The sequence below is a fragment of the Cottoperca gobio genome, chromosome 16 (genome assembly GCF_900634415.1).
Source record: "Cottoperca gobio chromosome 16, fCotGob3.1, whole genome shotgun sequence".
NCBI classification, from domain to species: Eukaryota; Metazoa; Chordata; class Actinopteri; order Perciformes; family Bovichtidae; genus Cottoperca; species Cottoperca gobio.
Genome location: NC_041370.1, coordinates 5,002,558 through 5,064,724, shown reverse-complemented (window position 1 = coordinate 5,064,724; position 62,167 = coordinate 5,002,558). Strand labels below are relative to the sequence as shown.

At 42.4% G+C, this 62,167-nt stretch overlaps 5 protein-coding genes across 5 annotated transcripts; all 5 read right to left on the bottom strand.

The window, feature by feature from the left end:
- Positions 1–9,257: 9,257 nt before the first annotated feature.
- stk40 (serine/threonine kinase 40) lies at positions 9,258–25,994 on the bottom strand. The gene is made up of 11 exons (XM_029451996.1): positions 25,760–25,994; positions 22,194–22,320; positions 21,615–21,700; positions 20,815–20,958; positions 19,395–19,619; positions 19,066–19,118; positions 15,518–15,633; positions 13,909–14,053; positions 13,529–13,648; positions 13,146–13,230; positions 9,258–12,945 (listed from the first exon to the last, which is right to left on the bottom strand). Exons 2-11 carry the CDS (start codon positions 22,309–22,311, stop codon positions 12,727–12,729), a joined length of 1,311 nt encoding a protein of 436 aa, XP_029307856.1. The 5' UTR covers positions 22,312–22,320; positions 25,760–25,994; the 3' UTR covers positions 9,258–12,726.
- Positions 25,995–27,998: 2,004 nt separating this feature from the next.
- On the bottom strand, positions 27,999–34,523 carry oscp1b (organic solute carrier partner 1b). Its single transcript, XM_029452591.1, has 10 exons — positions 34,272–34,523; positions 32,583–32,737; positions 32,057–32,224; positions 31,342–31,422; positions 31,136–31,239; positions 30,534–30,662; positions 30,149–30,218; positions 29,825–29,964; positions 29,642–29,705; positions 27,999–28,779 (listed from the first exon to the last, which is right to left on the bottom strand). The coding sequence occupies exons 1-10, from the start codon at positions 34,381–34,383 to the stop codon at positions 28,660–28,662; spliced, it is 1,143 nt and encodes a 380-aa protein (XP_029308451.1). The 5' UTR covers positions 34,384–34,523; the 3' UTR covers positions 27,999–28,659.
- A 530-nt stretch (positions 34,524–35,053) lies between these two features.
- Positions 35,054–37,025, bottom strand: LOC115021495 (cornifelin-like). The gene is made up of 4 exons (XM_029451990.1): positions 36,893–37,025; positions 35,931–36,083; positions 35,710–35,846; positions 35,054–35,484 (listed from the first exon to the last, which is right to left on the bottom strand). The coding sequence occupies exons 2-4, from the start codon at positions 36,040–36,042 to the stop codon at positions 35,386–35,388; spliced, it is 348 nt and encodes a 115-aa protein (XP_029307850.1). The 5' UTR covers positions 36,043–36,083; positions 36,893–37,025; the 3' UTR covers positions 35,054–35,385.
- Positions 37,026–37,784: 759 nt separating this feature from the next.
- Positions 37,785–42,476, bottom strand: mrps15 (mitochondrial ribosomal protein S15). Its single transcript, XM_029450662.1, has 8 exons — positions 42,202–42,476; positions 39,619–39,687; positions 39,457–39,532; positions 39,300–39,348; positions 39,101–39,185; positions 38,937–38,995; positions 38,327–38,518; positions 37,785–38,066 (listed from the first exon to the last, which is right to left on the bottom strand). Exons 1-8 carry the CDS (start codon positions 42,341–42,343, stop codon positions 37,962–37,964), a joined length of 777 nt encoding a protein of 258 aa, XP_029306522.1. The 5' UTR covers positions 42,344–42,476; the 3' UTR covers positions 37,785–37,961.
- A 677-nt stretch (positions 42,477–43,153) lies between these two features.
- Positions 43,154–53,305, bottom strand: csf3r (colony stimulating factor 3 receptor). The gene is made up of 16 exons (XM_029452578.1): positions 53,187–53,305; positions 48,669–48,743; positions 48,212–48,499; positions 47,719–47,851; positions 47,448–47,614; positions 46,759–46,925; positions 46,471–46,621; positions 46,103–46,185; positions 45,792–45,999; positions 45,517–45,705; positions 45,201–45,302; positions 44,811–44,957; positions 44,588–44,728; positions 44,399–44,495; positions 44,241–44,319; positions 43,154–43,960 (listed from the first exon to the last, which is right to left on the bottom strand). The coding sequence occupies exons 2-16, from the start codon at positions 48,730–48,732 to the stop codon at positions 43,481–43,483; spliced, it is 2,496 nt and encodes an 831-aa protein (XP_029308438.1). The 5' UTR covers positions 48,733–48,743; positions 53,187–53,305; the 3' UTR covers positions 43,154–43,480.
- Positions 53,306–62,167: the final 8,862 nt, after the last annotated feature.

Sequence of the window (62,167 nt, the reverse complement as noted above, 5' to 3'; positions counted from 1 at the left end):
TAAAACGAGCAGTCTTCATTTTTCTAAATCGAAACGGAGCCAAAGCACACACCCTGAGTGTGCTGTAATTCATGCTGTCGTGTATTTCTGTTAAAAATGTTAAATGAGTTTCAAACAGTGTGTGCTTCTTATGAATAATACATGTGACACAGCTCGGTGCATGTATGGGAAGTGTTAACATAACTAATGTCAGCAAAGTTTGACAAGATTATATTTGCTTACATCTTTAGATAGAGCAGCTGCAGAACACAAACAGAACATAAACACACTTTTAGCTTCTTTGAAGACTCGATGACCTGTCACGATAGAGTCCACACTGATCCCTAACGAACCAAACCTCCAGAATGACTGACAGCAACCACGTGAGCGACAACCCAAACAGTCTGCTGAGTAAGAAGAACCAGGTAGCAGACACAGTGCAACTCCAAACATGGACATAATCTGCACACAGCACCACAAGAAGAGACATCTGGAGAATGATGTGCTTTTTCTAACATCTATCCTACCGCTGTTACAGCCCCGCACAAAACTACGGAACTGCAAAGCAAACAAGCAGCCGGGATGGGACCGACTCCAAACCAAACCTCTGAGGAATTCACATTTGGGCCAGCGTGTAGCCAGAGTACGGTCCAGACTTGTTTCTTCTCCATGGGTGCCTGGCACCACTTGGGAAATCCTGGTTTGGTTTTAGTAAGTGGCACTCCGCCCATGCCTCATTGGGGTTGAAGACACAACCGCAAGAATTACACCCTATATGAATGTTTGTCACCCAGTGTCTACTATAAGAACCACTGTGCACCCACTTCACCATGACTGAGCAGGAATAGAACTGAGCAGTCATTCAAGTATTACTCTGGGCAGCCTATAATGACTACCTCCGGCTCTCTTTGGCTTTCTGTGGGAAGAGTGATGGCAAACACTAAGGTAAAAGTGCTGTTGCAGGAGGGTTTTTGTTTTCTGTTCCTGAAATTCACTTGGTTTTTTTTTCCCTCATGCAACAAAGTCAAAGAATGTGTGGTGCAGTTTGTAATCCAACATCTCAAAATAAAAGTATGCATACTAAACTAAGGATAAAATGATGGCCTAAATTGAAGATTGACACATTTGCAAGGCTTGAATTAAAAGGACTCAGAATAAATTACCGTGCCCACATTCATCTCAATGAAGGAATGTGTTAGCTGAGTGCAAGAGTGATGCTCAGAGTGATGCTCAGGGTGATGCTCAGGGTGATGCTCAGGGTGATGCTCAGGGTGATGCTCAGAGTGATGCTCAGGGTGATGCTCAGAGTGATGCTCAGGGTGATGCTCAGGGTGATGCTCAGGGTGATGCTCAGGGTGATGCTCAGAGTGATGCTCAGGGTGATGCTCAGGGTGATGCTCAGGGTGATGCTCAGGGTGATGCTCAGGGTGATGCTCAGGGTGATGCTCAGGGTGATGCTCAGGGTGATGCTCAGGGTGATGCTCAGAGTGATGCTCAGGGTGATGCTCAGGGTGATGCTCAGGGTGATGCTCAGAGTGATGCTCAGGGTGATGCTCAGGGTGATGCTCAGGGTGATGCTCAGGGTGATGCTCAGGGTGATGCTCAGAGTGATGCTCAGGGTGATGCTCAGGGTGATGCTCAGGGTGATGCTCAGGGTGATGCTCAGGGTGATGCTCAGAGTGATGCTCAGGGTGATGCTCAGGGTGATGCTCAGGGTGATGCTCAGGGTGATGCTCAGAGTGATGCTCAGGGTGATGCTCAGGGTGATGCTCAGGGTGATGCTCAGGGTGATGTTTTTGGACAACAATGGAGCTCTCTGGCACAGAGGAAGAAGATAAACCAGGTTTTGGATACAATGACAGTTTATAATTAGAAAGCCCGGACACTTAGAAGAATCAGCTTTGCAGTTGTGTTGCCTCGAGCATAATAAAGATCACTTCGACTGTTTGATCTTTGGAACTACATCAATCGTTGCTAATTGCTCCAGCTGCTAACGTTGGCATTGCTAATTTGCCATCACATGTGTTCTCCAAGTCTGACCTCTGACCCTTCACCTCCTGAGCAGACGCACTTACAGGTCTTGTCGAGATGGTAACTCATAATGTTTAAGGTTAGGCAACACACACATACACACACACAAAAGTGAAACAAGCAACAAACTTATTTTAATTTTCAGATGTCACAGTTTAGCTTTAAGAAGGCCCCGTGTACATTCAGAGAAATGTCACGCAATATGATGTAATCCATATTTGTTTATCTGAATTGCAGAAATAAAATCATAAACTTCTTACTACAAACACTAAGTGGAAGAGACGTGTACTCACTTTCTCTCCCGCTCACTTAACTCATCTCTCCATCCTGTACTTTGATGTGCGTCTCAGAGATTAGACCGAGCTCTGAAGCTCGACTCTTTGATTGGAGAAAATATTTACAGCACACACACACACACACACAACGCCCACACCAAAGATCGCTTTTGAAGGGGAAGCAAGAGGAAATCAAAGGGCTGTTTGCCACCAACAGATACAGGATGAAGGAGTGGGAGGCACTCGAGAGGAAGAGGAGGAGGAGGATGTGAGAGTCAGAATGTATTCAACATTTTGGTAAATCTGGTATCTTTACTGGCATAATGATGAGTATAAAGCCTTGTGGTTTCTCAGCACAGTGCTGGTGGGCTTTATTGTCCTCCACAATCTCATATGTCAAGTAAAATCACTTGATTTCTGTAAATGATTCAGCTGAACACCCACACGACTGACTCAATGCCTCCTGAATATGTTCAGCTGACTAAACGTTGTGATGTTGAAGAGTTGTTCACACAGTGGGTACAAGTTAAATTACAAACCCAAGGGCAAAAGCAGCTAAAAGAATAAAAGATCCTCTGTGTTCAGGTCAACAGCGGTCTGTCTCTAAATCTGCAATAAATGTTCAAAGAAAAATCTGTAGCCTGTTGTTTAGAGAAAAGATCCCAATAGAAATCTTTCCCAGAAGGTCTTGAGATGACATTTCACAATGTATTCTACGATGCAGATGGTGCATAAACAAAAACATAGTATTATAATAATATTAGAGACCATCTAGAGGGGGGCGTAAAGTGTCACTTCCTACCTCTCCTACTTCCGGCGCCATTGCTCAGATCACACCCATCTTCTAACTCGCCCTTCATTTTGATTTCAACTACACACAAGTTGCATCTTGCATCGTTGTGATGCTAACGAATTTGCAAAATCTGTCCACAGACATACAGCAGTATAAACACCTGGCAAAGTGCTGTAGTAGTTACTACGTGTCTGCAGGAGCACATCTTGCCACAATGGCACACAGACTCACAAGGTGAAATCAACACCAGCGTTGCTGTCATTAGGATCATGGCAATAACAATTGTAGATAAACCAAGATGTCGCAAAATGTTTGCAGCAATGCTAGCGGCTGTGAGGCTGTACAGTGGTTCTTTAAGCTAAAAGCAAACGCCACCATGTTAACATAGTCTTAGACTTAGTGAGTCTGAGAGCAGAAGCCGTGCTGGCCTAGTGTATCCGGTAGCTTCTTCCCGACCTGGTTGGGATCCACCTGGGAGTTGGGTAGAGCGTCGCCTGTTGTAGGCCATGTTCAGCCGAACACACCACTCTTTGCAGGGCCTTGTTGTCCTGTTTCATACGGTTTCTGTATGTAGCTCTCTAATATGCAGGAGTAGAGATTCCTCAGTATGATTAACATGCTCACTATGACAACGCTAACATACCGATATTTACAGGTATAATGTTTACCATGTTCACCCTCTCAGTTTAGCATGTTAGCATGTTTACTGATTAGCACTAAACGCACAGCACAGCTGATGGGAACGTCATTAGTTTAGCTGGTCTTCAAGTAGATGGCGCTAGATGAAAAGTCTAGTGATCACTATCCTGAATGGCATGAGGATGTACTCATTCTTATGGTAATCCATCCAATAGTTTTAGACTGTTGCTAGAGCAATGCCAAAGAATTAACATTAGGAGGCAAGAGAAGCTTGATTTCATTATTAAAGAATAAATCTAGTTTGGAATCATCCAAATGATGTTATGGATTAAATGTGTAACTGTAAATGATTACAGTCAAATAGAACCTTTATTACAACATAATCTCTCTCAAACGTCTCCGCACTTCTGACATGAGGGAAGTAGCAGTATCGGATTTAATAATGTGTCACTGCTGTTTATGTCTCTATGTCTGCAAGAGAATGTGGCGTGAGACAGTACATCATTACAGAAAGAGAGGTGCAGACAGACAGATAAGTTGTCCTGAGTTTTTCCACAGCTACATCAGCAGAGCTCCTTCAGTGTTCTGTCTGCTGACTGTGCTGAGTGGGTGCAGCTGCGAGAGTCGGACTCGCAGCAGCTCTTCTCCCGAGCCAACACTCCCGACCCACAACTGGTCAGCGTGGGATCGGCTTGAGTTTGAGTGGATTTAGGAATGTCTACATTCTCTTTATGTTCAGTCTCTTCTTTATTGTAAAGTTTTACAATCAAATGTGAGTGTTTTAACTCTCATCAGGGTCATTTAAATCTCTCAGCAAGTGCTGACTAGTTGTTTCCCATACAGCAGTTCACTCACAAGTGGAAGCAACAAACGGGCAGTGAGTTAATAAGTCAACAAGATGCATGTGGTGCAAATCAGATCTGAATCAGAAATCCTTTATTAGTCCCACGACGGGGAAAATTACCTCGTTACAGCAAAATAACAAGAAAGTAAAGTGGCCAGTACACAATAACTTATGTATCTCAAAAAGACAACTTTTACTTGCACCGTGGTTCTTGTAGGTCCAACATTTCTGTCTTTATTATTAATTATCACGATTAAATTCTACAAATGAAAGACTTTTGTATAATTTTGACATGTTGTGGAGAGGCCTGGGATGCTTTGTTTTTACTAAATGAAACATAAGGTTTAGTTTAGTCCCTAAATACCATCACACCAAATGGCTTTTACAGATGTTAATGATTTTTCATGAATGTTTACAGTAAATCTTAGGACGCATCATACAAATTAAGTATTTAGCTTAATCCGGATGATCACTTGTGACATCTTTCTCTGTGTGCCTGACCTAGTTTTTGGTTATTGCACCAGATGTGCATTGATGATTAATTAACTCAATGCCTTTGTTTTATTGTTGCTCCCTGTGTGTGGTCTGACAGTCCACCGACTGAAGGCCTTCGCTGCACGTTCGTGTGCATTAAATAAATGTAGTCTTTTCAGTTGCCTCTGTCATTTTTGAAGTGCAGGTACGTCTGGATTACACCGAAAACGCAAGCAGATTGAAGAAAATTTCAAAAATACAGTAGCTCCTTCCATAAATGTGTGAGTCTTAACGATGCCTGTTAAATATCATTCCTGTATGAACAGCGTCGGTCCATAAACACACATTTAAAACACACGCGCCTCCTTGTTCGCCGTGTGGCGGGCAGTTCTCTGGCGTTGACAGGGGAGACAAGGGCTCCCATTGACAGCGTCGCCCTCCTCCCTGTAGGACCAGATGTTCAGAGTTAGCGGGCAGTTTGAAAATGTCGCGCCATTTTGGATTACCCACTTCGCTCCTGACCCGACGACTTGACGAGACGAAGGAAGATGGAAGGAGAAGAAGGACTTCAGTCGGACGTACGTTTGCTCAATATGAAGAGTAATAAGTATAACCACTTTGAAAAGACAAATAAACATGTGAGCAAACTTACACTTCTTACTCCCTAATGCCCCAACACCAGCTGGCCCGGATCTTCTCAGCCTCAGAGATTTATGCAAAGCATTTCTCAACACTGAAGCCATGTGAAGGCAAAATATGCAAGGACTGGACGGACCATCACAGCCCTTCTGCATCATCAAACGCTAACACACTGAAGACTGATTTCACAATGTGTGAATGTCCCAGGATGTCGTCCGGAGAGAGACAAGAAACAGAGGTGTTTCATTCTCTCACAGAAACAGGACAAGGTCACGAGGAGACAGGGAGCAGCTGTAAACGATCTTCTGCTACACACTGATGGGTTTCAGATGATTATGAGTAAGAGGGGGTTATGCCCCGAGTCTGCATGAGGCTTTAGTAATAATACCATCTGGTAAGTGTCGTACACACATTATATATCAGGCTGTTGATTAAAAAAGAGTAAATAAAACAAGAAACAGCCTCCTAGTTGGAATTCCAAGTCAGAGATATCAGGAACAGGACAGCTATCTCTCAAAGAACTACAGAAGAATCAACACGCTGGAGGCAGAATGGCTGCAAATGTGAGAGAAAAAATCAGTTTCATCTCAATATAATCAAATATTAAAACAAATGCAATCAATGCAGTGAAGTTAAAGTTGGCTATTTTGGCAAATACACTCATTTGCTTTCAAGTGACTGAGGAGATTGATACTACTCTAGCGAAGGAAATAAGTATATGTCCCAAAATGTTGAGCTAATTAAGAAATGTAATTAAGTCAAACTTCACTATTGCAGGTGAAGTTATTATTGAGGTGTATGAAATGCTATCCACTCAAACAGTTTTTGCATCATATTGTTTCTGTGTGCTCAGTTCATCACAGTAAAGTCATTATTATCTGTATTACATCGGAACAGTTCTCTGATGGCATTGCTTTGAGGGCGCACCATGTGTGAAGCGCCACAACAAAGTCCTTCTCCTGCTGGCACCAGTTTAACAACCACATTGAAAGTCGCTGTCTGTTATTGGATTAGCCGGTACTCTTTAGTGTGGTGGGAATATGAGGACTGGAGGTTTTGTTACCTCGTTTAATTTACTGCATCGTGTTAACTGATCTTCATCGCTGTAACGGAACACGAGCACTGATTTCAAAGTCACACAGCATTAGCGGAAGATCACATGGCGGCGCGTCACTGCAATCAACTGAAGTGCAAAGCGAACGAGGATAAAACGAGGATATCTGGACACGTCACACGACTGACATGCGTTTGTGGTCACCGCTAATTGGTTGATGCTGTAATTGCATTTGTCATTTTCAGATCTTCTCTTTTATCATCTGTTTAACACTCGAGGAGCAAGACTAAAGACAGCAACTTAAAATAAGGAGAGAAAGACTTTTAGCAGATGTTTTCCCTCCCTGCTGCTCATATGGAGCCCGTGTGCACATTCTGTATGGAGACCTGTTCAGTGGTCGTGACAGCCGGCCAAAAAAAACGAACGAAGTTCAGCATGTCTGTGTGCACAAATCATAATGCTGCTAATCTCATTTTCTCTTCTCCTTTATGGGTCTTAAAAGGTTGAGACAAATGGAAACGCTTGTTCAGTGTTCCGCCTCTTCAAACACGATAAACTATACTGGATATTACTTTTAGAAATGTAGGTTTTGGTCACAGTAGTATCGAGAGATAAGTGATCAATCTTGACAATCACTGTTCAGATTGACATTACATGTATTCTTCATATTCACTGCTCCCCTGGGATACATAATGATAAAGTTTTAGATCACTCTCTCCAGCACTACTCGCAGGCCAACATGTTGCCTTTGCACATACAGTACGACATCTCATAATCTAGGGATAATGTCGTGACATGTACTTAGCAAAATGAAGCTCTCTAGGCGTTGAACTATTTGTATTATAACGATGTAAGGCTCTACAAATTGCACTCTCATTTTGCAGAGTTTGATGTTCATTGCAACCTAGAAGGGCTTCTGAATTTATTTATTTTTGTAAGCATTGCTCTTGCCTTTGCTTATTTCCTTGATTGAGACGTTAAGAGGAGCATGCGCAGTAGAGATTGGACACGGCCAGACACTGTATGATCATTATCCAGTGTAAGCATGACCAGAAGTAGATCCTCAGCAGCCATGAGAACATTAGATCTCTTACTGAATGTTGGAAAAAGTCACATGTTTTGTCTTTCGCTCAAATACAGCATGCATTTGGTTTTGTGTGTTTGCTGGAATGTATGGTCGGGGGGGGGGGGCAATAAAGCCTCGGCCTGCTGGACACAGCTGGAGACACATTCACACGCTCCGACAGACATGAACACACAGAGTAATAAGTACAAAGCAGAAGCAGCTGTGCACTAATGGCAATTATTTCAAATACACTTTTAACAGTTAAATACACTGCTACCAGTAAAGTACACACACACACACACACACACACACAAAGCTATGACAATAATGCTGCGTACACACATCTGGAAATGTGGATCCATGTTTATCCTTTGTCATCCATGTCCAACTGGATAAAGCCTGCTCTTTTCTACAGAAACTGAATACGCAATGCTCTCCAAGGTAATTAAGCGAGAGCATCGCAGATGTCTGACGTCGTCTTTATTGAACAATCGTTTGTTTGAGACGCACATGAATCCAGGTTGGACCTACTCGGGGCCAGCTGGTTGTGGTTAAAGGGGACAAAGCATCTGTGCGACTTCTCCGCCCAGCTTGACATGTTGGGAGAGGATTGTAACGATCCAGAGAGGAGAGACCCACTTGAGAGAAGCGCCGTTGTGAGGAGGATCTCAGAAGGGTGGGAACGGTTACACAACACTGTTATTCTTCTGCAGAGAGTCAGCAACCTTTGGTAACTACTTATTGAGTGAAACTGATCTATAACGAGAAGGTCAAAGGTCTGATCTAACTTGTCCTTCGATGCCACAGTGATTGTGGGTTAAAGATCTAATTCCCTTCCGTAGGAGCCACTTTCCTGCTCTACAGTCTTAGTGGAGTCACAGTATACATCACGCCATCATCACAGATTTAAGCCTATAGGTCTGTAAAGCTTGCCTATGATGAGATTAACATGTGTATATTTTTTGGCAGGCATGACATGATTTCTGAAGGAATTGATGCCCTGCTCAAGATTGTGTGTGTGTGTGTGTGCAATCAAAGGCCTGCGGTGAGGTGGGGGTCCCACAGTGCCGTCAGAGTCAGCAGGAGATTTCCTGTGTGAGCACCTCTACCTCGGTTTTGGTCCATAACCCAACTCGCGGTATAAACGCACAGAGACTCGATTATTCTCCATCCTGTTCATTCTTCACGCTCGTCTCACCCTCAGAGGCCGGAGACCACATTGTGTAAAAGCACATACAGATGGCTGCTGCTGTGAAACTCAATATGTTCTGTAGATTGTATTCTGCACATATGGTAGAGAAATATGTGGAAACCATCAAAGAAGAACATTCAGTTTAACGTCCTACAAGTGCCAATATTTATTATACTGGAGCTCCGGCTGGCTTTGGTTTCATTCTTTAAGAAAGTGCTCCACCTACTGGCGGTAAAAGGAAGTGTCAGAACACAAAGACTTGACAAAGATGAATGTTTCCATATCAAATGTTTATTGCTGACATGCATGTAGAGATCTGATGAAGTAGAAAAATATGTTTTTTTTTTTATACAAACGTGTTTTTCATCTGTACAATTACGCAGTTTTCTGTATCTAGATGCCCATGTCCAACCAAGCAGCTTACAACACATTATCCCATTGGGTTTAAACTACACCACATTTCATAATCCTACACCAAGTTTCCAGTTGAAACAGCCAGCAATAAATTGGTTATATACTGAAAACGTAGGACGTTCGAAGCGGGGTGAAAATCATCATAAAAACTCAAATTTTGAAAATTTAGCAACACAATTTGACTACTCATCCAATTAAGGGCTAGATCTGTCTCGCTTTGCAGTTTCCCGTAGGACTCAAAGGAGTAAATCATCTTCAAATTGTCGATCGGTTGCTCTGTCACACCTTGCAAGTTTAACATCATGCAACAGTCACATGTTTTACACAGAGTTGAACCTTACACTATGTCCATGCTTTTCAGTCCATCAATACAACTCTGTAAAACAAACATTGAATGTGGTACAATCCACTAGCTAGAAGGTGAAACACTTCTTGATTTGGGGGGAGGGTGGGGGGGGGGGACAAAATAACATTTACACCAAGGGTCTATTGAACCTGTAGGTACTAATCTGTAATTGGACATCATGGAAGATGGCGCGAGACATTTTCCACACACAGATCCTTTAATGTCAGTATTCAGCAATGGCTACGGTGTTCATGAAATACCCTTTTCTGATGAACAACCTAGACTACTACAATACTGCTGTATACCCATGGAATTCACATTGAGGTGGGAGAAAGCAGACCGCTCTCTTTACATATAATTTTAGCCTCTGGATGTGGTGGTTGACGGCCAACGTGGCCTATAATGCACGTCAATAGGCATGTGTCGAGTTGGTATCTCACTGGGTGGAACTACACACACACACACACACACACACACACACACACACACACACACACACACACACACACACAATATGACTGGCGCAGTCATGATGGTACATATTTACATACTGACCAAAGAGAGAAGCTTTGTGTGGGGATTTTTGGGTAAATGATAAAAGAAAAAAGGAAAACACAAAACCCCTCCCGTACAACATTACGATAATGTGAGTGTATCATTTTGTTTTCTGTAAAAAATATAACTATGAAAAGTCAGTCTCGTTATTAGTGTAGCTTAAATCGACCACGTTTGTGGTAAAATGGCAAGAAAATTATTTAGGAATCCAAAAATAAGGAAAAACAAAAACACAAAAAACTGATGCTACTCGTTCATGAATGTGGCTGAGAAGGATTGAAAACTACAAATTTAATGTTGGAGTTGAAAACACTCCTTGAAGCTGAGAGCAAAGGGTTTCAGGGCCTGTGTCACCGGCATACGCTGTGCCTAGTCTGTGATACAAGCACCAGTAGTTTAGGGGGAGGGGGGGGGGGGGGGGGGTCATCACAAGTGAATAAATAAATCAACATGAAATTATAAAGAAAAAAGAAGAAGTAAAGACATTTGAAAATATTCCAGAGCCTATGTTCATGCAATCAGTTTGATATAAATAGGAAGAAGTGTAGCCTAAAGCAGGTACCAATACGCAAAGGCAAGTTGCAGTGTACAGATGCCTAACAGTCACTGGCTAGTAGCTTTGCCATGGTTTGAAGAAACTCTTTGATAAAAAGACAAGAATGCATCAATAGCTAGACCCAGCAACTACAACGTAAAATCTACGAGTCTGTATTTTCATTTGTCTATGAAATATTACAGTATCAATTACCGGCCAGCAGCTGGGCTCTCAGCTGGTGAGATAATACGAGCACGTACAAGATGAGCTGGAAAGAGGGCTTGAGAATGGCAATAGATTATCCCGATTGAAGGACAGCATTCATGGCAATCGCCAACACATTCAGTCAAGCCCCATCTCAGCAAAGCCTGCACTGGTTTTCACAGTGTCTGCCACTGAGGCAGGCCAGATCACAGAACACAACGATAGGAGGATAGCTTAAAAGGGTCTGTGGCTGTCAGAGGTCAACAGCTCCACTGACTCTGCCTGGCCCAAAGCACACTGACACAGACACACACACACGCACACACACACACACACACACACACACACACGCATGGATACTGCAGACTTATTAAAGCGTAGAATGGCGGTTCACATTCAGAACACGTGTCCCATGATCCGTCTTGACAAAGAGAAACAGGGAAGTCTGAATACCTGGAAGCCATTTGATTCTGAATGAGGCTGTGGGTACCAGTTTCCTTGGCTAAGAGTAATTTTTAAGACATGATTTTTGGCAATAGAAACATGACAGTGCCTGATCTCCACTAGAATGGCACTGAGGAAGTGTTACCATCAATATGCCTTGGCAGGGAGGATCCAACAGTGTTTCCCATTCAGTTCTTGGCATTGTGACTTCCAGGTAACTCACACTAGCTGCCTAGATGCTAAAAATAGATTTCCACAGGGATGAGCAAAAGCAGCAGACAATGCATTCTGCGAATATCAAAGGATGCATGTGCACATACTTTGATATTCAGTATCTTCAATCCAAAAGGTAGGGGTGAAATGCTACTTATTAAGGTAAATATGATTTAAAAAAAAAAAGCTTATTCAGATTTCTTTTGAAACCTCTGAAAAGGTTTCAAAGCATTATCACTCGGACAGAAAACATTAATGCTTCGTGTCACTGGTGGCATCAAGACTCCATTGTTACAATCCCTGGTCTCAGAACAGTGAGCATGGTTTACCAACAGAGAAGAGAGACAGAGAGGTAGATTGATTTGAAGTCAGAGTTACAGACGGGACCGGTCTGGATCACTTTCGGTACAGGAAAAAGGTAGAGGAAGAGGGAGGAGTAAGAGGGCGAGGGTGGACTGGAGGTATAGAGAAGTGACATCTGTGATCAGGGGATCTGACTTGAGGCAACACCATTAACCACTAGGAAGAGAGGGGGCTGCTACATGATTCTGTATTGCTCAGGGGATCCAGAGTTGATGGGGGAAGGGTTACAGAAGGGAGATCTCAAAAAAGGGAGATGGAATATGGGGTTAGTCGTCTCTTCAGCTCTCCAGGCAGAGCCTTGTGTAAGCCCCATGTGGGAGTGCACCATCAGGTTAGATGCACAGTGAGATCTGACTGTTGGTGACCTGAGGGCAAGGAACCTTTGGTTCAGATCTTCCTCCGGGGCTTTCCATGTTTCACTGGAAGATCCAGACATGAGGAGTGAATGTTTAAATGAGCTAGTTTGTTCTGGTGCAATCCTCACACCTGCTCCACCTAGCTTGCCCAAAAGCCCATGTACGAATGGGGCCGTGTGCACCCTGGTTCAGGCTGGGCCTCCAGTATGCGAGGTCAGTTTTGGGTCTTGTCCTCCTCAGTCCTCTCTGGACTCCACAGGTCTCTGTACTCCCCGGGGAGCTCAGGGAGGCTGCCATGGGTGGTTGGGGACTACTTCCGGAGGAAACGTTGTGCCAGGATGGCGGCATCTAGCGGGCTGACAGGCTGCGCGTCGTGGCCCAGACGCCTTACAGGTGGGATGCTGCCAAACGGGCGCTTGGTGAGAAAGCTCTTGGCCTCATGGATAGTGTTCTTCTCTTCCGCCAACAGCAGCTGCTGGCGCATGTAGTTCTCAAACTCGTACTGTGAAGACTCTTCTATCACCTTAGCCTGAGGGAAGAAAATGTTTTTCTGTTCAATGTGCTGCAACATCTGAGCAAACAAAAGAAGTCAATGTAAATATGAGGCAAAACCACAGAAAGAAATAATTGCATCTAAGTAATGCTCCATCTTAGGTAGCTGTATTTTAGTTTATTATCAAAACAGCTTCATATTCAGATCTATGACATCATGTTTCTCATTTAATGTACCTCTTGCATATGTTCTGGGTGATTGACCTGATCGTCAATATCCGGCACCACCTGCAGAGGGCCACTTAACAATGAAACAGACTGCCTGTGGAAAACACAACAAAAGACGATGATTAATAACAGTGAGCTCGTCTGTTTGAAACGATCCATGTTGAATCACTGTATGGCTATCAGCAGGACACTCGTATGTGCAGACAATTGAAGTGCCTGCAAAATCAAATCACAAATGTCAAGCCAACCAGTGGAAATCTTTAAAAACTCACGTGAGCTAGTAGTAGACACATTCATTACAATTGTTTCTCAGCTCTTCCACAATAAATCATGACTTGACAAGCAACACATGTGATGCAATGCTTCAAACACCCAGCAGGGGGAGCAATTACCATGAGGCAATGATACCACTGAGCGCCTCCAGCACCTCTCCTGCAGTAAGCCTCTGCTGAGGGTCCAACACCAGCAGCTTTCGGATCAGGCACACCGTGTTCTCCGACACGCGACCGTCCCTGTGAGGAGGTACAAAAAAATGTTTTTTTTTAATTAAAATGTGTCTATAAGCCACAAAACTACTAAAATATCATACTGCCATTTCTTCAGGTCCAAACTAAATATGAGAATGTGCAAATGTTCTGCATTAAAAAGAAAAATGGTGTACACAAAACTATTTTGTAAAAAATAAAATAAAAATACATACAATTATTCATGTTTTTAATACTGTGGGTGTTCGATTCCATTGCTTTGAATAAATCTCCACTCTCCTACTCACTCTGGGATGGAGTACTCTGCAGCCTTGATCTTGCGGAAGAGCTCTTGAGGTATGCTGTCATAGAAGGGGAACTGGCCATACAGCATGGTGAACAGGACCACGCCAAGAGCCCACATGTCACTGGGTTTACCACGGTACGGCCGACCTGGAGACGGGTAGGAGAGGGGATCTGGATCATTGTTTGACATCAACAAATATGCCATTTGAAATGGAGACACCAAAGTGCTTTCCTGCTATACTCCAAAATCAAATAAGCCAGAGACTGAAATCAACATTTGTTTGTTGACAGTTTTTGCCCTGTGGGACACGGGGGCGATCGACCTCTTTATACAAGTTCAATTCCAGTCAAGTCACCAGGTCTAATGATTAACGAGATGAGCAAACAAAAACACAAGCTATGACTCCACGTCCTGAATATTTCTTTGAAATTTCCAGCCAACTGCAGACTTTTAAAATGGGAGCTGCAAACTGTTTCTATAAAAATCACCCCTGAGCCATTAAATCAGCTACGGATCAACTACGAAGAAGCTGGTGAGGGTGGAGCATCATGGCTGTGCATGACCATAGGCAGTGTTGTTACAGCCAGGCAGTAGCAACAGCAGCAGGCAATTATGTTAAAGCCACACACACACACACACACACACACACACACACACACACACACACACACAGGAGGGGAAGGGGGTAGAAGGGAGTAGTTTCCCTCCAGTGAGTCATCTTTGCGTGAGTCACTGAAGCTCTGTTTAATTGTGTGCCTGTCACGTTATGCTGATATACACACGCCCGGGTTCTATCTACAGTTTTTTTGAAATCGTTGGGAGCTGAACAATTCTGCTTGAAATTATTCTTTTCAAATCTCGTACACTGTCCAGGACGATGTTCTGGGAATCAATGTTTAAAATGGATGGCTTTGGCGTCTCCCATGGCAGAGCACGCTCAAGCATCAAGCTGATGCGTGGCGCTCAGGCCTGCACATTTACTGTGACAAATGAGCAAAGTGAAGCTAAAGCGAAAACAATGGATTTCTGCCTTTCTTTTTTTTTTTTTTTCAGACAAAGAAAATGTTTCACACAAAAAAGGAGGAAAGCAGCTTCCTATGCAGACACATGCCATGAGAAAATGCAACATCACCGTGATTACACAAACAATGAAGATTATTCCTAGCTTTTGCTAGTCGGAGATTGCCACATAACCCCTTTCTTGTTGCCTAATAACCGGAAAATCAAAACACAAGACTGACTGCTTAACGTTACACAAGGCTCTTTAAAAAAAAAAGAATCCCAGGATCCCATCTGGACCCAGACTGGTCGCGCTTCTAACCAGAACCGGGTCTGGCATTATGTATATGTAAATACATTAACCAATTGTTTTTCACGTGCAGTTAAATACACGTCACATCTCAAAGTGGACCTATGCACACATAAGTCGCTGCAAAATCAGGTGTGACGGTTGGATTGTCGGTTTTTGAAAGTGACAAAAACTGTGATGCCGACTCCCCGTGACCAACGGGAGCATTCTAACACTTTTCCGACCGTCTGAAAAGCACCTTGTTTGATATACATATAAAAGAAGAAGATGCACGCCTCAACAAATCTGTTTTTTCACTCACCACTTAATACATCGGGGCTGATGTAGGCCGGACTTCCTCTCTGGTCTTTCAGCAGGTCGTCCTCGCTCACCAGGTGCTTTCCCAGGCAGAAGTTGGTGATGGTGATTCGGTGAGTTCTGTAAACACACACAAACAAGCCTGATCAATATCTTTTATGCTTCAGATTTTAAAAAAATAAATAGGGAATCAATTTTTAATTAACTTGATCAAACCAAACAGTCTTACTCATGACAAATCTAAGTTTAGAATGTGAAAACACTGCACACTCATAGCTCAGAGTATAAAGAGAACAGGCTGACAGACAGGGAGAACTTGCTGACCAGCATCTACTACGTTCCCACAATTTCCTCATAAAACATTCTTGTTATCTGTTGCACTATTACTCTGTAGCAACAGTTACATTCGTTTGAACATGAAACTTTATTCCTGAGAAGTATGCGTCATGTTCTTATGTCGTCGCCGTGTTCGTGGACCTTCCTGTCCAGACACACGGGCACTTTAAAGTCTGGGAAGACCCGCGGATGTTACCAGCGAAGTTTGATTCATTTGGTTTCAGTAGAAACAACGTGGCACAATAGAAATAATCCTGAGTCTTTAAGGTCAATTTAGTTTGCTTGTGCAGGGAAAGCTAACAGTATTACAGCCGCGGGAACACACACTGTTCTATGTCACTGCGTTCGTTCAGCAGAGAAAGAGAAAATAAAAAGCTGCACTTTGACAAACATATGAGTCAACGTGTGGCTTGAGATAATTGTCTCGATGACTAAGCCTGCATGGTGATGGGTTGCCAAACAAGTATATAAAGCTCACGAAGATTTTAAATATGTACACAAATGCGCAACTTCAAGTGCACCCACACAATCACTCCCATGGTGAACATGCACACAAGGAAATGCACTCAAAAAGCACGAGCGGACACACAATCAAAAATCAGCCACGGACTAGAGCCTGGGTCCTCTCTGGATCACGCTCCTCACCCACATCCGCTTTCTAAAAAGCCTGAGGTCAACAGCTTCCCCTATTCTCTCTCACTTTCACACCCTGCTCACACACACACACACACACACACACACACACACACACACACACACACTACAGCGTCTGGAGCCAAACACTCAATTTTCAACCAAGGGCTCTGATCTCCATCGTCGCTAAGACCATTTGGTTCACATCATTTCCAGCTACTTATGTCATCCAACCATTCAGCAGCTTTTGTGATCCAAGTCTCTATAACCATACAGTGGCCTTGTGATCTGCACATTGGTGAGCCAGCACAGAGTGCAATGCTTCAAGGACCCTCGACATAAAAGCTTCCTTCATAAGAGTCTGTTCCTTTTGTCTGTGTGCATCACGACCCAGGCTTCTATTCTTGCACCGGAGATTGGGTAAATTAAATTGCATGTTTGCCTCATGAGGCAAGGGTCCCAGAGGACTGAAGAGAGACCACACCATCTCTGCTTCCTGGTCATGTGACCCCGGAGTAGTCAGGAAACCAGAAACCTAAAACAGCCCCCATGATTTCTCCTCCCTTCCCGCAACATTTAGCTGAAAATACACCAGCTGACGAGAAAAGGAGGTTAAACCCAGGGCAACTTCAAAAGATCATTTTCTCAGAACCACGATTTTGATCGTTATACTAGTAGCCAAACTTACAGTCGCAATTATTTTATATTCTCGTTTCTAAGTTTGGGCGTTATTGAATTGCGGCTACTGCTTGTAAAATATAATTGCATATTTCAAAAACAGCAATGCAATATAAAAAAACTATTCAATGGTAATTGCAGAAATAATTATTTTGTGACAGTCAGAAGGGGAAATCCATCCCTAAGACAATACAGCAAATATCGTGATGCAACTAACAAATACAAATGCAACAGTAAGAGACACCTTGCTGTGGTGCATCTCCGTCCATTGAAGTCAATACAGCTCTGACATACAACAACCCTGCAGATTAATTCATGACATCCTGCTTTCATAACAGCTGGCTCTGCAAGAGGAAATCACATCATTCTTGCACAAACCGCTGCACTTGATGAGGTCATCGGTGCATTTCCCAGAGTGACGACAAGCAGCGCAAGAGGAGAGGGGATTTTGGGATCGGTCTACATCAAAAATTGACCGTGTCCTTCCCATACTGACTGTACATGCATACACGTGTAGGGTAGAGTGACGGAGGGAAAAGGCAAGCAAGCAAAGTATAATGCATAAAGGATAAGAGGAAGGGGGAAAGGAAAACAAAGGGATATGACAATGGGCATAACAAAGACAGACAATAAAAGCAGGAAAGAGATTGCGATGTAAAAGAATAGAGAAAAAGAAGATTAGAGGGTAAATAAATTATGACCGTGTGTGTGTGTGTGTGTGTGTGTGTGTGTGTGTGTGTGTGTGTGTGTGTGTGTGTGTGTGTGTGTGTGTGGTGCATTGTGGTGTGAGTCAGCTCCGAGCTATTGGGCCTTTGGCAGGCCTTTCCTTTGTCTCCAGCTGGGACGGAGTGTTCCGCTCGTCTGCTCCTCTCCTCGCCACCCTCCCCTGGCCAAAACACTCTCCTGTTTCATCACCACCACCACCACTACCACTACTACTGCTGCTGCTGCTGCTGCTGCTGCTGCTGCTGCTGCTGGGGGGGAGGGGGTGCATGTGGTAAAAAGATGAGCCGGGAACGTGACATCTTAATGCACATACTCACACTTGCAGATCGTGCATGAGAAGTGTGAGACAACTCCACGATTACGCTCGTGCGAGTGATGCAAGCATGCTCAATGTTTGGATGCGAAGGTGTTTGTAGCAAGCGTGTGCGTCAGTGTTAGTCTTGTCCTTCCAAATAAAAGGCCAACTTTGTGAGATGATCATCATTCGCCAAGAATGTGCGTGCAGACCTCTACTGTTTGGAGGCAACCTTCCATAGGTGCAATGCAAAATCCAGCTGAATCGTCTAAACTTGGACAAATTCATATAAATTAAAAAAAAAGCAAGTAGCAGCTAAAATAGCAGAAGTCACACAATACACGCAACATATCTCTCATACACTCTGTACGTATGGTGTTTGGAGAGGGTTTTACAGATGAGTAGTTTTCCATTCTGCAGGGTGTATCTGAACTGCAGCACTCTGTGACCTAAGGTGCACTCGCCAGGGTCCTGTGTGCTGTGCAGCATTGCTCACTCTCTCACAGAGAACAAAGCAGTGGCATATTCTTTGCTCCGTTTTGCACCAGAGTCCAGTTCACCCTGTGCTTTACAAAAATCCAACCATGGGGAATGAATCATGAGCCTTTACTCAACACACAGACACGGACCCAGACTCCGGCACAAGAGAGCAAGGCTTTCGGTTCCTATAACTGATCCTACTCTTAGTCTGAGAATGTGACCCCTGCTTGGGTTTAAAGCCAAATGCACACTGAATACAGGCTGCTGGGGCCGGCTGAGGCCTCTCACACATGTGAGCTGAGACGGAATGACTTACTGGCAGGCTAAAATGACTGACCCGGTATAATTGGAGAAGTTATTGGCCAAATAACTGATCGGCAATACCCGAGTGAGTTTCAGCTTACCGTTTGTTCAGCACCATGTTTCCCAGCTTGAGGTCTCTGTGCACGATGTTTTTCTGCATTCAGGAAAGAAAGAAAATGTTTGGTTAGGTTGTGCTTAGTGAATCATTGGTATCAAAACAATCAGTTTGTTTTTGAGAGTGACACACGGGCATGGGAGCTGAGTAGTCAGAAAGGATGTGCAACTAGCTAACAATAACAAAGCAATTTCCTCTACATTACAGTATCCAGGCTCTCTTCATAGATGACAATGGAATTTCTTTTATGCACACCGTTGGGCAGTATGAAGACCTTTTCTTGGAGTAGTCCACCAAATGTCATCGTAGACTCACCTTATGAAGGGCTTCCACCACACGCACCACATCGTAGAAGATGACGATGGCCTCGCGCTCGCTCAGCCGCTTCTCCTTTATAACGTAATGCTGGAGGTTTATTAGATCGGCTGTCTTGTCGCTGAAGTCGTGAGCACACAGGCAGTCGAGCACGAGGCAAATCCGCTTCTTCATCTTGCGCACTTTGTTCGCCTCCATGTCCTCCACTATTTCGTAGGCTCGATCCTGGGGAACGACAACCGAGAGAAGTGTGAGCAGCAATCTGCAGAATAGGCCTCACTTTGTAACTGGACAGAGTTGTTGATGCGTGTTAGAGGCACTTTCCAACAGCGTCCAATCAATTTAAGTTGAGGCATCTATGAATGCATCAAACTGAATGGATTCCGGTACCATGCCGGCTGATCAAGCTGATTCATTCAGCTTAGAAAGGCATAGATTCAAGCAGGGTAAAGGCCATCAATCACAAGCCTGCATGTAGCCGATGAATAAGACACATCCACCCCTCCACACCGGGTGGTGGAGGACGAATAACAAAAGGTCATTCCTCTTCTTCCAACTCAAGTCGTCTTAGCAGAGTCACCACTTCTTATTGATTTCTGTATTAGGTTGTCAGTTTTTAGTTTTATTTTGCAGTCAGCACCTCCGAAAGCGTACACTATTAACTGGTTCTCTCACAGTGGAGATGCACTATAATAATCCAATCAATATTGCAGGCCTAAATGAATCAGAGTGCACGGCTCAATGCTGCTATTCTGAGAACACCGGCAGAGTGGAAAAGACAGGATGTGAAAGAGAGAGAGAGAGAGAGAGAGAGAGAGAGAGAGAGAGAGAGAGAGAGAGAGAGAGAGAGAGAGAGAGAGAGAGAGAGAGAGAGAGAGAGAGAGAGAGAGAGAGAGAGAGAGAGAGAGAGAGAGAGAGAGAGAGAGAGAGAGAGAGAGAGAGAGAGAGAGAGAGAGCGGATGGAATAATAACAAAGTTAGAGGAGGAGTCAGACGGGAAGACAGGTGAGGGAGGGGAGGGTCATTGTGAATGGATGGGGCTGTGAATAGAGAATAACCTCAGAGAAATCTGGCTTTTAAATGGTGCTCTCACTTCTCTCTTGAAACAACCCTGATAAGGAAAATACAAGCTGGACTAATGCTCACCTCTGCCATTACTGGGCTGATAAGAGCATGCTGTTGCTTGTACTTACACGGTGACGCCATATTCTGAGCCGAATAAAAAGTTACTGACACTACTCCTTGGGAATGTTGCCGTATTTATCATGTTCAAATTCTGCAGAATACTCGCCCACACAATGCTGGGGGAATAAAACAAACTAAGACACTTTTCTTTGTCTATGCTATCATTTTTAATTGATGATGCACCCGTTAACAGAGATCTAATCTTAATTCCCAAATGTGTGCAGGCATCAGTCTACCTGGAAGAGGCCGTGGTGGTGGACTACCCCATCCTGGTTGTGCAGCAGAGAAAGGAGAGAGTACTCTGTGTGCAGCAGCATCTTCCCCTGCCGCTCCTCCTGAGTCTCCCCTGCAGAGTCCACTCGCTCCTCCAGCGTAAGGATCTGCCGTAACCACACACGACAATGGAGCAAACATTAGAGGTCACATGACAAGAGCTCATACAGGATCAGACAGCGGAAAGGGAGATTGAACCAGTTAGTATGAAGCTAATCTTGTGTCCTGACCTCTTTAAATGTTTGAAGACATGACACTTCTTAAATGCTAAGCACTTAACAAGAAGTTACAATCTGTGCAGTGGAGATCGTATATAAAAGGTCTGTAGCTTTAAAACAGCGGCTCATATACTGACATGGCACAAACGGAGCTGTGCAACAGACACCGAGGCGCTGTAGTCATGGGTATGAGGGGAGGGTCATGCATTGACTACATGGTTGGGGGGTTTAAAAGTCGACATTCCAGGTGGGGCACTACCTTCCTCTCCCCACTTCTATAGCCCCCTCCCGTGTGTAGCGGACATTAGATAGACCCAATAAACAGACTGCCCCGGCTAAGGTTTTGTTGTTTGCTCCAGACTTAAACAGGGGGCCATAAAATGAACACCAACATAAGGAAGGTCAAAGGTTCAGATGTCTACGGGGACTTCATAGCTTTGTCGTGAATTATATGCTCATATTTTCTATTCACCCGTGTGTTAAACTCAGACTGTTTGTGAGAAAGAAAAACTCCCAAAAATGTGCCAACCTTACGACAGACTTACTTTGAGCTGATAAAAGTCATCTGTGCCGTCCTTTCTGGCCAGACACTGCACTATGCTGGGCACTGGTGAGTTGCCCAGGCGAGGCCCTGCAAAAGGATAAGAAAAGGAACAGCTGCATGACCAAAAGGCAGGCTACATGCCGGAGTGTGTGCTCTCATTGCAACTCATTAAAGGCTGCATGTGCTCGTACCCATTAACACCCCAAGTGTAATGTTTTCTTTGGCACTCTGCATTGCAAATAGTGGAGGAGTTGTGTAGTGGAAAACATACAAGTTTGAGAGTATGGGAGAGATACATTTTAAAGAGGGGAGGTAATAACCTTGCTCCAACACAGACTCAGACCTTTCTGGCCGATGTCAGGGGGGGGATCAGCAAAATTCTTCACATTCTTGTCCTTGGCGTGCGTACACACAGAGACACCCCACGACTCTCACATTCACACACAAACACCTTTCCCGATTTCCTGCACACACACACAGGTTACCCATGTTCACAATTGTGCAATGTCCTCCACGCTGACATTTGTGACTACCATTTCTATACTTTTGCAGCTCGTGCAAACACTAGTAACTTCCTTACCAAGGATGAAGGGCCCGGCTCTCTTGGCGTTATTGCCGGATATCCCAGGACATTGCAGCTTGCTGGCCCTGCCTGATGTCTCTCCAGCCCCCCTCTCCGACGAGCGCCGCTTGGACATACTGGAGCTCTGCAGGGGAATAATTCAGATTAGTACACGGGATAAAGATAGTCAAGTAAGATCTTCAAGTTAAAAGGGAATACACATGACTGCAAGAACACAAACTGTTAACGGATGACAAAAAATAGCAGCAGCAAGCTGTACCAAACAATAGTTTTATAAATAGTCTGTTTAAATATAAAGCCTATACCCAAAGTCTCAGCAGTAGTAGTACAGAGAAGAGTGCACCGATTAGTGAACAGGAGAGAAAGGAGGTAAACCTCGGGGCAGCTCCTCCCAGCCTATTTTAAATATCCCTCCCACACATTTACCAACACCTCCGTGTGAATGCGAGGCCATTACAGCTCCATTCAGAATGATGGCTGCTGGTGTCAAGGGTGACACCTCAGATTCAGTCTCCCCAACAGGCAATTCGAATGAGACACAATCTACAATTTGAATGGCAAATGGTGTCATGTAAATGCATGGCACGATTACAAAATTCTTTAAAAACAAAAGCATTTTTTTATTTGAGTCTCAGCACTGAACCACACACCCGTCTCCAGCTTGTCCAGCTGCAGTGGACATGGATTTAGAAAAATCCTTCCACTCTTAATCTGCACGTTTTATCTCAAAATCTGTACAGCCGGCTTATCTGAGCGGACCTTCCTCTGAAAGGACATGCGTGTTCGAACAAGGCCAAAACAAAAAAATGCCAAGCCCTTACACTATGATAAGGAACTAGATTCACATGCCAGAAGAACCAGTGACAGTGTGACACATCATTACACAAACTACTTTAACCGCCACCACAGCAGATCTACCTCCCAGAATTCAGAGAGCAAGAGGTATGCTTTGTTTACTGATACTGAGTTCCTATGTGATGAAACCCCATCTGTTTCCCGTAACAGGGAAGTAGTGCCTTGCACCGAGAGGAATGAGTCACCCTGCTGTCGTCCTGAGTTTCTATTGGACAGCAATGCTTAAATGACCAGGTAATGACACCAATAAGAGTGAGAGAACTATGCCCCAAGCATATGACATTTGCACCATACCGACTGACTTGCGTCTGCAAGAAAGGCAACATGGAGCGACATATCTGTAAAGATGTCACTGATAGCTATAGCGCTCATATTTTAGCCAGCTTCACAAGAGAAGTGATTCAGACTAAAAACATCCAAAGTACCTCAAACTGTAAACAAGACATTAAGTAGAGAGCTGACAAAATCCAAAAAACCTTCAAAATATGTAACCAGTCTCTCAAGTGGAACAAACTAGAGAATTTTAATATTTTTACTGAATTAGCCATCTTCCTGTTTCAAAACTAAAATCGTGCGCCACTCGCCAGTTGGCGTTTTTGGGCAGAGAGGAGGCTGGACAGTTGGCAGTCAGTATGGGCTGGTATGAATTCTCACTTCCATGAGGCTTTTTGTGATCCCAGACAGCAGACAGTGTCATCATCATGTCTCTCGCCCATCTGTCTCCATCTCCACTAGTCATCACCCACTGAGCCTGATGAGCTGAGGTTTTCTGACAGCATTTATGGCACAAGCCAGAGTGACACCAAGTCACGCTGCCAATAGTAAGAGCATCTTACTCTAGAGCATGCAAGGCCAATCAAGGGATAATCATCGACTGCAATTCATGAGGCTCCTGGGAATAATATTATTAACTTTCCTCATCCATTGGCGAAAGTGCTTGGCAGAATGGACAATGTACATACTTCTTCCCAGTGCTGCCAGATAAATAAACAGTATTTTAGATTGTTGGTTGAGTGCTAGAAAGGCTGCGAGATAAAATAAGCAGACAGAACAAAAACTAACATGCGTTTGTGGGCATTTCTAAATAAGAAATGACCTGTGATTGTACAATGTCCTTTCTCTACAGCTACATAATACACAGCAAATGGACCCATGGCCATTCATCTACCTACTAAACACTAGCTGTAGAGTGGAGCCAACCCCTGACACATCTAAAAAGCAAAAGGTCAATGCAACCAACTAATGCACAATGACCTAAATGACATCAGCGCAATGACAGCACACAGCTATCCTTTTCTGACACTGTTCTGCCTCTCTGCACAGCCAGTGATCTGGCAAGCAAGACTGCCTCTGCCTCTGACTGTACCAGAGGGAGGACAAGAACAGATACAGCCTCTGAATCATATCACACAAAAAGGAGGAGAGACACGCTGCCGGTGCCCACGAGAAATGTGGGCTCCTTAAATAGTATCTGAACAAAACAACCACGTAGGTGTCTCAAGATCCTCCCACTCAGACTCCATGCCAGTTGTCTGGCTCTGCAAGAACAGCTTGATTGCAAAATCAAGGTAGTGTCAGAATGGACAAAGAAAGCATAAGGCCACTTGAGCAGGGAGTAAACATAGAAATGGATTAATCATAAAGCCAGAGAGAGAGAGTACGATCCAAATCAATGAATCCAAAAATAGATCAAAAACCGAGACAAAAGAGGTAAAGCAACCCGAAGGTTATACAGGCTTCAATCCAGCTGCTTGAATGAAATGTCAATCATTCATGTAAGCTCTTACACACATCTACCGCTACCAAGTCTACCCCTTACTGCAGTTACATTACATTACATTACATTTAGCTGACGCTTTTGTCCAAAGCGACTTACAATAAGTGCAAACAATCACGAGGACACATTATTGCAATAACATCGTACTTGATTGTCCAATAAGTCAATGTACACAAGGTCACATTTTATTATACACAAGACAAATATAATTACAAATGCACACAGACTGAAACACATTGAGTGGTGCTATTTTGCAACCACAAGGTCTGGACACCGTTCAGTTCTGGCAGCGGGTAGTGTAAACGACACGAGACGTGGAGTAAAACGCTGACGGTATGCCTTACAACTTGTGCAAAACCCCTCCAAAGACAGCTAATAACTTCAGTAGCCAAGTGCTAATGTGTTTTGCCACAACAATTACAATTTCACCACCTAGACACGTTTAAAATGACACACAGACTAAACCGCAATACACGGCGTGCGTTAACGTAACTGTGGCCAACGTCTGACTGAGGAGGTTATTTAAATAAAAACAAACGTACACATTATTTTTACGATGTATATTTAGGCAGGGTAACATACAAACAAAGCTTAGTAAACTTAGTACGACAACAAAGCTGACTGAATTACTCTGATAAAGACGCTGCCACAGCTTCAGGCACACCGGCTACACAAAGGGGCACAGAACACAACAAGGAGTTGGGCTTTCAGTGCAAACTACAGAGCAGCCGTTAGCTAGATTACGGCTACTTTAACATGTACTCCTACGTGCCACATATGTTTTAATACAATTACTAGCGAGCGACGTTAGTTAACTCCAAGCCGGAGGCTACAGAGCAGCCGGGAGGCCATTTAAACAAAGTAGATAATATTACAGCTGGCTAGCTTTGCCAGAAAAGCTAGATAGCAATGTAGTCACCCCCTTGCTTACCTCGAGCCAAAACCGCCGGGTAAAGTCTGCGTTGTCTGCTTACAACATGGATATTTCTTGGGTACACGCTGTGGTGGATATGCGGAGCTTCTCGCTTAAACAGGAGAGACCACAGAGGGTTGGTTTCGGGTTGTTTAGCCTCTGTTACCGAAATGAGCAATTAAGGAAAAGCCTCCGCTCTTCGCTGATCGCATCTTTCCACAGCGACAGCACCACCTGACAACGGAAATGACGCACACACTTATTTGATTGACAGCTGCGATCGACCAATGCCAACACCTGTCTGTTTTTTTCATAGTAAATGATGATGACGACATTTTTTGCATAATAAAAGTTGCTAAATGAAACACATTACATCATAGTTGTCTGTACGGGAAAAGTGAATTACGTTGAAATTAAGTTTGTTATGCGATTAAAACAACATCGCTTGCAAATGGCAGTGTGTTATTTATTGAGACACTAAAATACCATTGTAGTGATGAAACTTTAGTCAGACAGTACATAACTTATTATGTTCAACATTACATTGCAAACTAAGAATGTGACAAAGAGCTAAATCAGAAATGATGTAACATTTAGTAAAAACAATTTTAGCCAAAAAAATAAATGTTAATGAGAAATATAACATACAATTGTTTTCATCTTCAGTCCCATCTAAATCTTTTCATATAAAATAGCCTTTTCTCTTCAGGAAATGTAACGTAGCAATGTAATGAATGTAATTGTGCACTTTGCGATCAATGACTGTTCAAATGTTGCTTCATAAAAAGGATCTACACTGGAGTTGCTTTACAGACTGTACTTCATTCACATTAACCACATGACTCAGTGAAAGAGTCTTATTAGTAATATTTGAGACTCTGGGACAATTCTACTTTTGTTGTAGAAATTGCAACTAGGCATGATAGCATTGCCAACACACAACCATCAATCCAGCTCACTAAAAAGTAAATGTCATATTCATTTACTCAGCATGCATAGTTTTGAATGACATTTGATAAAGCCCACATGCTCCAAATTTAGACTGGCAGATTAACCTTACATTCCACCCACAGCTACTAGTTTCAAACCAGTAGGAAGGTGTGACAGACAGAGAGGGCAACCTAAATGGCAGAGGCTTATTTGAGCTGTACTAGTCTTCCTACATTGACTCAGCAGAGCATATTCCCCCAGCCACATGAAACACTTGTCAGCCTGTGGCTTTTCAGTGTCCTGCCCACAGTCTCTAAAGAGGAAACGGAATCATAATTCAAAAAGCAAGTACTGTGGGAGAAACATGTTTAGTGGCATGCTTAGGGAAACTAAGCTTAAATTGATTTTAAAGACTTTTTAGTTTGAAGATTAATGAGACAAGCTGTGCAAGTCTTCCCCCTTCTAGCACTTTTTAATTTGAACATTTATTTCAAATATTAATTTTAGAAGTCACATTCATGTTTCTTTTTTTAATATGCCACTAAAATAGAATTATCCTGGTGATTAAACATATAAGCAATCTTGCAAAAGGTGAACTTGTTGTTTACTAGTGAGCTTAGTCGACTCCAGTGAAGTGTCTTGCGGCATGAGCTCTGGTTTCTGTTTGTTTTGCAGGTAGGCTGTATCCTCAGGGCACAAAGTGTTTCTCATCTCTCCTTTGCCAAGATTATTTGAAAGACCTCACCAGAAGCTTCCTCCCCCAGATCAATCCAGAGAAATGTCTCAGCATGTTTTGCATGCATGGTATGCACCATGTTTGTGTGTGCGTGGTTGACTGGGGGAGTGCAGACTATCACAGTCTCACTTTGATCTGCAGGCAGACAGCACACAAATATCATACAGATAGCTGTTGCTATAGCGATTCTCATTGCAGGTCTGTGCTGGGAGGACAGCAATCTAATTGGTGATTACGTTCAAAGCTCTTAATGTTCTGGTTACATATGTAAATATAGATCAATGATCAATCATGCATTTGTTGTTTTACATTTCAGTGAATCCTACATGTCTAAAGCAAGTTAATTAGTGAGGAAAAACTTGGTCACCTATCATCTTTTTGTTGTTTTTATTCTTAAAGACAGCATGACGGCATACTAAAATGCACTGTAGCAACACACACACAGTGCATTGTGTTTAGATCGGTCAGACAGCTCCCCCTACTGTTACTTCTTTTAAACTACAACAAGCTATTACAAGTTTCATGCCATTATTAACACTCTCTTGCAAAGCGATGATTAAGTTCATGCAATAATGTGTAAAAACATTCAGGTGTTTTTCATCTATTTATTTATTAAAAATGATACATCGCACATACAACAATTTAACAACACTTTTCTCTATTTTCAGAAAATTATACATTCAAATAAATAAAGTATGCAAGTAAACATATTTACATATTAGACAATAACTTATTGCATTACTCTATATCATAATAACATACTCGTCAAGGAGCACATTTCCGTACTATAGCTCAACACTTGAGACATCGCAGGGTCGTGGAAAATATCTAACCAGTTGCTCCTCTTGTACTGTTTTAAGGTAGTACAGTGTGATGCAAGGTACATATACATCTTACTAAAATACAGATTTGAGGGAATTTAAAATCTCATTCAAAAGAGCACTTGGGTTTCCTCCAATTACCCCCACAATCATCCCATCATACCTTTACTTTTTCAGTTTACAGCAAACATACTCACCACATTCGTTAATGTAAACTATGCACATTTGAAGTTTGCGGTCGGTCCAACCAATGGAAACGCCTTCTTACGTCTGCATTTTAAAAAAACACCCAAAGAAGAAGGTTTTTCCAGGCTGCATGTGAGGTTTCTGCTGTGTATGCAGGTACAGACGGCAGACTGGTCTACAGTAGAACGGACTGTTGACGATGCATTGTGACCCACCCTCTGGGCATTTCTGTCACGGTGACCATGTCACAGCCCGTCCATCATGGCCAGAAGGTCGTCTCCCTTGCTGCTGGCACTGGGAGATTGATCTCCAGACTCTGTAAACTCCCCCATGATCTTGGCCAGCTCTGCACTGGCCTGCTGGTCCTGAAAGACAATGTTATCCACCAATCACAGTGGTGGGAGTGGTCATCACAAGGACTTACACCTCATTACAGTAAATCCTGTTGGACTGGCAAAGTCTCACATCTATGAATACCGACTGTATAACCTTAAGCCTATCATTGAGATGAGTAACATTTGGCCACGAGTCCAATCACGGGGATTTCTTATCAAGGGTAAAAGATAAAAGGGCCAGTGCAGACGACAAGATGTTTGCTACAATTTGCTCGTCACCATTGTGAGATGTCCCACACGCTACAGTCATGTTTTAAACATGTTTGACTTCATTTAGCCAATAACAAGGCTGCACCTAACGTTGGGGCACCTTGGAGACTATTCTGAGATGGGAGGAGAGCAGTATCCAATCAGAGGGAAGCAAAAATGGGGATTTGCGTTCCACTGATTGAATGGACACAAGAGACGGAGCGGAGGCTCAATGACCTGAGAACAAATCAAGCTGCATCACCAGCCGGACGTAAACAAACTGGACGTCATTTCCGGCGCGTGTTTTCATCACTACCAAGATCATTCGCTTCTGTGACAGATCTCTCCAACTACTGTCAATTAATCTTGTTATCAATCCACCTCGTCTGAGATCACGTGTGTCGTTTCTGCATCTTAACGTCTATATGACATCAGTCAGGGTCAAAACATGCGTTTTGGTTTGAGCAGCACAGCAAATCTGAGATGTTCAGTGTCTTGTAGTCTGCAGGTGCCCTGAGATGACAGAGGACTTCACACCTTTTGTCACTAAATGTGCAGTTCAGGTTTTTATTTCACAAATACTGGACATGCGATGAATTCACACTAAAAAGAAAGAGTGCGAGGACAGATGACGAAGCTTTACCTTTGTTGCTTGGATTTTAATGACTCCATATGAAAGCTCATCGGGTCTTGATATTAATGCCTCCCTGTGATACAAAAAAGAGTCACAATGTTAGTTTTGAGTTATTAAAACAAGTTAAATAGTTTATTTTAGTATTGGCAATTGACAGTACACACACACACACACACACATAAGGGGACTCACTCTTCTTCCTCATCGGTGGCGAAGAGGTTGACTCGGAAACCGCTCTCTGCATTTCCTGGTTTCTGAACTTCTAACCCTCCCATTAACCTGGCCAACATATTCAGTTCCTCTTTGGCCAGAGGGTTGGGAGCAGTGTTGATCTGTGGACAACACAATGGCTTATTCACTTCAGTATATTCGCGGTGAACCTGCTACAGATGGTTGTGCACCAGGAAGTAGAGTCCCATGTTGTGTTACCGAGGACACACAGAGACCTGTCTTGGAAATGTAACTTGTGTGCATGAAGTGTAATAAAAGCATTAATGTTGACAGTGAAGCTGTCACCTTAGCATGCTGAGTGGAATTTTTTGATGCTCCTGACATGTGGGTTTCCACTGGGCGGCTTACACTGTACCTGAATGAAAAGAGAATAAACACTTCAACACAACATAGTGCCAAAGATGATCCGTCAACTCATCCCGTAGGCTTTATACGTTTTACTGACTGTGACGGGAAGTCCCTGGTGCTTAATCCTCTTAGGGTTGTTCACACCGTAATGGAATGAAATGATGTGACATCAAACCAAATAACTTTAAATACGTAGGACTCTGAAGCGTGGTCGAGAATACTAAATATCTCATGACATGGGTAACAGAAATCATCACCAACCCACTGCCATTGCTTAAATACAGTAGCACCAAGTCACGTTCATCTGTTGTACTTGTCTTACATGTTTGTGCCTAGTTTGGTGACCCTGTCTCCAAATATCTCGAATGACCCCTCCCGGAGAGCAGCGGAATAGTTTCCTCCATTACTGAACTGCAGCCTGGTCGTCTCTTTACCAGTACAGCTAAACATCCTGGAATTAAAAACACAGAATGTCAAAGAAAAGCATGCGTTTAATACATTTTCTAAGCACAACCAGTTGTTTTTCCCTTGTTTAGTCGTTAAGACCTCTGTTGCTTTAAATGATTTAACAGTGTTGAAGCTCAGCTGTTCTACACGTGAGCTCGTTTCCTCGATGTATTAAATATAGTTCTCATCTTAACATAATGAGTAAAGCACATACAATCCTTAGGTAGTTTGATCCAAGCTAAACATACACATCTAAAATTAGAATGGAAATGCTCGTTAGCTGCAGATAGGCCTACTTAACTTCAGATTACAGTGTCTGTGTAAGATCAGCAGGCATATGAAAGACATTAAAGATCCTTGAAAGGATCAAAGTTCCATTTCACTACACGAGCCACTTGTTTTAATCCCAGTTATCTCCACATTCTCTGGAGGGAAGATTGTTTGGGTCGGAGTGAAAACAGCTGTACACAGTGTCACCTTATCAAGCCAGGGACTTGTGTTCCACACGGCACAGGACCACTGGTGGGAAGCACAAAGCGGCCATTGGAGTTCTGCACTTTATCCTTGAGGAAAATAGACACCTGACATAGAAGGAAACATAGAAACAGGTTTGTGAGTCAAATAAGAACACAAAACAAAAATCCAATTTATTCTCTTCAAATTTGCCAACATAATGGACTTACTCTTATATGCATGTCTTGGAAGAAGATAAGGAGAGTTTGTCTGATCAGCTGGAATTCCCCACTAAACAAGGTTGTATAAATCTAGAAAATAAACAAAGTGAAATAGAAAGATTACTTCATTAAAGCAGCAATGAAAAACATATAATCCTTTAATACTGTTAACAATAACAAGCAATATAAAACAGCTGTGGCTGCTGTCATGTTGCTCAATGTATGCGAGTATAATCCAAATGGTTTAAAATTGTGACAGCATAGTGCAATACCTGCATCACTGACCTTATTGAGTCAGGAACGTAGATAAAACAAGTCAGTGCTGATTCTATTAAAGGCTTTGGTAGTGTTTTCTTATGCTTACAGACATGTAGACTGTACAATCTTTCATAAAACCATGACACATGGCGTTTCCTCATCTTGGACATATAAATTGTAATACATGGCAGTTTAAGGTTGTGATACATAGCGAGTCATTTTCTCAGTGTACAGTCAGTCCTGTGCTCCCCACCTGACCGTATGTCGAAACTAAAAACGTCACTATTTTACATCTGAAGTCATTTCTGTTTCTTCTTGGTGTACTCAGCCAAGTTTGGAGGCCTTTATGCGTTCAACCTCTTCATAAATAAGACCTCGTTAACATACGACCAAAGATCTCGCAGCACACCCCGACATGTGTAACGTTGCTACCCAACTCCTGACAGTGAGGTCACGCGTGTCATACCTGTATTAGCTGTTGGTACGTCTCATCGACCTGGGCCAGAATGCTGGGAATGTCTTTCACAAAGTCTTTGATTGCATCCATGTGGTTGAAGGAGACGAGGAGGATGTCCTTCGGTCGGGGACAGAGAAGCACCTGGTACTTGAAAGCCATGGTCATCAAGTCATAGAGCTGTGAAGAGGGACGCACATGCTATTGCTGTATAATAAACAGCAGAGGAAGCCACATACAGCGTTTAAGATATGAATCTGTCTACACTTCAGAAATACTGTTGTACTCCATGCTTCAAGGCAACACAATGATCCAATATGTATACACTTGCATGCTTGACTCTAAAATACTAATGTAGTGTGTATACTGAGGAGGCTGTAGAACAAACTGACATCACTGTGCAGAGTGATTAATGTGTGGTTAGGCCTTGTGTATTGAAGTGGGGGAAAAAAAGGGGAACAGAACAATTCACCATGTTCGTGATACAACACAGTGTACAGCTGTACAGGAGGGCTACATAACAAACACGGTGACTTACCTTGTCCATGCTAGCTTGATTGAGTCTCATTATTGAGGCATGGGCGAGCCTGTCGAACACAGTCCGCAGGGCCTTCTTGGAGTAAAGCTCCTGCGGCTTGAAAAGCTCTTCTAGGAACTTTTTGTTGAACATGGTGCTGATGATGTCATTCATTACTAGTCAGGCAAACGGTAGAACAGAAAATAGTTAGCGGATGTTAGACAAATGTACTGTCCACATTGTAAGCTCAGAAGCGGGCAGCATTCTATACTACGTGTTGGCCAAAATCCATTTCATCCCAAGCTTATCCCGACAGACCCCAAAATAAAGCAGCAGCGCAGAAAGCAATTATCATGTGTCTCACTTGGTAACAGGGCATTAGCCAGGTAGGACAACGCTCGTGTTCGCACTCCAGAACGATTTATTTGCTGTGATAACGTCCATTAATCTATGTTGCAATTGGCAGAAGTGATCACGATCACTGTGGTGACTGTAATGAGTCAAACCTCAAAAGGGTAACTACACTTTTCTTTTTATACATTTCAGTGGCTTCTTATTGGCTCAAGGGTTTTAACACAGTGAGGCAAGGTAGTATATTCTTACTTAAGGAAGCAAAAGTTCAACTACAAATAAAGAAAAGTGATGTGAAATATGAAATACTGTTCTCAGAGCAGAGACAGACAGTGTGGTGACTCCATGTGAACTTCTTGGTGTATGCAGAATAAACAATGCACTTGTTGTTTTTTAGGTAACAGACCATTTTCTTTTGTGGTGATCATCTTGTGCATGTTTTGTCATGTGGGACTGCATGGTAGCTTTAAATGCTCTTCCATTTGATTGATAGCAGATATCAAATCACAGTTTTTAAATGAACTCTTGTTAATGTGAAATAACCAATAAAGTGTGTGACCAGGATGTGAGCATTTGAGTGAGCCAAACACTTACATGACGTACCTGGGTGCAGAGACCACACCATTTGTGAGCTGATCTGCGCACATGAGGTCTCATCTGTTGTTTATTTCTCAAGTCCTATTGTTTATTCAGCGCGTTACTTCAGTCTAGGCCAAAGCAGAGCAAAGAGCGACTAATGCATCAGTGCATGATTATGCTAAAGCTCTGTAGTATACCTCTCCTTCTGTCATCCTCTATCCAGCCAGCTATTGTGGAAAGTTTATGATTTAAAAACAGATAGAGATAAATGAAATAATTTTCTGAAAACCAGATTGTTGAATGATAAATGACTCGAGGCTTGAACAATGTTCTTGTGTGTATATATATATATATATATATATATATATATATATATATATATATATATATATATATATATATATATATATATATATATATATATATATATCCTAAAATCATATACAGTAGAGAAGATAGAGGAGTTTCATATGTGTTGATAAGTATTTGGGAATTACAAACTGAAATGTGCTCTGGGCTTCTAATTACAGTGTCCTGTGCAACATCAACTGATGTCTATGTAAGTTATGATTTTATTTTAAAATGTGTTCATTTACAAAAGACAACCAGTGGAGTCTCTAATGTTCACTCTTACCTTGACTTTGTAGTGACTTAAACTTATTCTTAATTCACCAACCAGTAAACGGACCAACCGACTGAAATGAATCGCAGTGTAACACTAACGTTTCACTGCAGGGTGACATTTGTGTTGTTATCTGGATAGCTTGCTAAGCTAGCTACCTTTCTTAGCTTTGTCGGCAGGGATATTCTGAGCTCGCAGCCGCTGGTCCAGGATGTACAGCATTTCTCCGCCGAGGTTGATGAATAGCAGAGGCAGAGTTCTTGAAGACATGATGGTACGTGGACGGTTGAATCTCTCCTGAAACCGTAGGCAGCTAGCGGTTGGAGTTAGCTTAGATGCTAGCTGGTAGGGGGTCCGTCTGTTTAGTAAAGCCTCTTCTGGTTGCCAGGCCACGAAGCAAACAGCCAATCAGCGCGTTGTGCGTTGTGACGTACAAGAAAGGGGCGGGATCAGGTGGGTGTGAAACTACACGAGACCTTTTATCCATAAAAGTAAATGTAACAATACAAAAACCTTATTTTGTTGTTTTCCTTAAGGATGTTGAGCAATATGGGAAACTGTATGTTTTATAATATTTTTATATATACCCGACTCTTTTGTTTTTCTTTCTATACTATCCCCTATATACTAAATCTGTATTATGTTCTTTTGTTTATTAAAATATATTTAAATATGGGCCTGACTTTGTGCCCCAGACCCAGATTGCACATGCAATTAAATCTTATTGTTCCAAGCAAGACTTTAATATTAAGCATAAAGGTACAAACATCACTATTAGTGTTACAGCAGTGGCTTCAACCAAGATATCACCCGATACTACTATCAAAATAATGCACATTTAGCTGATGTTGCTTTTGTTTCTTGTGAAATACTGAATACTTTCACCCATTCAAGAAAATCCTTCTGATGAGAACAAAAAGAGAAATAAATTACTCTGTGCAACAATCAATTTTTTTATTGAGAGTGTTGTACAAAATGGTCCATGCTTAAATGTAATTAATCATGCTGTGATTGCAGTTTATTTACAGTAATGCAAAACAGTATACTACCATCTTGGCACACAGTTAGACAAGCACATAAGGCTACATGTAAAGAAGAACATTACATGTAATTCACTGAATTGCATAATTCATTAGCTGATTATTTTTTGTTGTCTGCATGAAAGCTAGCCCTGCTACAAGACTAAAGAAATCACTTCCACAATAGCTGGACATCATTAACAAACAGAACATACTGCATGGTGAGCCAGAATCCTTTTATATCTTCTTGAGATTAAACTTCTCCATTCCTGATGCGGATTTCTCGTGCCATCCTGCACATCTCACATAATCCGCAGCAAAAGGTCATCAAAGCATCGTTGAATATTGTTCCCTGTGGTGAAAAGATTGCGACAAAATCACAACAGGGAACGCAAAACTGCCTCTGCGAGGAAATGTACCGCAGTTCAGGTTTCTCAATAGCAGGGAACACCCAACATTTCCTACGTTTATGAAATCTGTCTTTCACAAGAGCTTCCTAAAGAACACTTACAGCACCACCCAGAACACAAGGGTCTCAGAGAGTTTATAATATACCGTAATTATATGAGGAACTTACCTGTATACCATAGGTCAGTCTCATATGAGTCCTCATGGCTGTTGTGCCTCCCGGCACACAACCCAAGCAGCAGTTTTCTCCATACTTATCTGCCGTGTAGCAGCTCAGTGCAATGGGACAGACGCAACCAAGAGCACCTGCACAATAGAAGTGAATATTTCCTTTTGTGTATTGACACAGATTTAATGATTTCAAATGTAAGCATCTTGAATGGTACTCACAGACAAGCCAGTCACTGAAGCAGTTGCACAGGCCTGTGCTCCACTCTCCTGTTTGGACATTTGTCCCATAGCTGCCTGCAGCTGGTTGATGGCTGACCACTGGGTTTGACATTTTGGATTTCTGGATCTGCTTGTTGTCTTTGATTTAGCTGCCTATAAGAATACAGCTGTTAGCACGTGAATAGAGCACAGTGCAAATTTGTAGCAAAGCTTTCGGAGAAATGACCTAAAAAAAACACCTTTCCACGCGCTACAATTGTTTTCATACTTTTTCACGTGTACATATATGCGATACTATTCATTTCCAGTGCAGGAAATGTCATAGTCAGAGTAAATATATTCTAGTTCTCTCCGATGGAGAATGACTCAAAACAGAATTCATGTGTCATTCGTGCTCTACAGCTCGATCAGCATTCATGAATCTCCCTGCAAAGCATGTAATGCATCAACAAACGTTACATGGACTTCTTCCTCAACACAGAATGAGACTCTAGTTTGAGTCTTTTTTTTCAGAAGTGTAATTATTCTCAGCAGTCAGTATGTAACAACTCAGCTACTAATGTTGAATATTTCAAACCTGAAACACTTGACTTGAAAGGAAAATATATTTGAAATGTTCCCCTGTTTTTTAGTCTACAGGACAAATCAAAATATGGTATAAAAAAGTATTTTATTGTGAAATAGTCCATAATTAAGTCCCTGAGACATGTATGTAAACGATAACATACAAAGGATTATACAAATAAATATGAATGTTACTAAACCTGAAGCACAAACGAGCATGTGACGGCGAGTTATCTCGTATTAGTGCAGTCAAAAGGAGTTTTATTAGGAATTCACAACTTTTAAAGTACAAAAAAAAGAACGATTTTCAAATGTGTTTTTGTGCATTGTAAGTTTAAACAAATTAATCGTTAATTCTTAATTTAACCTACTGCGAACGGAAACAAGGTGTCACTTACCAGCAGAGTCTGTCAGTGTGCACTCACACGGATGAAGCTGACAAGCTCCACACCACACAGGAAGCTGTGACGAGCTCGAGCTGTGAAACACCGGTTTGCCAATAAGCGGCTGTTTCTGAGGATGACAACGATCTGCGGTGATCCTTTGCTTTGAGGCCGATAGTGTGTGCAATCACAAACATCGACACGTATCTGTTTGGAGGGGATGCTTTTCCAATCTCACATCAGATCAGCACAGTTCAGAGAACTCACGCAGTTGTCGGAATTGTTCAGACCATGCTTTCATATAGCAGCCAACATACAGAGCAGTCATAAAGTATTCCTGGAAGTATTTATATTTTGTTATCTACCACCTTGGATATAGAATTAAATGCCTACGATCACATTACAGCCATTAGAGGCATGTTGTAATACAACGCAGCCTCAACAATTAACTTTCATCAACACATCTCATAAGCTTCTCAAATGTCTCGTTCTATTTGATTCATTATATTGTAAAGCTACATTGTTCCGCTTGACCTCAAGCCAATCAAACAGTGTTTAAAAAAAGGTGAATCATGTTGTTATAGCAGCAGCTGCTCGTAAAGTTAATACAGGGCATATTGTTAACTGACTAATTCTGCACAAGGCCTGCAGAAAAATGTCAAACCAGTACTGAAGCCGTGAGAAGTACTAATATTGTGATAGATTTGTATTTAAGATGATGCGATGACTTGTTGGAGACTCTGTGATTCAGTGTTGAGTTGCAGCCTAAAGCGGGAAAAAATGATTAAAATGTAATATTTCCTAATTATTTGCTTAATTCACTTAATAAAAAAGTGCTGCTAAATATAATCTAAAACACATCGAATAGACAGTCATATATTTCCATACAAATACATTTGCACACAACTTTTTTGGACATTTTATTTCCATTTAATTCTGACATCAGCTTGATAGCAAAGGAAAATAACATTGTATGACGGTAACGCACGATACAAAGGGACTCATCTGCTCACGTGGGACATATCTGAAGATGCAAAAGTAAAGCGTTTAGAATCAATTGTTGTCATATACAGAACGTCGTCTTTCATTGGCTCTGAACAGCTGCTGTCTTGGCTGCGTCAGCGGGGGCTAAACTCTCCTTCATCTTCAGCCTCTTCTCTGCTCTCTGCTTCTGCACTTCTTCAAAGACCTGAGAAGAGACACGCACGAGCACGAGTGTCAGTGGAGGCACAAAACAACACCTTCGACACACCGGCCTACAGAAAGAGCGACGCGCTCAGACACAACACGCATTGTTGTTTCGCTATTGTGGAATGAAAGTCTCGTTAAAGGTTATAGAATATCATTAATATACACTGCAAATGAAGGGGAACCCCCCCCCCCCCCCCCAGTATATTATACATAGAAAATATAGATGTAAACAGAACAATGGGGTCATTTGTTTGCTACCTTGATGCAGAAGGCCTTCTTGGCCAGCCAGCGGCGAGTGACCCGTCTGTGGTACTCTGGAGGGAACGTGTAGGTGATGCCCAGCTGCTCGCACACTTTCTCAAAGGCGTGATAGTTCACCAACCTCAGGTTTTTCAAAAGCTTTTTCCTTCGATCAATGGCCATGAGCATCCGCCTCTTGTTAGCTTTGTCCTTGAGTTGAACAACACATGAAAGAATGGGGTTGTGACTTTTGAACCGGCTCAAAATGGGAGGAAATGTGGAGAACTAAGTGAAGCGCAGGTTATACTCTCATCCGCTTATGAGGAGATATTTAATGCAACAGTTACAACCTCTATTCCCTCTCTGGGTCAATCTCAACAATGTTGCATGTATGATGAAACGTGGAAACTTCCAACCGTGACCGTGCTAAGCATGTTGTTATTTAATGTGGGGGAGGAAACAGGATATCCTGCATCACACGCAGGCCTGACACCAGAGGAAAGCAGAGAGGACGTATTCACACAAGCTCTAGAGGTGCACGTCGAGTAACCAGGTACGTCATGCGAGAGCACGACTTCCTGTTCAGCTTGCGATGGTAAAATGATGCCGATGCTACTCCTTCACTCACCTTTTGGTGTCTTAGCAAGTGCTCCTGATAGTTTCGGATTTTTGCGGTCAAAGAAGCGACTGAGGGAGAAAATACATTTAAAAAAAAAAAAGCATACAGAATCAATATACAGTTAAATATCCTTTCTTTGCATTTGGGTTAATAAAACACTACGTGCGACTCACCCTGGACTTCCACTGAGCTGCGGTCGTCCTCGTCCCTCTGGACTAAAGTAATCAGCTGCTCCTGTTTCAGCTTGAGTTTATCACTCTGAAGACATGAACACAGAATATTAAACTGACCGTCTGCTTTCTGAAAGTGAAATGTCAGTGTGCGTTTCAATAAAACATCAAATATGAACCGTGACGAGGCACGAGATCTCACATTTCTGGCGAGCTCCAGTGACAGAAGTCTTTTGATGATGTCATCGGTCCTGTTAACAGAAAATACACGAGAGTTAGAAGAAATACACTCAGAATAATACACTTAAACGTGACATTATACTCATTCCATGTATGGTACAGTATATATGCATGCTTACGTTTGAGCGAGGGGCACGGCTGCGTAGTCCAGCCTCAGCATCGCTGGATGAAGATCACTGAGCTGGCTCACGGGGCCTGGAAGAAACAAAGTGTTTGCATTGAAAAGCGAGCGAGCGTTTCAAAATGTCAAATCACGGTGTGGTGACCGCGCAGCTTCATACCCGTCTTCTTTTTCTTTGCGGCCCGAGCATAATGTCTCACCGGTGGCGGGAGAGCAAAGCTACCTGCGACTGAGGAGAGAGAGAGAGAGAGAGAGGAACATAATCAGAAATGTGTAGCGAGAGGCGGGAATGAAGACGACAACTTAACACATTAAAGTACATTTAGTACATCAGAAGAGGATCAACAGTTGGTGCCTGATGAATAAGTGAATCAATAACGTGCGATGTGATGCATGACATGACATTTGACACACAGCTCAACACAGGATCAGTGGTTGCCATTTAAAGCTGAGTGTGAACTATAATACAACTTCACATACAACACTAAAGTGACTACCAAACTGAACCATGACATCAGTGTCAGTTTCACGTCGTGACCTTTACGAATGGTTTGCACGCCAAAACTTCTACAAGACGCGTAATAAAAAAGGAACACAAAGATGTTCCACCTCTCACATCCTTAAATCTGAGGCTGATCCTTTTAACACTCCTGCTGTTGACTAAATCCAAACACCAAGATCTGCTCGTTTGCAGCATTTTACTCGGCATGAACGTGAAGATGTCTCCACTGCAGCGTGAGAAACATTTACATTCTGTCGTGTGAGAGGGATGACGATGCAACTGATCCACGAGTTTAACATTTGAAGAGCGCAGCCGAGATAATCTGCACAAACACAAACTACTGCACACATATCAGACGGTGAGATTAAAGTGGTTTTTGATATCGGTTTCATCAAAACACCAAATGATGTCATTTCCTCAAAAACACTGATGCTTCATCTCTGCAGAAATCCAGACACGTACACGGACTGACGTGTTCTCACTGCTCTCAGTCCATTAGAGAACATATTCTCAGCAGGTAACATCATATAAAGAAGCACGAAAACTATTTTGTGAGACACTGACATCACTGTTAATGGATTTTATTTTCCTAGTCTAGACTATATACCAACAGAGTTTATAAACTACACATTTTTTGACATGTGATTCATGATTTCCCAGCGTTTGTCATCGAGTTGAGCAGAGGAGTGGTCTGTAAATGAAGGTTTGGTGCGACTGCGGCTGTGAAATAAGAAGGCAACAGTGTGAAAAACCAGTTATCACATTTCGAGCACACTCGAGGGGAAATGAAAGAACAGCCGCTCGAGATGCTCTTGATGTGTTTACGATGAAGCGAGATAACAGATCAGATTGAGCAGACCAATACACGCACATAAACAATTGATGAGGTTAGAAACATCATCATCATGCTCTACACATGTCCTTGTTGGAGCTTTATTTATTATAGTTGTTTTAACAAGTTACAAAACAGTGAACTGATAACAGCAAATGCAGCGATTATACTATCTGTCTGAGACTAATGTGATGCAAATAACTGATACATTTCACTGCTTGTGGACTATGTGCATGTTTCATAAATAATACTGTGTTTCTATTGTGGCCTATAGTAGAGGAACAAATCCACAAAAAAGGCGTTAGTTTTGAGGAACCACTACCAGAGGTAGACCAAAGCACAGCCAGTAGTTTCATTACTTTAATATAGTCTAATATAGTTTTTTGCAAAATTTAATTTTAATTTGGTTGAGGTTTGGATCCTTCCTAAAACTGAAAATGTGAAAATGTAGGCTTCTCCGAAGGGGACACATAAAGTTCTATCCGATCTGTCTCTGGAAATAATGATTAGAATCTCTCAACATGTTGAAGAGATGTTCAGACATAAAAGTAATTTAACTACTTGAATCCCTATACAAACATGAATGTAATTGAACTACCAGCAAGCTGTAGTTAACTAGTTTAGATGTATTGTCCCAGGGGGGATATTTGTTTAACACATAGATAATAACATGAAGTCTCTACTCCCCAACACTGACATTACAATAAATAGTTATATTATATCTTATTTTGTGACTAAATCTGTTTTGTGTTCTTCTCTTCACACATTTACACCAGTAGGGCCCCATTTGTACGTGTCGGTCCGGTTACATGTGGTGACTGGTGACAGCAGAGGGTGAAGTGAATAGTATATAATCTGCTGTTATGATAACACAACAGTCTTTGGTACATATACATGACATTGTTTGGTGATTGGTGTCCTTACTTTAATAATGACACACATATAATGTTTCGATTTTTAATATCCTTTTCAATTTCCGCCTATAATTCATGTGTTTAGGTGTACACATTACCGAGATGGACAATGGCATTAGTGCAATCTTTGCTTTATTGCCTGTCTCTCAACATCCAGTCCAACTTTAGTGACACTCTGATCATTGTTACCAGAGATGCACGTGATAAGGAGAAGCCTACATTTGGGGAGGATCAAAAACATTAAGCAAATAAACTAATTCTGCAGTAAAACATTTCCATACAAACATCAATTTAATAAACTAGACATATTAATGTAATGTACAAAACAGTTCTACCTCGGGTGGGGGTGTCTTAACTTTGAGGGGCCTCAGTTCCTCTGCTAGTAATGAGGATCTTTCACTGATGATGCTTCCTTGCATGAAAGGCACTCTAACAGCCAGCTATAAGGAAATGCATTAGCCAGTTTTTTTTCTAAACACATCATTGTTAGCTTACCGCAGCTGACTCTCGGTCCTGATATCAGCGCCGAGCTGCACGTCCAGCGACTCGCAGACAGTGCCGAGCACAGAGCTCCGCTCTCCCGTAAAACACCGACTGACGACTTCAGAACAGTTCGCAGAGCTACGTTTGTGAACATAGTTGTCAGGATAGCTCAAAAAGGTAGAAAATAAACCACCCAATAATGATGAAAATGTGACAGGAGTTCACACTCGACCCCTAAAAGAGGTTCGCCATTTTGACTAGACCAAACTAGCTGAGCGAGGATGATGCGTATTTCTTCTAGGCTATGCTAAACAATCCCAGATAACATCGATAGGAACAAAACAGAGATTAATTAAGAAATCCACCGAGTTTGAAAGTGTTTCTTCCGCTACTGCTTTCTTTTAGCATTTAATAAAGTTTGCTAACAACTAAATTATTCCATTTACTGTATTTTAGGAGGTTTTTGTGAGGAGTGGTTTAAGTTGTGAGGGACAATGTGCTCTCAGGTTGGGTTGAACTCATAGCAATACGTCAATAATCAAACATATTATAAAAGTAATGATTTGACAATTTATAGTTAACACTGACTTTATTAAATATGAGAATATGCTCCACTACACTAAATTGCAGTTGTAGCTCATGTTTTAAATTAAATGACAAATGATTCATCGAATGAAAATACAACACAACGAAAAGCAGAATAGTATGGAGGAGAGATGTTTAACACATATTGTGGTCTTTTAACAAAACAAAAATCAAAAAGTTTAGTATCCATGACCTCCATCTTAAAAAGCCGTTTGGGTTACACTGACAATTTGGATTAAATAATACACTTAAAATGAAGTGTCCTATTTTACCTGTAAGTGTCCCATATACTCTTTGGTAAAACAGCATGTCAGGATTGTGTTTATGTTAATAAAAACGTCTGTGATACATATTTAAATTGAATTCCACCGTAGTCGTGTTCATGAGAAACCAATTTTAATGAGGAAAAAAAGACCAGTCAGCAGGAAAACAATTTTTTCTGTCTTTATACGGTTTAATTATTTTATTCAAAGAAACTCTATAAACAGTCCTCATACAAACCACAACAACATCTCAACAACATCGACTTCTTCTTCAGTAAAACACCATAATCATTAAATATCAAAGTGATTTTAGCATCTAATCTTGCATTTATTTACAGCTGTGCACTCCGCTCAATCAATTGATCGCAACCTTCTCATTACACAAACTCAGATATACATGAACATCTTGCAAATCAGCAACTCTTATATTCTGCAAAGCACTTTTAGTCATCTTGAGTATCATTCAAGGCTCGTAGAAAAGGAAAGTCATTCCACACAATGCAAGCGTCGGTCCCTTTTTCAGGTACACAGTCATGGGACGGTCCAAAGAAACATTGCTCACTCTGACTCACCTCAGTTTCCATATTCTGGTAGCACTTTGGACTGAATGATTCTTCAGTCTCCAAGAGGGGCTGTGTGGACTCAGACCGCAGGTACACGCGAGGGTCTTTAGGCGTAGGGCTGTTGCTCGGACTGGAGAAGACAACGGTAGCGTAAGGCACGGAGTCGCTGTTTGAACCAGTAGAGTAGCCAGGGATGAATGGTGAACCACAAATGGACTCTCCCAGGTCACTGGTGTCCTCTGCGCTGCTTAACCATACGTCGTCGTCCTCTTTGCTTAGTTTCACAGGAAGGTCCAGGAAGCTCAGGTGGGACAGGTACATTGGATTGGGCGCCTCGTTGTCCCAGTCAAGATGGGAATCCTGCAAAAGGAAAACAAATCACTCACAAGGTCTTTAAATAGTAAATGGCAAAATATATATTTGTATTTTGTCATGTATATCACTTGGCACTTTCTTGAATTTATGTTAATTATAGCAGCATGAATGGCTTTTCTTTCCCACTTGGGGGCTGGGGAAAGATGCTTTCAGGGCTCCCTTTCACACTGCACACGGTCATTTGATCCTTTCTTATTGCAGCTTTTATCCAAATGGGGATTATTGCATACAAGCATTTAATGCTGCACAGGTTTAATTTCCACACCTGTGTTGATTCTGATGTCCATCTCTTGATGCTGCTATTTGCCGGATCAGGAACAGCTGGCCAAAAGCGCCTCTTCAGCCTGCAGAAGGAAGAGAAATGTTTTCAGAATAAATGATGTCACAACGCCACAGCTCGAGACAGCAGGGAAATGATGTCACCTTTGTTGGTTGGAGAAGAAAGTTATGACCGTGATTATGACCAACAGTGACAGTCCGACACCAGACACGGTGACGATTGTCACAACGGCAACAGCGTCTGAGAGGAGAGAAATGCACATTCTCCATGAAATGTGTGCCGTGAGGAATATACACTCAATGCGTCTTGAAAGCCAAAACAACAATACAAACCGAAGGGCTCAATTTCAAAATGAATCTTCGACCCGTTCCGGCTCCCGCCAAACGTGCTGACCATCATGAAAGCTTCATACAGAGACACAGTGTGGAGGCCTTTCAGGAGCACCCTCCTCTCTTTAGGGTCAGCAGTCACCACTGAAAGCAGAGTCAGACATCAGATAGCATCGAGCACATAAGAAAAGGTTTTCCAACGGGAACATGAAGGCCTTTAACGCACCGTTAGTGGGTCCCTCCTTATCACAGTAGAAGACTCTGTAGTTCTGGATGATTCCGTTCCTTTGGTCTAAAGGTATTTCATCCCAGGTTAGCTCGATATGTGACTGCCAGCTCTTTTTCATTTGTAATGTTGGAACCATGGATGGAGCTTTAAAAACAAATATCAGTGATTATTACAACTACAATGAGCTATTTATGAGCTACAAATGTCTCCACAAGAGGGCATTATTCCATCATGTATTAGCTGTTTCTGGTAGATTGCACAATTCTTTATTTATTTTTTACTGATGTGGCAAACTCTTTTCTCACTTCTTCGAAGAGGAGGCGGCCCGACTCCCTCACACCCCTGCCTGCTCTTTGTGTGATCCTCTTTGTGCCTTTGGTGACTTACCCTTTTGTTTGGAGTAGGCATTAACAGTCTGAGGAAGGCCTATTCCATCCCTAAACCTGGGATACACAGAGATCCCATAGGGCTTGTAGGGCTCAAAGCTGCCTATTGATGAGAGTGAAGAGGTTAGAGTGTATCAGTGCCCATAAGCTTCAGCAGTGTGTACAGGCGGGTCGGGCACATGAAGCAGAAGACAGTATAAAAGTGAATTCTCCGTCTAAAAAGGATGAAAATTAGATTAGAGAGACCAAATAAGAAGCGAAGCGAATAAGACGGGCATGGATCCTACAACCTGCAGTACAAATACTATAACGCATACCTGTTATAACGAGGCGAGTCTGGTTTCCGTCCGTTATTTCAAACTGGGTGAAGGAGAGGTCTGTCTTTAACAAAGGTCTCCATTCCACCACGAAACCAGTGAGACTTAAAGACGCCAGGAGTCTCCACTCAACCAGCAGGGAACCGTTGGCAAGAGGAACGACCAAGACGTCTGATATCACCGCACGAGCTACAGACACAAAACACATCATAATACACGTTGTGGGAACATTAGAATGAACCGTATCACATTAGAGCAGTTAAAGCTCATTTTACCTTTCGGTTGGTAAATCCGAACTTCAGTGGGGGGGGATTTCCCGGCTGCATTCACAGCGCTCAGATACACTTTCCTCACTCTCCCAGGAATCTGGAAAGTACAGTGATTCCCCTTCGTAGAGCACACCTTTCCAATCTCACCTGGCGGCTTTCTCTCCGAGACAAAGTACGACACGTTTTGTCCGTTGGCACGGAATTGTTTTGATGGCTAAAAACAAAAAAGGAAGAAAACTAAGTGAGTGGGCAGATCTCACACGCTCAAACCAGTGAGTGACAGGTGTCAAGCAACATGTCAGGTGCGATGCGTGTACCTTCCAAAACAAGTGAACGTTGAGTTGTTTGTGCACGTGATCCACCGACACCTTCATCCACGAGTCTAGGCGTCCGGTGGGAGCTGAAAAGAAAGAGACGGCTGTCAGCGTCGCGGCTCGTCTAAAGCCTGCACATCTCTTCTCACTCTTCAAAAGCGTTCCTATGCGAGACAGGTCTATGGATCCACCACCAAGAGAGTGCGGCATAATTCAATACATCAATTCAGCTTGTGCTGTAGAGCAAAGCAATGGGAGATGTAGAACATGGCATTAGCATATATTGAAAAGACCAGGGAGTGGAAGAAAAGGCGTTAGATTGGAAATTGTTAGTGACTGATTGTGTGACTCTGAATTGATCTCAGCCCTACCCTTCTCCAAGGTGACTCCAGACTGGGGGTTGCTCCATTCACTCCAGGGGCTCTGCTGGTATCTGACTCTGATCCGGGCGAGATACTGAGTCCCGTGGAGGAGACGGCACTGGTCCACAGATCTGGTTGGTCTAATCCGGCTCACCAGGATCTAACATATGTCCCAGAGCGGAAAACAAATACGACGATATGAACTTAGAGCAGGTTGTACGACCGCGTGGTTGCTTGTAGCTACAGTATCAAAAGATACGTGTTTTTTTTAGTGACACTGGAATGAATTGCACTCACTGGTGGTGCGCTCCATTGGCTGCTGTCGCCGGTCTTAAGTTGGACTTCCAGGTTCAGCTGGTCACACATCCAGGCTTGGTGCTGAGATAAACTCCAGCTCAGCTTTAGGCAGCTGTAGCTTTTAGGCGAAGCTTGAAACTTCAGAATCGTTGGTCGGTCAAACTTAGCTGTAATAAAACAGAGAAAAAACGCAAAAACTCTGATGTAATTAATCTTTCACATTAAATGTAACCCCAGTTTGTGCCTCTTATGTATCCAGGACATGTCATTTCTGATTACCTCGATGAAAAAAGAAAATGTTGCATCTTGGGAAACTGGTTATAAATCTTTTTATTGCGCAGTGCACGACATTTTGTTCATTCAGAAGGGTGCCAGGATGAGGATTCTGGAAATACCTTCAACACTGCAGTTAAGTGTTGTTAAATTACCGTCTCGGTTTAAAAATATAATTAAAAGAGTACTGCACCAACTCAGCGCTGCACTCCCCGAACACTCACACTCAAAAAGATTACGTGACATCACTGGAGGACATTTATCAGACTTCTCACAGCTCCGTCTGGAGCCACAAAAGGCTTTTTTTTACTCCCCAACATTTGTATACAAACTGTTATGTGGATTGTTCAGGGCAATACAATAATTGTATTAAATATTCACCGGTGAATGATGATGGAGGTAACTATATTTCTCACCTGCGCTGACGGGTTCCAAAGTTATGGGAGCTGAGGTTGCTTCTCCAAGTTCATTCACCGCCTTCACATATATTTCCATATCTGAGAAGAGGACAAAGCCAGAGCGAGGAATAATATAACGCTGGACTCCCGCAAGCAGCTCGTAAGTGAAGTTCTCGTTGCTGTCCCTGAAATGAGGAAATTATAAAGTGAGAAACAAAGTTGTGCAAACTCGAAACATTCCTGACACCAGATTGAGGTTTGCTCCAGAGTATTCCCGGTAGAGTATTACCGTATCTGTGTGTGGAGGGTGTACTGTGTGTGCAGGTGGGTCTCCCGCTGCCCAGGATCCCAGCTACAGGTCAGGGTGTTGGGGGTGGTGAGGTTCGTCTGACAGCTGATGTTTTGTGGTGCTTCTGGTGGATCTGTAGACGAAGAGGACAAAGTGAAGAGAAGTTTCAAAGTTGTCCAAATGAAAAAGTGCAACTTCTTTTCTCATTAATCTTCTGATACAATCTCTGTGAACCTCTAAAACACGTACAGATCCATTAACATGTGTCAGATCTCTTCGATGGGTGGACTAAAAAGCGTTTAGGTTAATTAAAGTGTTTAACGTTGAGCTCAACGCATTACAAGTTCTCCTCGCTTAAAACTAAATCAATTTGCTAAACAACCGCAGTTTCTTTTTTCTGCTTTCCTCTGGTGGAACATGAACAAGCAAGTACAGGCAAGTTAATTAGATTATTAATGTAAAAACATGCACAAGAAGTTGCAATCTTTCTCACATCCAGCTCTGATCTCCACTCCTCCGACGGGCGAGCCCTGCACACAGCAGGAGAGGAACTCCCTGGTGTGATTGAAGCTCGGTATAACCACCTCGGACACCCTGCCGCTCTCGTTGGCCACGGGGCTGCCGGGGAACAAGCGATTGCCAAGGAGCCACTCGATGTGAACGGCTTGTCCGATGAGCAGAGGGCAGCCGTCTCTGATGACACAGGTGGCTGTGACGGTTGACCCCAGAGGCACCACTGAGCTGGACGTCTGGACCTTTGCACACGGCTCCATGTCCTCCTCTGACAATGAGAAAAGGAATTTAAAATGTGGCATGTTGACGGGAATCTTAATTGCAAATGCCAAGCTTTATATTTAGTTTGAACAGAACCTCCCGAGGTAAAGGAAGGAAAGGTGCCGGTTTGGTATTTCCATTTAGATTTGCTATTTCATTCTGAGAGCAACACTCACCATTTCTCGCTCCATTCACAAATGCCACCAGCATGACAATCACTGACACCCACATGGATATCATGATGATAAGACCTGTTAGGCAGCCAAAAATGAAATGCATTATTCTTAAATGACAAACTTCCATAACAATATTGGAATTGGAACACCAAACGTTACAAACGTTCGGTGGGGGGGGGGGGCGACGTGAGCAACGACACGATCGCTCACAATGCAACATATTTCAATATAAAAAAGGGGACAGCTGGAGAACCCAACACAATAGCAGAGAGAAACCTCATGCTGCCTGGGAACAAAGTCTTACACTAACATGACGGGGATGTGACATTCAAGCTGGTGTCACAATTTAAATTTAAATTCTCTGTAGAGAGAATAAATACGCACGCTGTATTTCTCCTCTTCTATTAGAGGAATACTATATTTTGATCGTTAGTTGTGAGCAGGCTTGTTGGGGCATGCGTGTAGCTGATCGTGTATAATGAACAGAAGATGGGATTCTGCAGAACTCAATCTAATAACATCTTGTGTGAAAACAAAGATTTCAAAAGTAATACATATGTTCTCATGCGCACATGTGACGCGTACCAGCCGCTCATGTGATCCCCACACATGCGGTTTTGAGACATTGCACAATATATTTCACAATATGTCACATACGAAAACATGATTTTCTTTCGGGTAAAATCATGTTATTGTTGCTGATTCCTGCTTCTCTAATGTCATATAATATCCCTAAATATTTGTAAATTCAAGCAACACAATTTCTTAAACATTCTTTATTATTTTCTAACATTTTTATGGACAAAATGGTTAATACATGAATATATATAATATAATTCATACATAGAATCAGAGACGATTAATACAATTTATATTTAAATTTAAAATTGAAATCAAACTTGAGATTCATTATTTAGTGCGACCAATGATTCATTACAACACTAGAAACTCCCTGGGTCTTGTAACACCATCTTGTTCTCTCTGCCTGATTCTGTTCCTCAAACCAAATCATGTCGGCAACATATGCAGGTTTATTGTCAACAGACTTTTGAGACTTCAATTCCAATGAATTCAGATGATTCGTGATTTCCATTAATCCGGCCACCAAGTATTTCTGGTCCAGCACAACTCTCTATCTTTAGGCAGAAATGTTATGGTAAATGGTAACCATCCCTCAAACCCACAGTTAGATCGCTCCCCTCAGTCTGCCATTTTTGAGGAAGTCTGCGTTAAGGCGTTATGAGAGAAATATAATTTTTCCCTGTTTGTTATCAGCCATGTGCATAAAGGCCTGCCTCTGTTTTCCTTTTGAGAGTTTCTGCTTAGAACTAGAAGGTAATTGCCTGTGGCTCTGACAAAAAGCAATCAAGAGAGGGGGAGAGAGAGAGAGAGAGAGAGAGAGAGAGAGAGAGAGAGAGAGAGAGAGAGAGAGAGAGAGAGACAGACAGACATAGAGACAGAGAGAGAGGAGAGAAGCGAGAGAGAGCGAGAGAGAGATAGAGAGAGAGAGAGAGAGAGAGAGACAGACAGACAGACATAGAGACAGAGAGAGAGAGAGAGATAGAGAGAGGGAGAGAGAGAGAGAGAGAGAGAGAGACAGACAGACAGACAGGACAGAGAGAGAGAGAGAGAGAGAGAGAGAGAGCGAGAGAGAGAGAGAGACAGACAGACAGACATAGAGACAGAGAGAGAGGAGAGAAGAGATCGAGAGAGAGAGAGAGAGAGAGACAGACAGACAGACAACATAGAGACAGAGAGGAGAGGAGAGAGAGAGAAGAGTAGGAGAGAGAGAGAGAGAGAGTAGAGATGAGAAGAGAGTGAGAGAGAGTGTGAGAGAGAGAGAGAGAGAAGAGAGAGGAGATAGGATAGAAGAGAGAGATATAGATAGATGAGAGAGAGAGAGATAAAGAGAGAGAGAGAGACTTAGAAGGACTAGAGAGAGAAGATAGATAAGAGATATAAGAGATAGAGACAGAGAGATATAGTATAATAGTATAGAAGAGAAGAGCAGATAGAACGAGAGAGAGAGAGAGGAGAGAGAGAGAAACCGACAGACAGACAGACAGACAGACAAGAACAAAGACATAGAGAACAGAGAGAGAGAGATAGAGAGACGACAAGACAGACAGACAGACAGACAGAAACAGAATAGAGACAGAAGAGAGAGAAGAGAGAAGAACAACTAGAGACAGACAGAGAAGAGAGAGAGAGAGAGAGACAGACAGAGAACAACAAGACAGAACATAAACAGACAGAGAGATAACAAGAGAGACAGAGAGAGACAGAGAGAAACAAACACAGAGAGAGAGATAGAGAGAAGAGAGAGAGAGAGAGAGAGAGAGAGAGAGACAGACAACAGACAAATACAGACAGAGAGAGAAGAGAAGAGAGAGACAGACAGACAGCTAGAGAGAGAGGAGAGAGAGAACAGACAATACAACATAGAGACAGAGAGAGAGACAGAGAAAGAGAAGAGAGACGACAGAGACAGACAGACAGACAGCAAGACAAGACAGAGAGAGAGAGAGAGACGAGAGAAGAGAAAGACAGACATACAGACAGACAGAGACAGAGAAGTAGAGAAGAGATAGAGAGAGAGAGAGACAACAGACAGAACAGAGAGAGAGACAGAAAGACAGACAGACATATAGACAGAGATACATACGAGAGCGAGAGACACGACAAGAACAGACAGAGTAGGAGAGCAGACGAGACAGACGACGAGAGAGAGAGGGAGAGAGAGAGAGAGACAGACAGACAAAGAGAGATAGACAGACAGACAGACGATCAGACAGCCAGACAACAGACAGAGACAGAGAGAATAGAGAAGGGAGAGAGACAGAGCGACAGACAGACAGACATAGAGACAGAGAGAGAGAGCGAGAGAGAGACAGACAGACAGACAGACAGACATTAGAGAGAGAGAGGGAGAGGAGAGAGAGAGACAGACAGACAGACATAGAGACAGAGACAGAGAGAGTAGATAGAGAGAGGGAGAGAGAGAGAGAGAGACAGAGAAGAGAGACAGAAGACAGGTACAGACAGATAATACAGACAGACAGACAGACAGAGAGAGAGAGAGAGGGAGAGAGAGAGACAGACAGACAGACATAGAGACAGAGACAGAGAGAGAGAGAGAGAGATAGAGAGAGGGAGAGAGAGAGACAGACAGACAGACAGAGAGAGAGAGAGAGAGAGAGAGAGAGAGAGAGAGAGAGAGACAGACAGACATAGAGACAGAGACAGAGAGAGAGAGAGATAGAGAGAGGGAGAGAGAGAGAGACAGACAGACAGACAGAGAGACAGAGAGAGAGAGAGAGAGAGAGACCGACAGACATAGAGACAGAGAGAGAGAGGGAGAGATAGCGAGAGAGGGAGAGAGAGAGAGACAGAAGAAGAAAGAGAGAGAGAGACAGAAGAGAGAGAGAGACAGAGACAGAAGAAGAGAGAGAGAGACAGAGACAGACAGAAGAAGAGAGAGAGAGACAAGCTATTATATAATATATAAATATTCTATATATATATATGTTTGTCAACAAGCAGTATTTGAGAGTCTAACATGAGACAGTTGTTTCTTGAGTTGAGTCGAGCAGCAGTTTGTTCTTAATGTGTGTATATCGTGTGATTATAGTTTGTGCCTGAGCGAGTCCTGTCACTATGTGTTGAGGTACATTTTGCTTCAGCCTCCATATGTTTCCTTTCCCGTTGCTGCTGAAGGTTACTAAACGCCCACTTTCAGCATTTGGCAATATCCTTGACACAGAGTGCAATGACTAATCTGCCACTATTTCCCCTTTTTTTTGGTATTATTTCTCACACTATGGTGTTGGTATTATTTCTTATGCTTTAAATAAGTGATTTAAAAAATGTCAAATACATTTCATTTAGAGAAGGATCACTGAACCGCTCCTCCGAGCTCAGACGCACAGTAAGTGACCTTTTGTGTCAGCATTTGTAAAAGTGAAAAAAAGCTATAAATTAGTTTCACATTCTTTTTTTTAATGGACGACCAGATCATAAATCTGTTTTTAATAGCTTTCTATAACATTACTCCCATAGTCACAATGTTGCCGTTTAGAAAAAAGACACAACTCACAGAACAGCTGTTTGCATAAAAACAGTACTATATGTTTTTCATCTTAAAACTCATTAATAAGTTATACACATTTTTGAGCATTAAACTCCAAGTATCTTTAATTTAAAAGGATTCGTCTTAGAATTCATCTTTAAATCCTAAATATTTGAAACGCCTCTCTATGTGTAGTGTTTCATGTTTGTTAAAGATGCACTGGCATTACACAGCGGCCAAAAGACATCTGATAAACAAGTGTTGATTCAATGAAATGAAGTCGAGCGGTCTGCGAGTTGGATCAGGATGCGACTCTCCAGCCTTTCATCCAGAAACAACTTTTGTGAAGTTTACCTTTTCAATCTGGCACAAGTATCAAAAAATGAAAGGAGCTGCAAATCACTTGATGTGAAGTTAAAGGAGCGCCATCAGAGAGGCTTGCTACTCACCACACAGCAGATGCAGCAGACCCAGAAAGACAAGAGGCTCTCATCAGCCCTGATAGCAGCAGATGAAACAGTGTGGCTCAGAGCCCCTCAGACTGGAGGACATACGTGCGTGTTAGCCAAGCAAGCAGCAGCAGCAGCAGCGGCGGCGGCAACATCCTTGTTTTGAATTTGTGAAACTTCACTATTTTCCAGGAAGAAACACATGACTAATGGGGAGTTTGAAGCCAGGGCTTTCTCAAAAGAAAAAAAAAAGAGTTGAGAAGTTCAACTAAAGATAATAAAATCTGGAATATATCAGGTGATATTTGACGTTTATATATGTTCTCGCTCTTGTTTGTTTGTTTGTTTGTTTGTCGGCAGGATTGTGGAGAACCTACCGGCGGAGAACACATTAAATTGGCACGCTGATCCGATTCACGGGGCGGATACACAGATCATTTTTCACTTTCGCCAACACTGCGAGGCAAGTCATTTGGCCTCTGAGAGCTCCTGTAGTTATAATATATATTGACTTTGTGATTGCTGATGGAGTAATAACAACAGTCATTACACCTCAATTTGAAGCAATTGAATATCAATCTCTGAAAAGGTGAGTTGTCTGGCCTTTGCTTGTACGGGAGTACAGAAGCATTTCAACTTTACTTGATGGTCTTTTCCCACAAGGTGTTAATACGACGGCTGTCAAAGGCCCTATAATATGACTGCAGGAAGCCGTCTTGAAGAATGCAATGAGTCTGGTTCAGGCTGACCCCTCTGTGTCGAGCGTGACCTTTGAAGTATCAGATCTGCCGTATCACCGAGGCTGCCTCAAAACGCAGTCGTGTCTCTCTGCGAGCCTGCCCAAGCCTTTGTCAGCATAGTAATAGAACAAGCTCTTAAATGGGACTGTAAACTGTGCCTTGACCCCCCAAGGGCACTTGAAACTACTTGCCATATCAAGTTTATTAGCTTATTAAATTGTGAAATGATTCGCTGAGGCCTCATTTGAAATGGTGCGCGAGGCGAGGCGGTGAGCTCACCCACTCAACTTTTAATCTAACGGCTGCATCCCTGCTCGGTCACTCCGCCGCTCTCAGAAACATAATGGAAGCTAACTGTTAATCAAGATACCGCTGGAGGAGGAATTAAAAGCACGCAGTGGTAGGTTTGTGAATAGGAATCAACAGGAGAGTAGAAAAGCAGGCACTAATTAAAAATACATTAACTGGTTATCATGCGTTGACATATTTTGCTTGATCTTTTTTCCTAATCAGCACTAATGAACGCAGTGCTCTCCATCCACTGGGTATTACATGCTACGTTTCAGTGAGCAGTAAAATTAGCTGAGGACCCTGAAGCCTAGTTGAACTGATGAAGCTTTTCTAGGTTTGATTACGGTGCTTGTACTGTACATAATAGAATGCCGTCTCCTCTTTAGATTCTTGTTCACATTAGAGATGTGACTAACCCCCAAATGAGTCATCGCTGGGAATATCCTCTCATATCTATTATTATACAGAGAATTACAGGAGTTAACTGCAATCACAACTGCTGTAATCAAGGCTTCTGCTAATCATGGAGGCTTGCATTGAAATCTAAAAATATTACTTCTGTTGAAACAATGCCATCTTACTACTCCAATCAACCCCATACATCAAAACCAATATACTTATAGTACATACAATAGCAAAGCAGAGTGCAGATTATTTTTCTATCATGTCCTGAACGTGTTCTCAAATCTGCCTTTAACGTCAGAACAACACATCAGAGATTATTATTGCTTTTAAATACTCACTACGGAAGCTTTGGTGATCAATTTTCTAAGTCTGATCTAAATTGCTTTCTCCCCCAATCTGTGAAATCAGGTTTTTTATTTATTTATTTGTCAGGATCATTTTTCTGTGTGTAAGAGGCTGACGTGCACCACAAGCGGCCACCTACAAGTCTGAAAAGTGAAGCAAATGTGGAAGTGCCTCAAACCTGCATTCTCTCAAACAGCCAGCAGGGGGCGACTCAACTAGATGCAAAAATAAGTCCGATTGTAAGCAAGTCTTTGAGAAGATAACCCGACTTCTCTTGATTTGTTGCCTCAGTATATTCAGTGTATTTAATACAGCATGATGTTCACTTTGTTGTGTGAAACATAACATCAACACATTTTAATGGAACACAACAAAGAAGAATTGCCAGTTGAAAATGGGTCATATAGTTTCCTGTGTAAATGTGTATCAATCAAGTTTGAAAAAAAAAAAAGGTAGACATATCATTACTTGCTTGTGACAAAGAGAGGGAGAAACATAAATAATAATAAAAAAAGTAATTATCCATCCATCCGTCTAATACCTAGAACATATTTATACACATGTACCAACATTTCAAGGAAATCCATCCAGTAAAATCGTCGTGACATTTAACAAAAAAACTAAAATGCAAAAGTCAGGTGATCAATATGGCAACAGATGCTGAGAGTTGTATATGAACCACAGTGTTGGCCTACTGACTAACCACATGTACACAGACTTCTGAAACTGTATTCTGTAGTGACGGCTCAGACGTGTCCTGTACAAGCTGCCCACATCAACACTCCCAGATGGAGCGACCATATGTCCTGACGCGTTGGAGTGGAAACACGTTGGCATCATCACCGGTATAATCCCATGTGTACGTCCTGCCATATGCATTTCATTCACCTAAATGTAATGCATCTATTGTAATGTGTCTGCATCAGTTAGCGTGTGACATATATTCTGATTATAATGATTTAACATTGACACATGATGCTTATTGTGTCTACGTGATACTGAATGGTTGCACTTGGGTGAGCGAGACAGTGAGAAACTGAAAGAGGGAGAAAGGGAGAGGGTCAGTCAAGCGCCGACTCACGTTCCTGCTCCTTACATGCACCCAATCCACTCCTATCTAGTACCTGTCACACGCTGGCTGCAAAATGGAATTGACTATTGATTTCCCTCTTACCACAGGTCAGTTGTGCTGGCAGGTTACAGTGGGCTCACAGAGAGCCACAAGAGAGGAACACCAGGAGGAAACACACACATTACATAACTCACACAAACACACACTCTTATTAACCGCCACTTTCTGGGATTGGGTAAAGATAGACAGCCGAGGTTGCTTTTAAAAGAGAGGGGTGTGTGTTACATGTTTAGTGTAACATGCTCAGGACTCGTCGGAGCTTTGAGAAAATACTGGGGGAGAGATTTCTGCAGAAAAAGTTAAATAAGCGTATGTGGGGAAATGTAGTGTTCCATGTTTGCAACAGTGTTTTGCCTGAAACAGAGGCGTGAGCGTCACAACTTTGTACTTTGTGACCCTTCGTCACAGGTTACTGCGATTGTGGACCAGAATAAGAGAAAAGTCCGAAACATGTGTGGCACAAATATTTGAATAATTTAGTGTCAGATTTATCTCTGGAGCCAAAGGGTACTGAAAGAGAAGACTGATTTGTTATTTATTAAAGCTCTGCATGTATGCATGGCTTGTCTCTGTGAACATGAATTACCTTTATGTTCACATCCAAACGTTAGACCTTTTAAAGAACTTTTATTTTTTGAGAAAACACTTTTAAAACTTTGTATCCTGCAGCAGACACCATGAGCAGTACAGGCTCCACTGACTACTCAGACTTCCTCTGCAGACTCTATAAACTTTTACCGTGTTGGTCTTTGGACAATGATCCGACTGACATAAAAAAAACAATTGTTCCGTGGAGCGTTTTGTTAAGTTTTGCTAAGGGTGCCAGCACACGGGGAGCGCCAGCATGTGAAGCCAGATAACTTTATTCAACTAAAACAACCGACAGGAACACGAGGGACGTGGCTGTGTTTGTGTTGTCTGCAGTGTTATTTATTATTTACTGCTGCTCACTTATAGATGAGCCTGGTGAAGCTGCTAACTCTTCGAGCTCTTCATTGTTCCATTTGCCTTTTCCACACTGCACAAATGAAGGATCGTTTGTGAAGAAAGAACCAAGTGCCTTAATGTTCGTAATCTTTCTGTAGGCAGACGTGACAGAGAGCATAGACGTACCGCCAAGAACACGCACTTTCCAAACGAAAAAGAAGAATCGATATGTATAGGCGCTGAGGAACAGCCTCTGTGAGCACGTGCATTTTTTTTAATAGCGCAGATAACTGCAGAGTGTATAGTAGGAGCTGTTTGCAACATTTGATACCTTTTCAATATTTATTGTTGTCTTGGGGGCCTTACTACTTCTCAAATCGCACAGCGACAGAACATTAAAATTGTCCAACAGGTGGACAAAATAATAGTTTGTGGTGATTTACTGGAATAAGTATTAGAACACTATGTAGCAACAACAGACCTCAAAACGGACCTTAAAGATAAAAGCCCTCCACGCCTCAATAAAACGTCCTCCTGCAAACATCATAGCGACACTATTGTGAGCTTTGTGTGCATCGCAGGTATAAATGTTGTGTCCATGTGCACATTAGTTCCTCTTCTTGTTTTAACACGGACAAACCGTCAAACCTTCTGCTAATGTGAGTGAATCCGTTTTCTAATCTGGGCTATTACTGCGACCTATGTGAGACGTATTGTCAACCACCTTATCTGACACGTTGAGTTAAACTGGGTTGTTACATAAACAGACGTCAGATGTCAGATTTTCAGACACTTTATGCTAATAAACCTTCCATCTTGCAATGTTGTGACATCAAACCAGCGAGGTAACCCGGCTGCGTTTCCTCTCCTACGACGGCGCCTCACTTCTTGCCGGGGTAGATCGCCATGGTAACTTATGCTGTACACCTAACCTCCTGCTCCGGAGCAGCTCGTGTTCGAGATAAGATCCTAAAATAATACGAAGAAGTTATGGGCTATATAAAAGGTCATAATCCAGGCTAAAAGCAACAAACGCTGCCGAATGGAGGAGAAGAATGTCCAGGTTTATAATATCACTGCCTCGTAAAGAGTTATATATGATTATAATCACATGTGTGTATTCTGTTCTATTAATGTGTTGCTTAAATGTATTCTTATGGCGTGTACGACAACATTTAGTCTTGGACTCGGGAGCAAATACAAAATAAATATAAGAACATAATTCAAAGCCGTTAATAGGTTTAAGTTTATATCTCATAAAACACCCACAGCAGACATTAAAGTACCCGGAGCAAAGTAACACGAGGCAACGCAAACAGTCTGCTGTAAGCACACGACTCTGTGTCGAACGTATATCAAATCATACATATATATATATATATATATATATATATATATATATATATATGGTGTCGGCCTACGCTGTGGGTGCTTATGAATGTATGAAAGCAAGTCTGTTTATCGCTTTGAATGATGTTTTTATATTATTTTTTATCTGCTCCCAATTCTGTTTTACACCGCCGGGGTTGCAGCTGAAAGAATAAGACTAAAGTAAAATCATAATTTCCTCAAGAGGATGAATAAAGTATACACATCACCTTCATTTAGTGGACAACACAGATGTAACTATAGCGAGATCTACTCGTGCAGAGATGTCACACACCTATTACTTACACTTTGACATTTCTTGCCTGCTGTCCGTCGTGCATCATAGTTTAAACTGTGTGACTCTTAGTCTGGATCATGTGTTGAACTTCCTCATATTCGTCTCATATTGTAGTTTGCTCTTCATATGTAACATATGACGCTCTGCTGACACTTGTCCATGTCTGTGATTGGTCATATGCTGCACACCCCGCCTCTTTAATGTGAACGCGCTCATAAACTAGTGTTAGTTAAGCTCGAGACTTTCTGAGTATGTTGAACTCGCTCTGTGGTACAGGCTTCTGGTGTATTAAAGATAGTCCAGGTTCATCTTAGGTTGATACATCCCACATGTTTACACAGTAGATTCTCCTAACGGCCGACTTTCAGCCTCCTTTTTCAAACTGTACGAGGGGTCATTAAGTCATTGATCGAGGGTAAGCAGGCGAACAACTGCAGGGTGTCAAAGGAAGTGTGCGTGGAGCAATCGACGGAGAGAAAAACCTGTGCTTGAAGGGTTGGTATTTTTCCCCCTTCACCTCGTGGTTCATGTGATCCTCTCGAGATCAAAATAATTCATGCAAGATATACTCTAGGTTGTGAATTCATCCCGACATCACCAAACGTACGTATGTCTCCAGGTGAGCTTCGAACTGCCTGCAGCTGCTGAACGTCCTCATTTTCTGCCCAGCATGACATCTTGCGTGACGTACGGCCACTCTTCACCGCTTCCTCCCCGCTCCCCACGAACAGCTGATTGCCTTACTTTGTTCCGTCACTCGTTTCTTTACATGCGTTCTGGACGAGTGTTCATAACCGACTCTTTCCGGCTCTTGATTGATTGATTTATGGGTCAAATCACTGAATAACCTAACCCGCCTAACATTTCACACATTCAACTCTCTTTCAGTGAGGAATCATAGCCAGGGGGTAAAATATGAAGCATTTCTTCAATTAATCCCGTCTAGAAAATGCACCTGTGCTTCTATTTCCTGGCTATATTTGGTAATACAATGAGAAATATTCCCTTTTTGAGAATATTCGCTGACATTTCCCCAAATTCTAAACCTAAGGCTGCATTTAAAACCTCACTGTCTCCATTAGAAATGGCAGAAACACCAGTGAAACATGCCATCATTGAAAGACCAAGGTTATTTGGACAAATTAGCCATAACCACCAGTAGTACCTTCAAACAACAGATTGTAAACAGATTAGGAGATTTGTCAAAAGCTGACCTTCTGTTAAGCAGCACCTGTGTTCAACACTGTGAGCCAAAAGGAGATCTACCCATTAGAACCAACAGATGGCACTCTGGTAACATCAGACCGTCCTTTACAATGAGGGGGGGGGGGGGGGGGGGGGGGAGAGAAAGAGAGGCACTGAGAATTACAGCCAATAGTGATTTTAAATTCAAGAGACAATGTAAGATGGGTCTTGTTTCAGAGCTACAGGTGAGGAAGCAACAATGCAGGAGCTTGTACGCAGATAAGTAGGACATTTTGTCTTTCAGTAAAGGTTAGAAAACACACACACACACACATTCTGAAATCACATCGTTTTTTGCTTTCACAAAATGCGTGCCTGTTAACTTTAAGAACTCCTCACATGGACACTATTTGACAAGATAGCCAAGCGATCTGTCAGAACCTTTAGCTCACTGGCTGATTCTTACTGGACCTGATTTAGCTTGTTTTTTTTATCAGATGTCTCAGGAGAGGGTTAGCTTGAAAACACTGTTTGACATTGAAGTGTCTGTGCAGGGGCCTCATCCTTTTCCGTCCACCAACAGTAGGACTTGGGCTCGTCATCGCTCTGACGTCGTCTTTGTTGGCGATGCCTGCTGAACCGAGGACAGGAACAACTCTTCCCGGCCGATATCCTGTTAGACCCCTCTGGTGAGCGTCATGACCCCGGCTGTGGGGCAGGGGGAGCCCACTCAGAGACATGCCACGTCTATTTGGGACAGACTCATCAACAACAAGGTCGTGCTCAGTGTAGACAAATGAGAGCGGCCAGGTCAGGCTGGCCTGGAGCTTCAGCCAGGGTTGGAGGGGCAACATGGACTTGCGGTTAATAACTAAGCGTCCTCTGGGAAAGGCTGAGCACTTGGTGTATTCACTTTGCACTGGACTGTAAGTGCCATGCCGACTCCTTGGGTTGAGCTTCTTTATGTATTCTGTCATCTACAGAGATCTCTGCTGGTTGACTTTGTCTGTAGGAGGCCATGTGAGGTCTCATCTAATCCAGGATGCTGGTTATTGTAAGGTGGATGTCTGACGATGCTGCGGTCCATGCTGAGCTGCTCTGTAGATATCAGGGGCTTGATTTACTAATTACAGACAGCTGGTTGTCATAGAGACCACAACTCAACCACTGAATCTGGTCAGCCACTGGCAAATTGTTTCATTACAGGCAATTATTTAAAATGCTTCCTCGCAGCAGAATTTTCTTTTAGTGAAGCTCACATTTAAAACATGGCAGTGTGAGCAGAGAGTCATACAAATATTTATGTTTCAGTGCAAAGGAAAAATTAAATGATCTATTTTGCAATCCTAGCATAATCAGAACTTTAAATTACCTCAACAGGTAATTACAGCTTCTAGACCTAAATCCCTGATGATATACAATTTCCACATGATTACCATAACCACCAACATTAAAAAGATCTCATTAATCTTGACCTCCAAGCGGTTCAAGGAACACAGAAAGCATTTGGATGCATGAAGCAGTTACGGTGGGTATTTTAAAAATGTTTTGTTTTATTAGAAACATGTGCAGAAAAAAAAAAGCACATTGAATCTCTGTACTTTGACAGAGAAAGGAGCAGAGTTCGGATTCTTGCAGCTGCGTATGACTGAGCCGACAATGAAGCCGAGAGCAGTGGAAGCATTTAATAATTCACTCAAATTATTTCTGTCAGGACTGACAAGCTAAACGGGGGCTTGATTTAATTCTGTAATTGCACGTTCACCTTTACCCTGAACCCATACTTTGGTAATTAATAGGCCCCAGCTTTATTTGAAGTGTGGCACAGCAAGTAATGGAATTTAAATTGCAGGTGATGTGAAACCAAAGATGTGAATGTCTGCCTGGTCAAGGTGCTCATGTTATTTTCCCACCACAGTGTCACAGTGTCACCCTGCCAAAAAGTGTCAGCAACTAGGCTTGCCGCAGCAGTCGGTGTTACATTGTGTTGGGGGCATACACCACCTCACCTGCCGTCATTTTTGTTTTACAGAGAAAAAAACAACACGTAGCATATTTTCGATTGCGATTTTCGATTCTTATCGATACGACTTTGATTATTAAACAAATTAAAACATTTACACAATCTAGGGCGTTTTTTATTCACAGGAAATCTAATTCAATATCAGTTATTTCCAGTACTGTGCAGCCCTGCCTTTAACCTCTTTGACTTTCTGTACAGTGCAGTCCTGTTAAACACACAGACCGACACATTCAAACTGTCAAACGCTGCTTCGTTCAAACACTGGCG

Coding starts and splice junctions, on each gene's coding strand:
- stk40 (XM_029451996.1), bottom strand. CDS start 22,311: ATGTCCAAGCGGCGCTCGTCGGAGAGGGGGGCTGGAGAGACATCAGGC. Junction 21,701..22,193: donor AGCCGGGCCCTTCATCCTTG/GTAAGGAAGTTA, acceptor ATCCTTTTGCAG/GGCCTCGCCTGGGCAACTCA. Junction 14,054..15,517: donor CAGCCCCGATGTATTAAGTG/GTGAGTGAAAAA, acceptor ACCCGTCTCCAG/GTCGGCCGTACCGTGGTAAA.
- oscp1b (XM_029452591.1), bottom strand. CDS start 34,383: ATGTCTTCAAGAACTCTGCCTCTGCTATTCATCAACCTCGGCGGAGAA. Junction 32,738..34,271: donor TGCCGACAAAGCTAAGAAAG/GTAGCTAGCTTA, acceptor TTGCCTGACTAG/TAATGAATGACATCATCAGC. Junction 30,219..30,533: donor ACCAAACTAGGCACAAACAT/GTAAGACAAGTA, acceptor CTTTTCATTCAG/GTACAGTGTAAGCCGCCCAG.
- LOC115021495 (XM_029451990.1), bottom strand. CDS start 36,042: ATGTCAAACCCAGTGGTCAGCCATCAACCAGCTGCAGGCAGCTATGGG. Junction 35,847..35,930: donor CTTCAGTGACTGGCTTGTCT/GTGAGTACCATT, acceptor TCTATTGTGCAG/GTGCTCTTGGTTGCGTCTGT. Junction 35,485..35,709: donor GACTGACCTATGGTATACAG/GTAAGTTCCTCA, acceptor TTTTCACCACAG/GGAACAATATTCAACGATGC.
- mrps15 (XM_029450662.1), bottom strand. CDS start 42,343: ATGTTCACAAACGTAGCTCTGCGAACTGTTCTGAAGTCGTCAGTCGGT. Junction 39,533..39,618: donor CGCAAAGAAAAAGAAGACGG/GTATGAAGCTGC, acceptor TGTTTCTTCCAG/GCCCCGTGAGCCAGCTCAGT. Junction 38,519..38,936: donor ACTTGCTAAGACACCAAAAG/GTGAGTGAAGGA, acceptor GTTCAACTCAAG/GACAAAGCTAACAAGAGGCG.
- csf3r (XM_029452578.1), bottom strand. CDS start 48,732: ATGATATCCATGTGGGTGTCAGTGATTGTCATGCTGGTGGCATTTGTG. Junction 47,615..47,718: donor ACCCTCCACACACAGATACG/GTAATACTCTAC, acceptor TCCTCATTTCAG/GGACAGCAACGAGAACTTCA. Junction 44,320..44,398: donor TTCTTCTCCAACCAACAAAG/GTGACATCATTT, acceptor TTCCTTCTGCAG/GCTGAAGAGGCGCTTTTGGC.